Below are 72,089 nucleotides of genomic sequence, written 5' to 3'. Positions count from 1 at the left end.
TTCGAGCCCTGGTACCGGCTACTTTTTTCCTTGTTTTAATTTTATTCTTGATTTTTTACTGGAGCTTTTAAGATCCAATGTTTACTTTTACCAATATAAAGCATTTAATGACAAAATTCAAAATATGCCAAAATCTGTAAAAAGGCCTCTTTAAGGAAAGCCAATAGACCGGCCACGAAAAATGCAAAAACCCATGTAATTTACCTTAAAATGTCTACAGTGGAGAGATTTAAAAAAAACATCAAGGAGGAAAATGCCATTGACCAATAATCTATCATAATTGTAAAAAGGATTCACACGAACTCCATTTATGATAACACAGATGAAGAAAAAATCAACGTATATCTAAGTTGGCGCTTTCGTAAGTGAGTCTGACAAAAAATGAGCCACAACATAATTCTAATTATACATGTACAATAATTAATGAATTGGTTTCAACGAGCATTATATTAAATTCTCAATCAAACCACATTAAAATTATATGCTTAATTTAATGTTTTTCCATTTCATTGTTTATTCATTTTCATTTACTTACATTAATGTCAGTATCCCTACCGTCATGAATATTTGTATGAACGTACCATCTTCTACAATGTTTCAATCGTAAATTAACATATTTTTTCTATATAATCTGAATGGGTCAGTCCTTTCTCACCGTGTGCATTTTTTCCGATTTACAATCTTCAGCATAAAATGCTACATGTACTGAATTGCACGTCTATATTTAGTTATAGCACCAGGTCTGTTGCAACAAGAACGCTTTTCATGCTCGGAACTTGACAGACGATAGTTACAATGTTGCACTCTTATAATAAAAACACGAGATTTTTTAGAAGCGTACGAAGGGACTTAAATCAGCAAATATTAACACATGGCTATAGAAAATCGAAATATACATGTACTAAAATTAAATTGCTACCGCGTAGATTATTTAACGGTTGTTGTTTTCACAACTTACTCGCCACAAGGATTCGATTGCTCAGCATTTGCTTTTTACTGCCCATAAGTAATTACAGTTAAAAGGTGTGAGGATGATGCCAAATATTGTCTTTAATGTACAGTATTAATTACCGTGTTATATTCTGTAAATAGTAAAACTGTAATAATTTGTTAAACAATCTGCTGTAAACGCTGACTTTAATGACCGACATCAATCAAAAATAGTAGTCGCCAGATTACCCGCCCACATAGGCATTCTCGGAACCGATTGGACAGCAACCGACAATAACATTTTGGCGACCAGAAAGTAACCTGAGAACATCACTACAACTAACACAACCACCATCAGCATAACAATCATCACAATCGTCACCAAATCGCCACCATCACAGCACCACCACCGTCACCAAACATCTTCCATTACGACCACCACCACCATCACCACCATCATCACCACTTCCATCGCAATCACCATCACCACCACCATAACCATTATTACCACAGCCACCATCACAACCACAATAACCACCACCGCTACAATCAAAGCGACCACAATCATCACCACCACCATAACCATCATCGACGTCACCAATACCATCACCACCACCAAAACCACCACCATCACCACCATCATCACTACAACAACCATCGCCACCATCACTACCACAATGATCATCATCAACACCATTTACATCACTATAACTAACACCACCACCATCAGCATAACAAACATCATTACCGTCACCAAATCATCACCATCACAATCACCACCACCGTCATCAATTAACCGCAATCAGGACCACCACCATCTCCACCAATATCACCATCACCACAATCATTGCCACCACCATCACCACCATCATCACCACCACCATCATAATCACCATCATCACCACCACCACCAAAACAAGGGTCATATCCACCTATACCACCACCACCATCACCAATACCACCATAACCACCATCAACACACTCACTATCACCACCACCATCAATACCATTATCATCATCACCACCACTTTATCCACCACCATCACCACCATAATCTCAATCGACAATATCATCACCACCAACACCACCATCACCACCACAACGACATCAATCACAATCACTACCACCACCCAACAATCGCCAACATAATCAACACTACCAACACCACCACCATTACCACCACCACCATCATCATCGCCATCGCCACCACCACCACCACTAGAATCACAAGCACCACCACCACAAGCACCACCACCACCAACATCACAATTGTCACTACCAACCGAACTTCCATCACCATCACTAACATCATCACCATTACCATCACCACCATTACCATCATTACCACCATCACCAATACCAACACTTCAATGACCATCACCACCGTATTCCCACCACCACCACCTTCAACACCACCATAACAAGCTATATCACCCCCACCATCACCTACACAACCCAAATCATCAACACCACCTTCACAACCACCACCACTTTCATCACCATCCCCGCCACCATCATCACCTACGCCACAATCACAACCGTTTTAATCGCCATCACCGTCAACACCACCATCACCATCACACTTACCACCAACACCACCATAAAAATCATCATTTCAATCACCATCATCGTCGTCATCGCCCACATCACCACGATCACCATTCCAATCACCATCACCACCATCACCACCACCATCACTACCTACACCATCCCCATTACAATCACCACCATTAGCACCTATATCTCCATCAATACCACCATCGCCACCACCAATTCCATTACCATCACCATCACCAACACCACCACCACTAGAGCCAGCCTTACAATCAGCAACAACATGACAAATAACTTCCACAATCACCACCATTACCATTTCCACCATCACCATCCCAAACACCATGATCACCACCTTTACAAGCACCACCACCAACACCACCATTACCACCATCACCCCTAACCACTTTCATCACTTTCACCACCACCACCACCACCACCACCACCACCACCAAAACTAGAAACACGGGCATTTTAATTGCAAAACAATAACTGTATTCTCTCTTCTTACATGAACAATACCATCAATATATTTCTTACTCCCACAAAGTGTAAGGGTGAACGAAGTTTAACTGTTGTGAAAGTAAATATAGTAAATATAAAGTAAACACAAAAATACACGAGTAACCAATTAAAGAATAAAACAGATAAATCAAATGAACACGTATTGGCATATATAAAACAATTAGAATACGTCCATTTGCAACAAAAGGTCAGAGTTTACGTTTTACTGCTGCGATGAAAAAAGAAATATGATTCAAGACCCTACTTACTGCCTTTGGTGAACAGTATTGCTGTTGAAAAACAGAACGAAAACGCTATCGATAAGACTTGATTTTCAGAGCTAAGGCGTTTTAACACTGTTAATGCTGACTCGGACTCGCTTTCGCACCATCGACCCACGTCAGTGTGTTAACGCTAGCGGGCAAAAAAGTGTGTCCCTCGCTGTAAATTGAGGAGCCTTGCCCGCGTTTGAGCGTTAACAATGTTAAAACGCCATAGCTCTATAAATCAAGTCGAATGGACAGTGTTGTCTGTCCGCATACCAACAGCAGTAATGCTTACCAAATGAAGTCAACAACAATCGCACATCACAATTATCACTTAAGCATACATGTCTAACGTCATCTTTGACCTTTAAAATGATATCACTTATCTTTGTATTCACAGCAATGGCAGAAATGACGGTCCATACTTCAGTCTGGTATAGGTTACCTTCAGCGATTGGCCATGGTGTATCGGAGCCCATATAGAGTTCCTGCCCTTATCCCGATGCAAGGACAGCTGTTGAACAAACATATGTTAGAATACCACCACGACGTTTATTGGAAACAGACAAAGAATAAGTTGACATTAGTTTTTGTTTAAATAAATTGATTACATTGTAAAATGTTCCAAATGACCATGTGCTATAGTTTTTCATAACATAAACACGTATTAGCATATATAGGTAAATTTGAATACGGGCATCTGAAACAAAAGGTCAGAGTTTACGTTATACTGCTGCTCTGAAAAAGGAGATAAGATGATGCAACCCTTACTTACTGCCTTTGGTAAACAATATTTCTGTTGGAACACAGAACAAACACGCTATCGAATAGACTTGATTTTCAAGGCTAAGGCGTTTTAACACTGTTTACGCTGATTCGGACTCGCTTTCGCACCATCGACCCACGTCAGTGTGTTTACGCTTGCGGGCAAAAAAGTGTGTCCCTCGCTGTAAACCGAGGAGCCTTGCCCGAGTTTGAGCGCCAACAATGTTAAAACGTCATAGCTCTATAAATCATGTCGAATGGACAGTGTTGTCTGTCTGCATACCAACAGCAGTAATGCTTACCAAAGAAAGTCAACGACAATCGCACATCACAATTATCTCTTTAAGCATACCTGTCTAACATCATATTTGAACTTTACAAATGATTTCACTTATCTTTGTATTCACAGCAATGGCAGGGATGACGATCCACACTTACGACTGGTATATGTGACCTTCAGCGGTTGGCCATGTTGTATCGGAGCCCATGTAGAGTTCCTTCCGTATCCCAATGTAGGTACAGCTGTTGAACAAAAATATGTTAGAGATATCACCCACGACGTATATGGGATACAGATAAAGAATTTGTCCACAATAGTGTTTGTCCAAATCTATTGATTACATTTTGAAAATGTTTCAACTGACAATGTGCTTTATTTATTCCAAATTAGTTGCAGCACGAAAAACCTTCCATTTACGATAATTGAGAGCGTTGAAAGTACACATACACATTCAGGCGCATGCGTGAATTGTTTAATACCTATCCTTTTCATGGGGAATACAACGCACATATAAATTTGTATTTAGGTCATGCTTCTTTTCATTATTATCATCATGTTTTATAATACTTCGAGCGGTAAAATAGTCACATAAAACTATTTAGTTTCAACTAGTTTACATCTTCATTATGTATTCGTTTCAATTAACTAAAACACATTCTTTAAAAAAGGTATCTTTCTTACAAGCACACTCTCAATTGCAAAGCACAAACCGATACAGCATGCGTAACACAACTTCATATTTACCTTATCAGGTGAACTACACATCCATCCAATTCAATATCCCGACAACCAATAGTCTAAACAATCAAGTTTCACACCTTACCATATACGCCTGATCACATCTAAGAAAGGTGTAACACGCCATTAGAACCACTCAACAGATAAAGTGGTGGTACATATTTAATCCTTTGCCACTTAGGAACGTATTTTGACGCATATGTAGTCCCATAGAAACTTAAATTAAAGTAAAGACCTCTCTTACTGAATTCAAATTAAAGGCTTCATTTCCAACCCTTAGATACTGATGAACAGCAAACGTCATAAAAACTGAACAGACTGCGAGTAACTCAATGTTCAGTTATCATCTAGGTATGGGGCAAAGCCTGTGCATACATCGGACGGCCACCTGTACAGAAATCAGAACTAAAATGCGGCGGCATAAACTTGATTGCTCTTTAAGCGAATTAACTTTGCAATAATGTACAATCGTGCAGGAGAAAGATCCTCGAGGCTAAAATCATATCACAGGAGCGATATCCAGACATTTTTCGGTTCCCGCCGGTCTGAACTATCCTTGTTTCCGAGGTCAGTCATTACCAACCGTTCGATGCTCACTGAAATTTGATCGAGCAAACAATATACACTTATAAAGCATAGCGGTTGTCCGAATAAACTGCTAATTCTTATATAAAACGAGATGTGTGTGCACTGTTTATCTCCATATTTACGTTATAGAGATAACTAAGACAAAATAACAACAACATGTCTCTTTTTTTGCCGTTCTGAAAGCATTAAAAATATTATGAATATGGTATAATGAGAACCAGTTAAAAGAAAAGAAAAATTTGCAATCGCCAACATATTAAATGAATATTGTTGAAATATCGAATACCTATTACATTAGGAATATAATTTAATGATGGAAATTCCCTTTACAAAACTTTTTGACACCATATACAGTTTAAAATATACCGCACGATAATTGATGAAAATAAATAAACACTTAATCTGCGAACAGTAGTTTTTACTCACGAATTAGGTAGTCATAAAGACAGCGCGGTTTACGCTTACTTTGTTGTTGATGCATTACTTGTTACCCTAGTAGTTCACACGGTGTCAACTAGTCTCTTACCTTAACATCGGTATAACACTCGTGTGCTTTTTCGGCGTAGCTGTTTTACCCAGCTTTTCACCTTAACTCTACATAACGCCAGCAGGCGCGAATGAATACATATACGAATATTTTAAAGGCTGATTTGAGAGAAATACCCTGAAATTTTGCTGCATCACTATCTCTGTACGCAGCTGAAGGAAGTATCACTGTTCAACGTCCTGAATTCCGGACTACTCTCTGCTTGTATAAACGACAAATGGACTCAAATTGTGGCTCAGTTACAATTACGCGTTAAAATCCATCTCGAAGAATTTAAGGGTCTGTACTCGGTCACTAAAAAAGGGGAGGACATAATTGACCATCGATTAACACAGTTTTGCTTTCAAGATGGAACAAGAAACATACACTACAAAAATAGTATTATGTCATGTCAAGAGAAAATCGTTTAATTATTAAACCACAAATGTTTGCGTACTCGGTCAATACGTCTGGATGTCGTTCCTGAACGCTTGAATAGGCTACCCTTATTTGCCAGTTTGCTGTATTTACTTTTTTAAATGCAATTTATATCGAAATACATAATGCTAAAATATACGATTTACACCTCGATATGAGATTTTAAAAGATCCACGTCATGCGAAAATGGTTCTAATGTGCCCATCATAACTATTGCCAACCCAGCCTGCGCATCTCTCAGTCTGGTCAGGAGATAAATAATGAGACCATAAACCATTTAGTGATTTTATAGCGGACAGCAACGCCTCTGACCAAACTATGCAAATGCAGAGGCTGGGCTTGATCTACGCTGGCCAAAACGCCATAAGACACATTTTCGCAAGACGCGGCCATGAATGTCTATTTTTAATGTTTCGAAAGAAAACTGCGCATTAAATATTAACATGCGATATATATCGATGGTGTAGAAATAAACTCATAATAAGCCATGTGAGGACACATATGATGTGAACTCCCGTAGTATAATTTGTATCTTCTGACATTAGTGTGTGGTTTGACTATAAAATTACACATTTCATGTGGTGAATATGCTACTCACACGTGAAAAACACACACAATAGTTTAAATTTTGTTTTCAATTCAATTATTTGGCAACGAAAATTTCAAACTTAATTTCAAAGTCAGCATTTTCGCTCATTTTTAACGTGTTATAAAGTGAGAACTGTGAATATAAACAAGCTTAAGCTTATACAATTGCGTTGCTATCACCCGTGCAATTGAGAATACATGTCATATTGCCGATACCTGTTGAGAACAAAAGAACGTTTCCCAGACATACCAAGTTTAACCCCGCTGTAGTAGCAAGTACTAGGTTACGCAACAGACGCGTGATAGTGTATTGGACTCTAGTATGACAATTTACTTGTTGATCAGCAGTAGTTTTATTTTCCTGCATCTCTAAATAGCCTCAGATTATGAATGATCTGTGCTGAGCAAAAATACCACTTGATTAAGACGCAGCAGATATTGGTCTATTTTAATAATTCCTTAACATTCTCTTCCGCGACACGTATATTTCTAACATTGTTTGTAGATACTTTTCTATATACGCTCCGTTAAAAAATATTCCTTTTAACACGATATTCACATTATATTCACATTATGTTCCATGTGTGAATGAATATAGTTGAAGTAATCAAACCTCTTGCATAAATTATACAATTATTGTTCGGCGCGGATGCGGAAGATGCGGCAGATGCGGAAGTTATTAGGGTTATCGTAGTAACGAAAACTGACTTGAAACGCGTGGTATTAACCTTAGTTGTTCGCAAGCGAACACCTTAAAATGACCTTACTGCGTTCGTGACCACTATCTCATCTAATGTGTGAACCATAGCAAACAAACAACTATCACCACAACTACCCTTCACTATAATCCAAATGGCCAACTCTACCATCACTTCCACTACTACCACTTCTATTTCCATCACCATAATCTTAACCACTTTCATCACCGCCACCGCTACCGCAACCACAATCACCCCCACCACCACCACCACCACCACCACACCACAAGGCAATAATTCTTATTTAAGAAAGTGTATGGTTATGGTTCCTGTGCATGGCACATCTCCACATTTATATATGCACACCAATTAAGTTTCATGATGCTATCGTTTATAGTTTCTGAGAAATATCCCTTAAAAATTTGAGTGACAGACGCACGGACGGACCAACGGACATTCCCAATTTCATATCCCTCACCCTTTGGCAGCGGATAAAAATATGAGACGGTATTGACTTTATATGTGTCTGGAACTAAATATTCCCGATACTATTTACACAACATGTTTCTTGGATTTATGTGTTTGGAACTAAATATTCCCGATACTATTTACACAACATGTTTCTTAGATTGGAGAGCAGAACAAATTCATGAGAGCGTTTTACCCATGTCATTAAAAAAAAAAGATGTAATGTTAAAACGCAACCAAGCGTAGAAACTTGAGCATGCAGATCCCATGAAGGTTTATTCGAATTTGATTAATATACCGTTAAATTTGCGCCTTGAAATGGCCTTTTTTATTCGCGTCCATGGTATTTGCATGATTGTTTTGTTTTCTTTACATTTCATCAGGTGTTAATGAGATCACACATTTTTTGCACGTTTATGAGCATGTAAATTTTTATTAACAAGTAATTGTGCACGTAAATACAATGTCCGTGTGGAATTAATTATAAAATAAACGTTTGATTTGCAGTGTTTGTATCCATGACAACTCAGCATAACTATGGAGACACGAACTGACAAGAGAGGAGTGCGAAGAAAGAAGACGACCGAGAGGTTTGCACCATGTTGAAATATTGGTGTCTTTGGAATTTTCTGTCCTACTTATATTACAATAGTATACATGTGCATTTACGCGTTATAATGTAAATGAGTAGCCAGTTAACATGCGTTTTAAGGGCAAATTATGTAATTTCGGTTATAAAAGGTCCTTTTAATCGGGAATCGTGTATAACAAATAAAGTGTAACACACACATTAATTTCATTAGTCGTGTATATTATGCTTTTCCAAGAATTATGAAAAACGCGTTAGTGATAAATAACGCATTTCATATTATTATGGATGATATCATGTTACTTTAAGATATGTGATCAATACCGACCCTTGTCCACCAAGGATATAAGTTTCAGTCACTGTCCAAAAGTATATCCGTGTTTGTGGTATCTTGAGTTGTAGTACTAGTGTACTCTTCCGTATCCCGGCTGGCAATAAAGCCAGATACAGCCATTTACAAATCTGTCATTATTGATGTCATAAAATACGCAAGTATTCCTTGTTGTTAAGTTCTGCCTCTTTTCTTGATAATAATAATCTAAACGCAAGAGCTTCAATCGTCATTCTTCCATGCAGATGATTGCCGAGAAAAAATATAGGAAAAACAGGCCACCATTTTAGCTGCTCCTTAGTCATGGAGTTCAGTATATCCTAGTACATACATGATTTCAGGTGTTAATATTTCGTGATTTAAGCTGGACTTTGTCATTATTATAGGAGGCCAAATATTTTTGTTTAATGCAGCCAGCTTTGTTTTTACTCGGAAATATTCTTAGGCCATGCTTTCCTGTTAAAACACATGTAGCATCTGATTACCAATGTCTGTCCTCATTTAACACATAACTGGTTCAATCATGTCGCGTATATTTGTTTCTGCAACAGATCAGATACGCGTCTTTCTAAGACCGAATGCGGTAATTCTTGAGATTCTCCTTAGACAAATGTACATTGGCCAAGTTTCAAGTGTTTTCCTTGAAACTGCGCCAATGTATATTTGTACCCGACTTTCTACGACCAAATGAGCGTTAAGCTTTGTGCATACTTTTTAGACAAATGTACATTGGCCAAGTTTCAAGTGTTTTCCTTGAAACTGCGCCAATGTATATTTGTACCCGACTTTCTACGACCAAATGAGCGTTAAGCTTTGTGCATACTTTTTAGACAAATGTACATTGGCCAAGTTTCAAGTGTTTTCCTTTAAACTGCACCAATGTATATTTGTACCCGACTTTCTACGACCAAATGAGCGTTAAGCTTTGTGCATACTTTTTAGACAAATGTACATTGGCCAAGTTTCAAGTGTTTTCCTTTAAACTGCGCCAATGTATATTTGTACCCTTCTTTCTACGACCAAATGAGCGTTAAAAGCTGTGTGCATACTTTTTAGACAAATGTACATTGGCCAAGTGTCAAGTGTTTTCCTTTAAACTGCACCAATGTATATTTGTACGCGTCTTTCTACGACCAAATGAGCGTGAAGCTTTGTGCATACTTTTAGACAAATGTTCAATGGTCAATTTTCAAGTTTTTTTTCTTCAAACTTCACCAATGTATATTTGTACTTATCTTTCTACAACCTAACGCGCGTTAGGCATTGAGCATACTCTGTAGACAAATATACAAAAGCCAAGTTTGAAGTGTTTTCCTTCAAATGTACGCGTGTTTTTTCTGCGATCAAATGCGCGTAAAGCCCGGTCCATACATTTTTAGACAGATGTACAACGACCAAGTTTCAAGTGTTCTTCTTTAAACTTCACCAATGTGTATTTGTATGCGTTTTTCTATGACCAAATGCGCGTAAAGCCTTGCGCATACTTTGTAGACAAATGTGCTGTGGCCAAGTTTCAAGTGTTCTTCTGTAAAAACTTCACCAATATATATTTGAACGCATTTTTCTACGACCTAAACTTCACAAATGTATAAATGTACGCGTCTTTCTACGACCAAAATGGCGTTCGTACTAGCGCATGCTTTTTATACAAATAAACAATGGCTTAGTTTGAAGTGTTTTCCTCAAAAGTTCACACTTGTATATGTGCACGCGTTTTTTCTACGACCAAATGCGCGTTAAGCCTTGCGCTTACTTTAAAGACAAATGTACAGTGGCCAAGTTTTCACCTTCAAGCTTCATCAATGTTTATTTGAACGCATTTTTCTACGACCTTAACTTCACAAATGTATAAATGTACGCGTCTGTCTACGACCAAAAACGCGCATCAAGCATTGAGCATACTTTTTAGACAAATGTACAATGGCCAAGTTTTAAGTGTTCTCCTTTAAACATCACCAATGTATATTTGTACATAAGCGATGTTTGTAACCGGTCGTAGCGCGCCGTTATTTCCTTCAGGAGATCTACGGCCACCCTTCGAGATAAGCCTAAGGCACTAAATTATTGCCCCTTTAGGTTAGGTCAATTCAAAATTAGGGCATCAAATGAGGTACCGTATGGCCGTAGCGCGTCGGCATATGTTGCAGTGAATCTACGACCATCTATCGCTTTAAGCCATGAGCACTAACCTTGTTCTCACTTAAATTTATTTCCAATAAATAATAATTTATGCCCTCATTCTGTATGGATTTCAGCATTTTGAAAGAAGACGCTGATCCGATAGTAGACGAAAATGAGGTGATAGTAGTTAAATTTGATTAAATAATGTCGAAATCGTTATATTAATTTTGTTGAATGTAGCAATATCCAGATGCTTACCATATTGATATTATGTGTTTGTTGAATGCAAATGTACACACTCAATTATGATTATTGTTAACTATATTCACCTGCGAGGATAAAAAACGTTATGCCTTTATGTTTGTTACATGTATTGATAAGGATTAATATTGATAAACAGTGGAATATTTCTGGGTAAGTACTTGGTGTTAATTAAAAAGTGAAAAATTCCTTGGAAAGAGATAAGTGTTGATACAAAGTGATATATCCCAGGGTTAATACTACGTGTTTATAGAAATTAAAATATTCCAAGGTCAATATTTAGTGTTGATACAAAGTGAAATATTCCGGGGTCAGAACTTAGTGTTGAAATATTCCTGATTGAGTACTTAGTTTTGATATTAGTAAGTGAAATATTCATAGTTCAGTACTTAGTGTTTATACACAGCGAAGTATTCCTGGGTCAGTACTTTGTGTTGATACAAAGAGAAATATTCCTAGTTCAGAACTTAATGTTGATGCAAAGTGAAACATTATTTGGCCAGTATTAAGTGTTGATACAAAGTGAAATATTCCTGGTACAGTACTTAGTGTTGGCACAAAGTGAAATATTCCTGGGTCAGTACTAAGTGTTGATACAAAGTGAAATATTTCTTAGCCAGTATTAAGTGTTGACACGAAGTAAAATATTCCTGGTACAGTACAAAGTGTTGAAACAAAGTGAAATACTTGTGGGTCAGTACTTAGTGTTGATACACAGTGAAATATTCCTGGGTCAGTACTTAGTGTTGATACACAGTGAAATATCCCGGGTTCAGTATTAAGTGTTAATACTAGGCGAAATATTCCTGTCAGAACTTAGTGTTGATACAATGTGAAATATTCCTAGGTCAGAAATTGGTGTTGGTATAAGTTAAAAAATTTCCTAGTTAAGTACTTCGTGTTGATAAAAAGTGAAATATTCCTTATTCAGTACATGGTATTGAAACAAGGTGAAATACTCCTATGTTAGTACTTATTTCTGATACAAAGTGAAATATTTCCCGTTCAGTACTTGGTTTTGATATAAAGTGAAATTTTCCTGAGTCAGTATTTGGTGTTCATACAAACAGAAATATCCCTGGGCCATTACATGGTGTTGATACATACAAAGTGAACTATTCCTGGGTCATTAGTTAGTGTTGATGCTAAGTTTAATATTCCTGGTCAGTTCTTAGTGTTGATACAAAGTGGAATATCCCTGGTTCAGTACTTAGTGTTGATACAAAGGAAAATATTCCTGGGTCAGTACTTAGTATTGATACAAAGTGAAATACTCCTGGTTCAGTACTTAGTGTTGATACAAAGGGAAATATTCATGGCTCAGTTCTTCGTGTTGATACAAACTGAAAATTCATGGGCAAGTATTAAGTGTTGATACACATGGCAATATTCCTGAGTCAGTATTTGGAGTTGATACGCAGTGAAATATTCCTGGGTCAGTACTTGGTGTTGATACAAAGTGAAATATTTCTTGGTCAGCATTTAGTGTTGATACAAAGTGCAATGTTCCTGGGTCAGTAAATAGTGTTGATACAAAGTGAAATATCCCTGGAGCAGAACTTAATGTTAATACAAATTGAAATATTCCTAGGGCAGTACTAAGTGTTGATACAAAGTGAAATAGTTCTGGGTCAGTAATACGTATTGATACAAAGTGCAATATTCCTGAGTCAGTACTAAGTGATAATGCACACTAACATATTTCTGGATCAGAACTTTAGTGTTGATGCAAAGTGAAGTATTCCTGGGTCAGTACTAAGTGTTGATACAAAGTGAAATATCCCTGGAGCAGAACTTAATGTTAATACAAATTGAAATATTCCTAGGGCAGTACTAAGTGTTGATACAAAGTGAAATAGTTCTGGGTCAGTAATACGTATTGATACAAAGTGCAATATTCCTGAGTCAGTACTAAGTGATAATGCACACTAACATATTTCTGGATCAGAACTTTAGTGTTGATGCAAAGTGAAGTATTCCTGGGTCAGTACTAAGTGTTGATACAAAGTGAAATATTCCTGGGTCAGTACTAAGTGTTGATACGAAGTGCAATGGTCCTGGGTCAGTAATAAGTGTTGATACATAGTAAAATATTCCTGAGTCGGTACTTAGTGTTGATTCAAAGTGAAGCATTCCTTGGTCAGTACTTATTGTTGATACAAAGTAAAACATTCCTAGGTCAGTACTTTATGTTGAAACATTCCTAGGACACAAAGTAAAATATTCCTGGGTCTGTTCTTGGTGTTGGTACTTAGTAAAATATTCCTGGATCAGTACTTAGTGTTGTATGAATGAATGAAGTGATGATCCAAAGTGAAAGATTCCTGGTTCAATACTTGGTTTTGATGCATAGTGAAATATTCGATGCTCAGTAAATGGTGTTGATACCAAGTTTAATATAACTAAATAAGTACTTAGTGTGGATACAAAAATGAAACATGCCTTGGTCAGTACTTAGTGGTGATGAGTCAGGACTCCTTTATTGATAAATAGTTATGTAATATTCTTGTATGGATACAAAGTAAATTATGCACGTGTAAGTACTTAGTAATGATAACAAGTGTAATACTCCTGGGTCAGTACTGTTTGTGATGCAAAGTGGAACATCTCTGGTGATCAGGATGAAGATGCCCGTGTTTTGATACAAAGGTTATGGAAGCGGCATCTTTGTGTCAGGGGACTTCATGGCCTTGCAGTTTAGCAGACGTAAAAGATGGAGAGGATGGTGTGGCGTAAACGTTAGTAGTAAATATATATTTTAATAAGCTTACTTCGGTGTCCAATTACAGTACATATAATAAATTTTGTTTACAGTTATTTATTAGTAAATTTAAGGGACCAACACACATTTCGCATATTCGATACATTCACCTAAACGTAAGTACTCGTGTTTTTTAATAATCGAATGCTTCGTTTTAAGATGATTTAAACGATGAAACAATTAACATATACCACACGCTTCTCTAAATATTCTTGTAAACAACTTACTTAACATGATTACAGTATTTTTTCAGTATTGATGGTTAGACGATTTTGGAACCTCCTGACAAAAGAGGAACTGTACTGACACTATGTATGTATGTATGTATGTATGTATGTATTTGTATGTATTTATTTTGACATTGCGGTCAAGGATAACCCATGAAAGTGCAAGCACTTATTTCCAATGGGGTCCTTTGGTTTTGCTGAAATGACAGCAAGCAGAAGAGACAGTATTGGGATACAAGGAATCCGGGTGCGATACCCTAGCTCTTTGCGAAAAGATACCTTGGTTCTTTTACGTGCTCAGTGTATAGCACCGATACACGCGAGAATTACCTGGGTTTCATACCAGTACATCTCTAGTTGGGTGGGAAACACTTGAAGCATTTCAGTGCCCCGGCCGGGATTTGAACCGGGGACCTCTAAAATGGTAGACCAGAGTGTTACCACTCGACCACCGCACCACCCGTAACCACTAAATGGTTAGTCTCACTATTTTTTTACATGTAAAGTACAGAAAATTACCAATCACGGGAGTGAACCAAAGAGACAATTAAGCCATTGATTGAAAATTTTTGCATCATCCTCTTTGTTATAATCATAAACGTAATCATCATCTTCAATATTGTCCTTCTTCTTAATTATGTTAAATACCAAACAGTTTGTTTTTAAGAAACTATTGGGAAACAATACAACAAACAAAATAAATATTTCAGATGTCAAAAACACTATAAAAATAACAGCTATACTCAAAACATGAATTTGTGTTACAAATATAAAATTACAAACTATGACATTTCATTTATTTTGAAACAACGCAAAATACTAATTACAATGTTAGCATCTGATACAACTTATCGTTACTATGGATAGATGTGACAAGAGCGGCATGCAAAGGAAAATACAGACGCGAGTTTTTTTTCCACGCTGAAATGTTTGTTCCTTATATGGCCCCTCCTTCTTATATAAAAAATGGAGTCGCCAGCGACTGTCTTCCAGTTAAATACGCAGACGTCCAAGATTTCTTTTAGCCCAAATCCGTTATTTCAGGTGGTCCAAGTCCGTTTTTTCCAGGTGGTACTAGTCTGTAATTTCAGGTGGTCGTAGTCCCTTTTTTAATGTTTTGAAAACCCGTTAGTTGATATTGTCAACGTTATTATGCCTCCGGATCGATAGATCGGGGGTATATTGTTTTTGGCCTGTCTGTCTGTTATTGTATGTGTATGTCATTGTATGTGTGTGTCTCAAAACTCTAACCTTGGGCATAACTTTTGCAATATTAAAGATAACTTTTGCAATATTAAAGATAGCAACTTGATATTTGGCATACATGTGTATCTCATGGAGCTGCACATTTTGAGTGGTGAACGGTCAAGGTCAGGGTCCTCCTTCAAGGTAAAAGATCATTTAAAAAAAAATAGCTGCCGTGTCTTCAAAGCGCAGAAGAGGACATTGTGTTTCACAAACACAGCTCTTGTTTGTTTCATTTTGTCCATTTTGTCCTAGTGAGGTATTTCATGTGGCCTATACCAATCGTTTCAGGTGGTTTCATTCCTTTTTTTTTCATGTTTTGACAAGGTCGGTATTTCAGGTGACCAAGTCTGTTAATTTTGGTGACCAAGCCCGTTATTTAAGGTAGAACGAGTCGTTTATTTCAGGCTATAGTAATCCGTTATATCCAGGTGGCCCAGTTTGGTGACTTCAGTTGGTGCAAGTCCGTCTTTCCAGTCAGTCCTAGCCCGTTATTCCATGTAGTCCTAGCCCATAATTCCAGGTAATCCTAGTCCGTCATTCCAGGTAGTCCTAGCCCGTTATTCCATGTAGTCCTAGCCCGTCATTCCAGGTAATCATATCACGTTATTCCAGGTAGTCCTAGCCCGTCATTCCAGGTAGTCCTAGCCCGTTATTCCAGGTAGTCCTAGCCCGTCATTTCAGGTAGTCCTAACCCGTCATTCCAGGTAGTCCTAGCCCGTCATTCCAGGTAGTCCTAGCCCGTTATTCCAGGTAGTCATAATCTATTATTCCAAGTAGTCCTAGCTTGTTATCCGAGGTAGTTCTAGCCCGTTATTCCAGGTAGTCCTAGCCCGTTATTCCAGGTAGTCCTAGCAAGTCATTCCAGGTAATCATAACCCGTTATTCCAGGTAGTCCTAGCCCGTTATTCCAGGTAGTCCTAGCCCATTATTCCAGGTAGTCCTAGCCCGTTATTTCAGGTAGTCTTAGCCCGTTATTCCAGGTAGTCATAGCCAGTCATTCCAGGTAGTCCTAGCCCGTCATTCCAGTAGTCCTAGCCCGTTATTCCAGGTAATCCTAGCCCGTTATTCCAGGTAGTCATAGCTCGTCATTCCAGGTAGTCCTCGCCAGTCATTCCAGGTTGTCCTAGCCCGTCATTCCAGGTAGTCCTAGCCCGTCATTCCATGTAGTCCTAGCCCGTTATTCCAGGTAGTTCTAGCCCGTTATTCCAGGTAGTCCTAGCCCGTTATGCCAGGTAGTCCTAGCCCGTTATTCCATGTAGTCCTAGCCGGTCATTCCAGGTAGTCCTAGCCCGTTATTTCAGTAAGTGCTAGCCTGTTATTCCAGATAGTCCTAGCCCGTCATTCCAGGTGGCCCTAGCCCGTTATTTTCGGTAGTCCTAGCCCGTCATTCCAGGTAGTCCTAGCCCGTTATTCCAGGTAGTCCTAGCCCGTCATTCCTGGTAGTCCTAGCCCGTCATTCCAGGTAATCCTAGCCGGTTATGCCAGGTATTCCTAGCCCGTTATTCCAGGTAGTCCTAGCCCGTTATTCCATGTAGTCCTAGCCCGTTATTCCATCTAGTCTTAGCCCGTCTTTCTAGGTAGTTCTAGCCCGTCATTCCAGGTAGTCCTAGCCCGTTATTCCAGGTAGTCCTAGCCCGTTATTATAGATAGTCCTAGCGCGTCATTCCAGGTAGTCCTAGCCCGTTATTCCAGGTAGTCCTAGCCCGTTATTATAGGTAGTCCTAGCCCGTCATTCCAGGTAGTCCTAGCCCGTTATTCCAGGTAGTCCTAGCCCGTCATTCCAGGTAGTCCTAACACGTTATTCCATGTAGTCCTAGCCCGTTATTCCAGGTAGTCTAGCCCGTTATTCCAGGTAGTGCTAGCCCGTCATTCCAGGTAGTCCTAGCCCGTTATTCCATGTAGTCCTAGCCCGTCATTCCAGGTAGTCCTAGACCGTCATTCCATCTAGTCCTAGCCCGTCATTCTATCGAATCCTAGCCCGTTATTCCAGGTAGTCCTAACCCGTCCTTCCAGTAGTCCTAGACCGTCATTCCATCTAGTCCTAGCCCGTTATTCCATGTTGTCCTAGTCCGTCATTTCAGATAGTCCTAGCCCGTCATTCCAGGTAGTCCTAGCCCGTTATTTCAGGTAGTCCTAGCCCGTTATTATAGGTAGTCCTAGCCTGTCATTCCAGGTAGTCCTAGCCCGTTATTCCAGGTAGTCCTAGCCCGTCATTCCAGGTAGTCCTAGCCCGTTATTCCAGGTAGTCATAGCTCGTCATTCCATGTAGTTCTAGCCCGTTATTCCAGGTAGTCCTAGTCCGTCATTCCAGGTGTTCATAGCCCGTTATTCCAGGTAGTCCTAGCCCGTTATTTCAGGTGGTTCTAGTCCAGTATTTCAAGTGGTCCAAGCCATTTATTACAGTTGGCTCAAGTCTGTTGTTTGAATTGGCAAAATGACATTTTTTTCAGTTTGCAAATATTCATTGTTTCCGTTGGCCAAAGTCCGCTACCACAGGCTGTCCTTTTCCTTCTTATGCATCCATTTATGCCCTGGCTCTTACATACGCTGAAGGTAAACTATATTCTATTCCATTTTGTCTTGCATTTTGTACAGTATGTGACGATGTTAATATGGCATGATGCAAGCAAGGCATTGTATATAGCTAAGAGGTCAAGGTCATACTAGAACGAAACTTTGCTGTACGAGAGGGTTGTTTTGTAATTATTATGTAGTTGTTGTGAGTTCCAGTGATACCATGTCATACAAATTTAAGTAAAAAAAATATTGATATCGAAATGTATCGTTTTTTGCATCTGAATAAAGTGTGGATAAAACATGGAGTTGTAGCTTGATCATTTCTCTGAATACTTGTAAACAGTTTAAAATGCTGTTCTTTGATATTTATGTATTTATGTCAAGTTATTAGTTTATTTATTATTGATAAATAGCACTAAAGATAAACATTTTATTCTCGATACTACATTAAAACGTTAAAGACACATTATATTGTAATTGATTGTTATGTACTATGCACTTAACGTCAAATGCGGATCAAGTACGCACTGATGCTTTTCTTTTTTTATCCCCCGTCATCGGCGGAGGGATATTGTTTTGGCGTTGTCCGTCCGTCCTTCCGTCCGTCCGGAGCCATATCTTGGAAGTGCTTTGGCGGATTTCATTGAAACTTGGTATGAGTATATATATAGATGAGAGGATGATACACACCAAATGGCCTTGTACACCATCTATTAATAACGGAGTTATGGCCCTTTGTATCTTAAAAAAAAGCTTTTTTTGAGTGTCAAATATAACACTTTTGTGTCCAGAAGCATATTTGCGGGGGATATCAATTCAACGACTTTGCTTGTTTCTCATATATTTTATGTTTTCCTATCGCCTTTTATCAATACTTTCACACTCAAAACGTGTTTATGTACCAATAAGTAACATGCAAACATAGCTACATTGAGTGTCGTTATACTTTAATATTAAATATAATGTTAAGTGTAAACGATAAACTTAATAAAACAAATAAATTAAATACATATTTAATAAGACAAACCCTTTCATGAATAACTCATAATGTTTAATGTATTAAATATAAATTAACATAACACATATCAATAAATATTATCAAAACATGCGCATTTACTGAAATAAATTAACATGAACATATCAATAACTATTATCAAAACATGAGTATATTGCTAAAAACCCCTTCACATCTGATCAGCTGCGTCTCCATGACAAAAAACAGTCGGTGTTTGTAAGAACGCCGATGCGTTTTCTCAAAGAAATCCAAATACCGTCACACAATATTTCTACAGCCCAATCTATCGTGTGCAATTAATCTGTGCCGTTAACATATGTTGACGCCGTTTAGATTGATGATGATGTTAAAACAATATATAGGATGAATAGAAAATTAAATAAATACGTAGTATAACTAGAAAGTTAAATAAATACGTAGGATAAATAGAGTATAGGTCAAGGTGAATTTAATCCCGATAGATACAGATGACCACGCGTCGCAAGTTAGAAATGATAGATATTCATCATATCAACACTTATCCCTACGTACGACATTAGAAATGATAGATATTCATCATATCAACGCTTTGTCCCACGAACGACATTTGAAATGATAGATATCAACGCTTTTCCCCACGTACGACATTAGAAATGATAGATATTTATCATATCAACGATTTGCCCCACGTACGACATTAGAAATGATAGATATTCATCATATCAACGCTTTGCCCTACGTACGACATTAGAAATGATAGATATTAATCATATCAACGCTTTGCCCTACGTACGACATTAGAAATGATATATATTCATCATATCAACGCTTTGCCCTACGTACGACATTAGAAATGATAGATATTCATCATATCAACGCTGTGCCCTACGTACGAAATTAGAAATGATAGATGTTTATCATATCAACGCTTTGCCCTACGTACGACATTAGAAATGATAGATGTTCATCATATCAACGCTTTGGCCCACGTACGACACGAGGATCTTCTGCGATTTCCGGCTGAACGCGATCGACCTTGGCCGCTGACCGCCCTTGTTGAACGTTGGCAATGAGATCACGGGTTCGAGTTCCGGCTCGTTGAGCGTTGTTATGGATCCGTAGACCCTGTTTGTCTCCGTCTGCACTCGGGAGATTCCGTTGGGCTGGAGCGTACAGATGAACACTTCTCCTTGGGGGGACGAGCAGATTCCCATGAAACCTTTCGTTTCCGTGTCGCTAAACCTGGAACAGTTATCGCTAAACCTGGAACAGTTATCGCTAAACCTGGAACAGTTATGTAAAACCTTGAACTATACTAAAGAATGCACTGAAACGGTGCTAACCTTGAACAGTAACTAGTTCAATGTAAGATGTTTTTAAATAAACTTTATGTCAAGATATAAAGCGATGTTTAATACGAAATAAACTACTGATATGGCTGGAAAGTGAGCATCAAGAAAAAAGTAAACAAAGTAATACATGGTATTAAACGGCAAAAAATAACTGTCTCGGAATGGACGTCGCCATCTTGAATATCATGTAATTACCCCCTCTGATTAGATGGTTAAAACGTGAATTAAATTCAATCATATTGTATTTTATCACCTTTTATAACAGTTTGATTTTAACTGTGATGCTACGCGTTTGAATTTTATATGCAATTCAATATTAAATTAGAAGTCTGAGGGCAAGTGCGATGTTTTGGCGCCCTTAAACCAGTGGTTTACCCTTAATGATGTTTGAAAAATGACATTCGGAAAGCGGTGACCACATATTTGTTCATTTTCTCAGTGTGTGTACGTTATTTATTTGTGCTGTAAATGTGTCGATATACCAATAAAACGAATAACTCTGGGCTAACTGCAAGGTTAGGTGCGAAGGACACCGGGTAAATAACCAAAATGCTATTATTTGCATTGACCGTTCCAAGACGTTGGCCCCAGTTTATTTTATTTGTGCTGGTTTTTGGCCTATATCCGAATGCACGGCAACGGGTAAGATGATAACATTGGTGCAACTAGAGTTTCAATTTGTTTAGATTTCAAGTGAACTTCAATGTATCAAATGTGTACACTTATGGTATTTCTATGTTTTGTTGTGTACTACTCCTTTTTGCCGTCCTATTTGTATTTTGGTTAACAATATTTCTCACTGTATATCTTACTCGGTTTATACAGCGAGTTGATAAAAGCACTGTTAATTGATATGTTTTCGTATGAATCGAATAGTTGACCCATGCTAAGTGATTTTAATCCTTATACTTAAAATGCTTATCAAATGTGTTAATGTATACTTCACGCACATGTATTTCTGAAGCGCATTCCGTTCATACAATATACTTACTACTATAAAACAGATTTTTGAAAGTCCTATAATTGTTAAAATAAAAAACGAAAGATCCTCGCTCTCGTTAAATCGGGTTTTAATGCACGTGCGTTAAGTGTCGTCCCAGATTAGCATATGCAGTCCGCATAGGGACGACACTTACCACCTAAACTGGATGTTTGCTTAGAAGACACTTCTTATAAACGTTTTTTTATGCCCCCGGTAGGGTGGCATATAGCATTTGAACTGTCTTTCTGTCCGTCCGTCCGAAAACTTTAACATTAACCATAACTTTTGCAATATTGAAGACAGCAATTTGATATTTGGCATGCATGTGTATCTCATGGAGCTGCGCATTTTGAGTGGTAAAAGGTCAAGGTCAAAGTCATCCTGAAAGGTCAAATGTAACAAAAAACAAATCCAAGGGAAGTAACAATATTTAAAGGGAGATAATTTCTATTTATCATTTGGCAGGTACAGATCATTTGACAAGGGAAGTAATATACAAAATATAACTTCCCCTGTGAAAATGGTCTGTACCTGCCAATGATATAATCCAAATGGATATAATAATATAAAAAAAATTAATCAAAGCGGCGCAGAAGGGGACATTGTGTTTTTGACAAACACATCTCTTGTTGAAATATAAAAACGGAAATTGTTGTCTCTGTTTAGCCTGTGCGGACTGTATAAAGACCCGTTTTTCCAGATCGCGGACCAAAGCTTGACTTACTTGAAGGTAACTTTGCCCAACATATCCATTCCTACAATCCCCGTCTCGTAATCAGAGACGTAGATATGATCCAGTTTTCCATCAACCGTCACGTATAGGGGACATCGCAAGATTCCCTTTTCCGGGCGCAATTTTTGTTGAACTACCCCCTCGGTGTCTGAATGGGACAAAATAGTATTAGTTCAGTTCAACTAAATGAATAGTAATTAAAGGACTCTGAATAAACTAAATGAATATCTTATGTGTATGTCGTAGTTTGCTTGAGTTAGTTTCAGTTTTATGTTGTTGTTTTTAGCTCGGCTGTTTTCGGAGAAAACCCGAGCTATTTTCATAGCCAGCTCGTCGTCCGCCGTCCGCCGTAGGCGTCGTGCCAAAACCTTAACATTGGCCATTACTTTTTAAATATTGAAGATAGCAACTTGATATTTGGCATGCATGTGTATCTCATAGAGCTGCACATTTTGAGTGGTAAAATTTCAAGGTGAACATCATCCTTCAAGGTCTAGGGTCGATAAAACAAATCCAAGGGAAGTAATAAGCTTTCAATGGACATAATTATCTGACCTGCCAACGTCTATTTTTTTGTTAAATAAATCAAAGCGGGGCAGTAGGTGGCATTGTGTTTCTGACAAACACATCGTGGTAAAAGGTCATCCTTCAAGGTCTAAGACCAAAATACAAATTCAAGGGATGTGAAAAGCTTTAAAGGGAGATAATTATTTAATATTGAACATAGCAACTTGATATTTGGCATGCATGCGTATCTCATAGAGCTGCACATTTTGAGTGGTGAATCTACAGTCACGGTAGTGGCTTTTAATTATTTGCTACTAAAAATAGACATTTGTAAGAGATTATTATTTTAAAGGGAAGTAATTTATATAATTATAAATCTCATATTATATATGTCCTTACCAAGAATTTAAGTTCTTTTCACAGTTACTGTACAGATTTATTATTTTGATTATTGATAACTCAAATGATTGATTTGTGAAAGTTTTTTAATGATATAATTATCAATCCTTACCTGGTCTAATTTGTGAATGCTAGTTTTCATTAAATACCAGTGGACTTGTGTCCATAGATACATGATGGCTATGATCTCTTTGATAAACCACAGGCCTTGGTTGTCAGTGATGTCTGACTTGATCATGTTTTGACTGTCTACAGACCCCCCCCCCCCCCCCCGTTGGATTGGACATAATCCAAGGGAAGTAATAAGCTTTAAAGGGAGATGATTTCTATGCCTGCCAAATGATAATTAGAAATTTTATTTCAAAGCGACGCATTAGGGGCACTGTGACCTCTAAAAATAAATTCTGACAAGCTTTCGCAGCCGAGCGTGGTACCCGTTATGCGGTGCTCTTGTTAAACGAACTAATGTATTTCGCATGTTGATGTTTTTTCCTATAAAAAATAATGACATTTAATAAAGAAATCACATCAATGTGTTATTTTGTTTATTATATTGTTTATAGAGCTAATATATGTTTTCTCATTGTTGTGATGTTGGTATTAGCATTAAGTAGTTTACTTATAAAAGTATATGGATATCCGGATAGATTCGAAAACTGGATTTAATGCATGTGCGTAAAGTGTCATCCTAGATTAGCCTTTGTAGTCTGGAAGGCTTATCAGGGACGACACTTTTCGCTTTTATGGAATTTTTCGTTTGAAGGAAGTCTCTTCGAAACGCAAATCCTGTTAAAGCGGAAAGTGTCATCCCTGATTAGCCTTAGCGGACTGCACATGCTAACCTGGGATGACTCTTTACGCAGGGATAATGCTACCGACCCATGATCTGGACCTCCTTGTCAGTGCTCCAGCCGCTTGTGATGTAAAACGCGTTGTCATGGTAACATATGCCGTAGCACTCGACGTCAAGCTTGAATGACTTGCTCACTGTCATCGTTTTGCCGACATGAATCACCTGAACAGTCCTGAAAATTAATAGCTCGCTGAGAAAACGGGGCTTAACTCATGTGCGTGAAGTGTCGTCCCAGATTAGCCTGGGCAGTCCGCAACGACTAATCTGGGACTACAATTTCCGCCTTAACTGTTTTTGCTAACTCAATTCAATTTCGCTAAGAAGGAAATTCTTTTACACGAAAATTTCAATAAAAGCGGAAAGTTTCGTCCCTTATTAGTCTCTGCGCTCTAAATAGGCTAAACTCGGACGAAACTGTTCACATGTATGTTCCCACATCAACGCTTAAACAGTGTATCTAGTTGCAAGGATTTTATTATAAAGTTGATTTTTTCTATTAGATTAGAGAATTTTTGGAGTGCTTTTTTGCAATTAATGTGAATGGTCCTGAAAATAGTTGTTCTGGTAACGGGGTTTTCATTTAATGTTTTTTTTTAAATATTTTATTTCAAGTTTGAATAATTGTTTGTGTGATTTTTTTCAGTTATTTGAATATCCTTCAAGCGAAATATTTGCAGCAAAAGCCAAACACCACATCAATAACAGCATCAACAACAAGACTAAATAATTGCAAGGAAGGAACGCAACAAACATTAAATTCACATACAACGTAAAACCATAAAAGGCAGCACATTAAATTATTTACATAATGATTATAAAAACGTATATTTACAATGGATAACGTTAGGTAGGTAAACGAATAGGTCGGTATGTCGTTTTTAGGTTGCATTTATTTAGAATTGAGTGAGGTGTCGAAATATCACATGGGCCGTGCTCTGTGAAAAGGGGGGTTTAATGCATGTTCGTAAAACGTCTTCCCAGGTGTCGTCCTTGATAAGCCTGAGTACGCACAGGCTAATCTGTGACGGCACTTAACGCACATGCATTAAACCCCCTTTTCACAGAGCACGGCCCATACATATTGTCATTAACCCACATGGAACTGCTAAAAATCCTCTTTTTAAAGGATTTGTTGTTGGGATTGAATGACACATGCCTTTAACTTTCCAGAGTTTGATAATCATGGTAATGCAGACTATGCAAGGAAGTGAAAGTAATTGATATAAACATTCTTCTTTTTCCGTGTGAAAATAAAAAAAATCAACCACTTTTACTTGTCGTTTGGAAACGTACACGCGATCTCTGTGTTTGACATTGTCGTGACGTCATGATCATACAAATATAGACAGGATATTTGTTGGATTCTGTGGAATATCGATTTTAATTCACGATTGATCATAGAAAATAATATTTTCACGAGTGGCGCATGATAGAAAATATATCACGAGTGAATTAAAATCGATATTTCACCGAATGCAACAAATTTTCTTTTGATTTTATGCTTTTTTCACTTATATTTACCATGTAAATTGAAAATTATGGATTATTTTCACTGTTTTTATGCTCCCCAAAATTATAGCTTCACTACCAAGAGGAGATGTGCATATTATCAGCCGGTTTTGGCCGGATGATTTTTCACAGAGTTATGGCCCTTTGAAATTGTCCATTAACTGTACATATAGTACAATTCTTGTCCCACCAACTACTGACTGGAATTCAATGAAGCTTTATTGGAAGCTTAACTACCTTGAGGAAATGCGCATGTTATTTGTGGGCTCTGGTTAGATGATTTATTTAGAGAGTTATGGCCCTTTGACATTTTTAAAGTTGCTAAACCATCCATCGTATTATTTTGTCCAAAGTTATGCCCCTCAAGACGTTTCCTTTTATCTGAATATATAGTATTCTTGTTTTTTGATTGTTTGAAACAGTGAATTATCATATTTAATTCACTGATATTTCTCTATAAACCACCTGAAAGCATAAAATAAATCACGTTACCCTTCGTTTGGTAACGTAAAAGCGACCTCTGAGTTGGACATGGTCGTGACGTTACGATTATAAATTAATCATTGTACCTGTCGTTTGGTAACGTACAAGCGACCACTGTTTTGGACATGGTCTAGAATTCACGATTTTAAATATAACAATTTATCTGTCGTTTGGTAACGTATATGCGACCTCTCTGTTGCTAATGGTCCAAGTGACGTCACAAAAATAAATATATCACTTTACTTGTAATTAGGTAACGTTCAAGCGACATCTGTTTCGGACATGGAAGTGACGCCACAATAATAAATGTATCACGTTACCTGTCGTTTGGTAACGTACAAGCGACCTCTGTGTTAGATAAGGAAGAGACGTCACGATAATGAATATCTCACTTGACATGTCATTGGTAACGTACAAGCGACCTCTGTGTTGGACATGGTCGTCACGTCACGATAACGAATATATCTCTTTTCCTGGTATTAGGTAACGTACAAGCGACCTCTGTGTTTGACATGAAAGGGACGTAACAATAATAAATATATCACTTTACCTGTCATTAGGCAACGTACAAGCGATCTCTGTGTTGGACATGGTCGTGACGTCACGCGGAGCGGTCTGCGTCTCTAAGTGTGCGATCGATTTCAAGTCCGCACTGAATAATTTTATTTTCTTGTTTGTGGCGTCTGCGACAACTAATTTGTCGTCTGGTAGGAAAGCTGAGCCGGTAATTGAGCACGTCTTCTTGTCGCTCGGCAACCTTCAGAAAAATAACAATATTGGAGAGACTTGGTATGCTAATCTGGTAGCCAGATTTTGCCTGAGGACAAAAATAACTGCAGAAGTTGGTCATTGTGTGGTTTGTTAGTGGTTTTTATCGCGAAATGCGAGCACATTTACCATACCTCATGCTGGTGTTTTATACACTTTCGTTAATTGGCTTTGTTAATTTTGTTCACATGGTTATATCTCCACATTTCTTAGCTCTTTCTATATTTATCAGAGTAAATGACAATGTTGTAATACAGATATCAGATTCTCTTTAAATCTTCAGTTGAATATAGACCATGAATAATAGAAGAACAAACACTTATGATTAAATCTGAAAACCGTTTTATTCAGATAATATTGTGACACTTGTGCGAAATCATTAAAATAAAATACGTTTATGTACAACAAAGAACAAGCACAAAGTTATAGTGTGTTGTTATAAGTTGAACCAGTAGTGCGAGTATATTAAGTACACTCCAATCATTATTTGCATCAGTTGAAAGAAATGACGAAGTAAATGTCTTGAGATGGATTTGAGAAACATAAAATACAGCTTCTTCTATTACTACTTCCACTACTTCTACAAATACTACTCCTACTTCTACTATTACCTTTCGAAAACCAGTATTGAACCTTTTATAACGTTTTGCCATGCAGACCGCAAATAATTTACACAACACGATTTACTGAAAAGTGAGAATAGACCGAATCTTTTTATCAACCAAACAACGTATTGTAGAAACATATCGTATTGTTCGTTGTATTGGAAAATTTAAGTTAACTTTTATTTCTTAGTTCTACAACGTCGCATTACGCTGCGTAAGCTATTATTCCACCTAACTTTGGTTTAGAATACATGTAGTTCCTTTGTATTGCTGCTGTATAATAAGTTATATATTGAGGAGTAGAAGGTTTTACATTGTGTGAGTTTTGATTAATTGTATTATAAATGATGCGTTGCACAACTCTTTGAGTCTTCATGTTACCGTAAAATTGAGCCGCGTTCTTAGAAAACTGGGCTTAATGCATGTGCGTAAAGTGTCTTCCCATATTAGCCTGTGCAGTCCGCACAGGCTAATCAGGGACGACACTTTCCGCTTTTATGGTATTTTTAGTTTCAATGAAGTTTCTCCTTATCGAAAGTCAAGTATAGGCGGAAAGTGTCGTCCCTGATTAGCCTGTGCGGACTGCATTATGTCCAGTTTTCACAGAACGCTGCTCAATTGATTATTTATGTTGAACTTAGCGATGCATGTGTTCATATTTTAAGTAGGGATGGCATCGAATACCAATATCGGTATTCGAATGTTCGCAAATTCATTCAATCGAATATTCGAATATTCGCATAAAACGGCTGGATTGATTTTACCTTGTTATGTATTAATTTCCATTGGTTTGTAAGTTATATCCGTTTGCTAAATACGAGGCTGTTTATTAACGTTGCTATCGAATAATTGTATCGCTGTCGACTAACACTATGACCGATACTGTAATCGGGCACAAATAGAATGAAAAACATCGTGTCATAGAATTTTATTTTTTAATGATTCCACAGATTTGTAGCAGACCGCGCATATGTACAAATAAGTTAACACACATTACACGTTGCGGTCTTCTTAGCCACAGACCGTGTAAAGTATACAATACTGCAGAAGGGGCTGTTGGCATTTTCAGATTTGAACTATGATTCCTTGATGTTTGTTTAATTTATATCATCTGTTACTTTTGAGTAATTTACATATTTAAATGTCTGTTCAAATTGTGATCACAAAAACTAAATTATTATTTGCAAGTAAATTGAAGCCCTTAATTGGTAACTTATTGGCAAACAACAGTTCGGGCCCTTTCTTATAGTTAGTATATTGCATTGCGCGATTTGAGTAATTAACACATTTTTATGGCTGTACATACTGTGATCACAAAACTTAATTATTATTCGCCAGTCTATTGAAACCGTGAATTGGCACCCCATTGGCAAACAACAGTCGGTGCCTTTTTTAGAGCGTGTATATTGCATTGCGCAATCAACACTGATACGGGCCGCGTTATCAGTTTGACACGAAGAACGTCACGTCAAACATGTTACTCCCAAGTGATTTCGGTTGCTTTTTAGTAAGCGGTTCGCAGTTCATTAAATATTGGTGAAATTACGTTTGGAAAAAAAATGCGAATATGCGAATATCATTTTTATTATTCGAATGCTGACCATTCAATCGAATATTCGATTATTCGAATAATTTTGCCATCCCTAATTTTAAGAGATATGTGGACATACAGGCAACAGACGAAAAGAGCTATATTGTACCGCCGAATAATTATTAGACATACATTCGGACGAACTGTTTTAAGGGTATGCATACGAAAAACGACCAAAAGGTTGAATATTCATTGTCCATCAGGCAACAGAGACATAAATCGTTTATAAAGAGTTTATCGATTACAAGCACATGGTAACCTACACAGTCAAAAAGTAGATCGCCCGATTCATTTTCGAAATCACATTCTTAAGACTGCCGGTTTACTTCAACTGTCTTCAAATCAATTAGGTTAGGTAACACTTATTCCAATTCCCATAGGGACCAATTACAAAAAGGCCAACTAAGCGTTTTTGCTTTGATATTTATCTTATATATTAAAGTTTGCAAGACTGATATCATTTTAAAGCGCAACCAAAAACGTCCATCCTTCAATGTAGTACCCAATGAAACGAACCTTAATGTTGCAGACACACATATGATCAAGGAAATAACAACAAACAGCGATAGCTGAATGGCGTTTAACCCAGAAGAGAAAAGATAATCTTAAGAAAAAATGCGTTACATACGAATGGAGCACGGAGGGATTAAACATGATTTAGTGAAATGTAACCTTCAAAAACTAATATCGAATGAAAGGCATCCATACCTAACGCTAAACTCGTCTGTGCCTAGCGGCTGCTTCAGAAGCTGCTTGACAGGTGACTCGGTCTTTCGTGGCGACCTCTGGCGGCTCTTTAAGTCGACGGACGCCATTAGTTTCTCGTCACTTCCGGAATCGTTTGGTGACCTCTTTCCTTTGGTTTTCGGGACGGCGTTGAGACCGTTAGACGTCGTGCTTTCGTCCTTGATTTTTCCGAGCTCTGAGACGCCTTTTAGGAACTTTTCTATGGAGAGCTGAAAGAATATACAAACTGATATTATGCTGGCTTTTTTATCCTACAGCTAAATCATATTGTAGGAGCTATTTCTGGGCGTCATGTCAACTTCTGCTTCACATGCCTTCCTGCCTTTACACTGCTTCTTTCTATGGAGAGCTGAAGGCATTAAAAAAACTGCGAGCTTCTATCTGGGAAAACTGGGCTTAATGCTTCTGTCGTCCGAGATTAACCTGTGCAGTTCGTCAGGGACGACTCTCCTCTTTTATGGAATGTTTCGTTTATAGGAAGACTCCTTTAAACCTAAATCCAGTGTAGGCGGTAAGTGTCGTCCCTGATAAGCCTGTGCGGACTGTCCAGTGTAGGCGGTAAGTGTCGTCCCTGATAAGCCTGTGCGGACTGTCCAGTGTAGGCGGTAAGTGTCGTCCCTGATAAGCCTGTGCGGACTGTCCAGTGTAGGCGGTAAGTGTCGTCCCTGATAAGCCTGTGCGGACTGTCCAGTGTAGGCGGTAAGTGTCGTCCCTGATAAGCCTGTGCGGACTGTCCAGTGTAGGCGGTAAGTGTCGTCCCTGATAAGCCTGTGCGGACTATCCAGTGTAGGCGGTAAGTGTCGTCCCTGATAAGCCTGTGCGGACTGCATAAGCTTATATGGGACGATAGTTTACGCACTGCTTTAACCATAATTTTCCCAAAAATTAACTTCTATGATGCTTTAGGAACTATTCTATGAAGAGGTGTAGAATTGGAAAAATACAGTCATTGCGATGCACTGTGAACATCCGTATGAGAAGTTTAAATACTGGAAAAGGACTGTTATGACGATGCATAAAGAGGTTTTCTATGGAAAGCCGTAGGATTGGACAATGCTGTTCACGTGTTCTATGGAAAGCCGTAGGATTGGACAATGCTGTTCACGTGTACGTAAAGTAATTAAATATAAAAAGCTGTTGGATTGAACTATTGTGTTAACAACGTACATTTCTACAAGTTAAAGGAGATGATAATTATTGAATTGATGATGCGTACGGGAATTGTTTATGGAGACTTGTTTGATTTGAAATGATTTTGATTTTATAAGAAATTTAGACTATTGATACAAGAGCTGGGTACGTGGAAAATGACTGGTATGATTATCCATTTCTGTGGATTTAACCCATTTATGACTAGCGTTCAGAAAAAAGGCATGATGAGGCGTCTCATCAGGGTCTGCGCTGTTTGCTTAAAGGAATTTATGTAAGAAATATTCTAAATAGCGAAATAAATATACAAGACATCCTTAATGTTGGAATTAAATTGATCCAATTTAGAATGATGTGAGATTCCACTAGGCTAAACTGGGTTAAGCAGAGAACGGTCCAGCTTCTCGAATAACACGGCCGTTAATCATAAGCTCCTCCTCTTTTAGGTGCATCAATATACGAGCCAATCATACTTTCCAGGAGGAGCTAAGGGCCGGACATTTTCATAATACATGGAGAAATATACAGGGTTTATATGATTGTTCAATATATTTCGCATTAGCATAAATATCGGGCAATATAGTGCGATATTGCTAGATTCCTTCATCATAAATATCGGGCAATATAGTGCGATATTAGCATAAATATCGGGCAATATAGTGCGATATTGCTAGATTCCTTCATAAATATCGGGCAATATAGTGCGATATTGCTAGATTCCTTCATAAATATCGGGCAATATAGTGCGATATTGCTAGATTCCTTCATCCACAAATGCACAGAAACATACTGTCAAAACCCATTTGGAAACGTTAGGACCTTTTTATATCCTTTATAAGACCTTTACATGGTGGAGTTTTAAATTCAAATCAATATTTTGTCGTAAGTGCAAAACATGCTATAAGTGACCTGAATAACTGAAAGGCTGATGATTTGCTGCATGTTAAAGTTTGGTTGAAAGTATCACTTCGTTGTCTATCTGTCAAAATGTGGTGATTATTCTGCGAAGTTGTCTACCAATCTCAACGCATAGTTGTCGTTCCTCGCTCTCACATACAATTGCACATTTGTTCCAGCTATGCTGGTTCCCTCCAAATCTCTGCGCGGAGGTTGGTTGTCTACATGTAACCACAACTAAAGTTCTTCTTTGTTTATATACAACATGGAATTGCTTTCATGCTGCCGCAGTTATTGATAAGTGTTCATTGTTCAACGCCGTTAATTATATTTTCTCCTTAAGAAACAGGCATTAAGGAAAACACGGGTTCTTTTTACCTCAGGTATGAAATGGAAAGCGTAGTTCCTTGGTAACTTGTCCACGTCTGCATATATCTTCTCATATCGTTTGGTGATAGCTTGAACCTGAAATTGGCACTTAAGTTCAGTATTAATATACTATTGTTTAGTTTCTCATAAGTTTCCCAGTCTGTGGTTTCCAGCGCCAATAACCGGCCATTGAGCATGATTTATTATTGCTTGTATGTTCAAAAATATAAAGATCCGATAATTACGCATATTTTGCATTCGTTAACAGAACAACTATGTTAGTGTTATTGTCATTTAAAATGCAACAGTCTAGTTCCTTACGCAGTAGAATTTCGAAGTTGATATAAGCCTTGTTCTGAGAAAACTGGGCTTAATACATGTGCGTAAAGTGTCATCCCATATTAGCATGTGCAGTCCGCACAGGCTAAGCAGGGACGACACTTTCCACTTAAACATGATTTTCGGTAAGGAGGGACTTCCTTTTAACTTAAATTACCATAAAAGCGGAAAGTGTCGTCCCTGATTAGCCTGTGCGAATACAGGCTAATCTGGGATGCCACTTTACGTACATGCATTGAGGTCAGTTTTGTCAGAACGCTGCTCATATGCTGATATAGGACATGAAATAAAAGCCTTTCAAGAATGAAAGAATTATGGTATTAATAGAGTGAACACATTTCTTAACATCACAAGACAATCGTGTGAATGCACTCTCAGCAATCTCCATGTACACGAAACATAATTTGTAACTCCATCGTTGTTGTCCCAATTCGCTTTTTTAAATAAATATGAGTAAATATAGATAATAATAAAAACGCAGTAATATACGTGTGCATATTGAACGTCTCGAACTATTCTCACTGTAACGTTCAAACCCGGACGATGGGCCCCCTGAGATTAACGGTTTTCTTTCTAAGTGTTTTGCAGTCTTAAATGACACAGGTCACAATCTACAATCTCCAGAGTAACGTCTCTCTTTTAGCGGTTGTCTTCTTCCTTTTGTCGTTATACAATGGAAATCAAAGTTTTTATTTTCTACAATATGTTTTTAAAACAATTTTTTTTCAAATGTACCCAATCTTATACTAAGTTTCATGGTCATACTCCTTAAGCTACAAGAATCTAAATTAAGACTCAATAGTCTTCAAAGTGCAAATAAATTTCATAAAAATGAACATTTTATTTTTTGCACGTTGTTGTGTAAATTTACCCAGTATTATTCCCTCACGATTGAATGGTTTCAATTCCATGATACTTGTGTGTTCGTGCTGATATAGATCTATAATGGGACAATTAACCGGAATTTTATTTGCGATCAATCCATTGATACAGTAAAACCAATCTGTATCTATGGTAACCTGACATTTGAGCACTTTAAATCTACACAGCGAGTATAAGTTACCATGGTGACACGACATTGTTGCACTAACAATTCACGTTGGAAATAGCTGTCGTAGCCATGTATCACGTCATGTCGACTTAATATTAATAACTTGTCAATTGTAGACCAGTTAAATTGCTTTCGGAATTCTTTCCCTATTTAGATGAATTATTTGATGAAATGTATCCTGTACGAGTGTGCGATTATTACAGCTTATTACTTTTTTAAGCGCGCACTGACATAGTCGCCGGAAGTTATTACATTCGGATAGCGGTTTAATATTATAGTTGATATCATGAACGAGCGTTGTTTCGCGAGATAATGTGAATTATGTGTGAACACTTCCGATAGGTATCTGATGAATTATACGAATATGGCAGCTCAGCTGGAAAATACATGTACCGGTAATCGAGATTCCGCATCAACGATCGTCATGTAAGATAAGAGTCGGATTTTAAAGGGCAAAGAAGGCTATCAAAATAAAAGCATTAATTAACCGCGTTTTGGGAAAAAGGGGTTAATGCATGAGGGTAAACTTTTCCCCCACATTATCCCATGCAGTCCGCATAGGCTTATCAGGGACAACACTTTCCGCTTTAATTTTATTTTTTGATTTAAGTAAGTCTAATAGCGAAATCCATTCAGATGGAACGTGTCGACCCTGATAAGCATAAGTGGGCTTCGCCTGCTAATCTGGAACGAAACTACGCACGCGCATTAAGCCCTGTTTTCCCCAGAGCGAGGGCCGTGCTCTGTAAAAAGGGGGTTTCTTGCTTGTGCTTAAAGTGTCGTTCCAGATTAGCCTGTGCAGTTCGCACAGGCTAATCAGGGACGAAACTTTCCGCTTTTATGACATTTTTCGTTTAAATGTAGTCTACTTAGCAAAATTCCAATTAAGGCGGAAATTGTCGTCCCTGATAAGCCTGTGCGGACTGCACATGCTTATCTGGGACGACACTTTGCACACATGCATTATGCCCAGTTTTCTCAGAACACGACTCATTTTGTTGTGTTACCTTTTTGATGGTCATAAATAGCTGTTGTTCGTCGCCTTGGCGCGTAGCTATGTCCAACTTATTGAGCGACCCATTCAGTACACTGATGGCGGACTGACACGTCTTGAGACACCCTCTCAACTCTTCCACCTTGGTTTCAAAATGGCGATCCTGTTTCTGAAAGTGGCGGGAAATTATATGAGTCTCGTTTTGATAAAACAGGGCTTAATATTTGTGCGGAAAGTGTCATCCCAGATTAGCCTGCTTAATCCTCATCAACGACATTTACCGCATTTATGGAATTTTATGTTTTAAAGGAGGTTCGTTTAAACAAAAAACAGCTTTGAACACATGTTTTAAGTGACGTTTTCCCAGAACGCGGCATATAAAGATTAATAACTAAAGAAATAACAATTAGCAAAATGTAGGCATGTTGGTAAGAAATTAACCCTTTGCATGCTGGGAAATTTGTCGTCTGCTAAAATGTCGTCTGCAGAATTTCTAAAATTAGAATTTTCTTCGATTTTTTTTCCAAAGAATTCTATCAGAATAGCAAACAGTTTGGATCCTGATGAGACGCCACGTTCTGTGGCGTCTCATCTGGATCCAAACTGTTTGCAAAGGCAGATGCACAGTTGTCTAAAATTAAATATACAATCCATAAAAGGCAAGACAAATGTCAACTTAAACTATGTTAAAAACTAAATTAGAAATAGTCGGCACATTTAAATATATATATTTCTTTCACTTACGCACCGTGATAGTGAGCTTTCATTTACTTATTGTAATTTTAGAAACATTATTTCACTGTAGTGACAAATAAAAGTCTTAAAGGTTGCAGGCACACATATGATAGAGGAAAAAAACACTAGGTATGGTTGCGATTTCCTAATTGCTTTGCTATCAGAAAAGAACCTCTAAAGAAATAAGCGCTACTTTCGACCACATAGGGAATACAGTGACTTAGTTGAATGTAGCCTGTAGCTTGATCCAGTTCTTACTTTCACCAGATTCTGCTCCAGCTTGTCTAGCACGTTGTTCACTGTTCTCCGGTAGGTTTTAATAGCCCCGGAAAAAGTGTCGTTCTGATGTCCCAGGTGTTGTAGGTTTGTCTGCTTGTCTCGCTGTATGTCCTCGAAACGGGCTTGAAGCCGTTTTATGACCGTTTCGATCCCCCGGATTTCCTTCCCATCTCGACTTCCATTGGCAGCTTCCGACAGGATCTGTCGTGAACCAAAGAAATTTCTTTTTTTGATGGACGTTTTCAACAATATTGAGTATATAGAGCTGCTGCAAAAATTAGGTTCAATACACAGGCGAAAATACTATTGAATTTATTACTAATTGTTTTAACAAATATGGTATCGTTATAACTTTAAATGGTTATTAAGACCATTAAATTCCAATTAACACCAAATCACTTAGGCAAACAAAGAAAATAAAAAATGCGGGTTTAAGGCGTATATTTGTCAAATTTATATACAGGTTTGAATGTGGTAAAGTGTCAATAAAAAATAAACGGAGCATAGTTAAGAACTCTGACCGGGTTATCCCTCGCTACATTTTGTGTGTAAAGAAGACCACCATCACCTTTGATTCCAATTCTGTAAAGTTCTAAATTTCGGAGGACGCTAAATGTGATGATGAACTTTATATTACCACCATAGCGTTATTCAAGGACAATATCACCATTTTTAAACATCCCATTCTGGAGGGGGTGAGGGTGGCATACATATTTGCTTTCGGACGTGTGTCCCACATAACTCTATCGCCGAGGGAGCATACAATCAAATTATGAACACGCTTGTGAAATTGCGCACCTGGGTATTTGGTTCATAATTCTCCGACATAGCCAGTGGTATTGCCATTTTTGTAGCTCAACATGCATGAATTATTTTTGTGTTGAGCTTAACAGAACTTATTGCAGCTAGAGTGATGGATATGTACAAACATAGCCCTGTAAGCCAATGTTAAAATTGGTTTGCTTCTTTCTGCAGGGTTTTCAACGAAGTAGACGATTTGGGTATGATGGGCCGGCCGTACGTGTCATATAGGTGGTTATCGGTCGATAAATATATAATTTTGTGATGAAACTTTGTAGAAAACAAACGTGCATGTAGTTCTATTTTATGTTTACACTCGGGTCTAAAGGTTAAGGTCACCGTAACTAAACACGAAGAACGGTTTCCCCTCACTTACTTACGTGCGGATAAAGGTATTGCAATAAAATAGTGTGTTAAGGTAGCATACACGAAGTTACTAGATTAGCAGTTTAGGCCAATCGGGTCACGGTCACAGTTACTCAAAATAGAAAAAAAGCAAACATGCGTTTTATCGACAGTCAATTACTTTAAATTCTTGGTTGTCAATTACTTAAATTTGACTTTTTCAAGGTTGATGTAAATGGCAACCTTGCGTACAGACCATTTTGGGATTGCATTTGGGCCTAGTCGTGTCAAGCTCATACTCACTCACTTCAACTAAATGATAAGCCCGAAATACCCCCTAGATTTAATTTGCACGTTGGCCGACTAATCCCACTGCATACCTGGTAACAAAGCGCTTCTTGTTCGTTCAAAAGGACGCAACCTTCCTTACCGCCACCAACACAACAAGAAGTAAGAACACCAGCATAAATTAACGATGCAGCTTTATCATTGATCCCCTCTGTGGGAGCGTTCTTTAAATCTCCCAAAGAGACCAAAAGTACTGGTTCTACCCGGGAAAAGGACTCAAAAGCGTTTCAATAAGCCCATGACTTTAGATGCAATCGATCTAAAAAAGTCAGTTTTCTATTCAGCAGGGATAACAGTAAATAGACACAGACAAATAATTACTATTTCCTTATATATAAATAGGTTTGAACTTAAAATAAATATAAGGATGCATACTGATGATACTTCATACCTGTAATTTACACTCTCGATGACCAGTCCCAATGCACACGCGGCAGCAAAGCGCGTCGTGCAGGGCACAAAACGACACGACGGGCTTCCCATGGTCGACACACTTCGCCTCCAAGGCTTTCTGGGCGGCGGTACCGTAGACCAGGTCGGCGGTGGTGGTAGTTAGCGCCTGCTACGTATTTTTGTAAATATATGAGTCGCGTTCTGAATAAACTGGGCATAATGCATGTGCGTAAAGTGTCGTCCCAGATTAGCCTGTGCAGTCCGCCAAAAAAAAAAATTGATTTTTGCTTAGAAGAGACTTTATTATAACGGAAAATGTCAAAAATTCGGAAAGTGTCGTCCCTGATTAGCCTGTGAGAACTGCACAGGCTAATCTGGGACGACATTATACGCACATGCATTATACCCAGTTTTCTCAGAACGCGACTCTATTTATCAGATCCTTAAAAGAATGAATGAGTTGTTCAATAGACATTGTGCGGACTCCTTTTTATGGCTTGCGCTTAATACAAACAGTAAGAATTTCAAGAATTATAGAATAACGTTGAAATTTGCGTACAGAAATACACCAAAAATGCTTTATACAATACATAACTAATTATATGATGAGCATTTATTTCACGAATTTATACTGCCTGTGTTGTACTTGTATCAGGTTTATCTCAATGGGTTTGATTTTAATATCACTGTTACTTTGTAATTCAAATATACAAAACACAGGATATTATAATGGTGGTGAGATAGTTTATGTCATTGTGTAAATATATACACGTACCGTGGTCACGAAGTTGTTCTTCTTGTTGATGATGTAGCTCATGTGGTGGTTCTTTGTGTTGGAGACCCGGATGTGCGTGTTCACGCAGTTCGGGCACAAGTGTCCGTTGCAGTCGCGACAGTACTTCATGGCCACGGTGGTCTTTCCGCTGAAGCGGCACGGATCGCAGAGCACGTGCAGGTACTCGTCCGGGACGCTGATTGAGTTTTTAGTGGTGTTGGCCGTCATTTTGGCGACACGACTTGTTTCTTTCTTTTGCGATTGCTTGTTTTTTTTCTCCAAAAAAAAACTTTATTACAGGTACACGATAGTGTATTGCTTGTTGATCAAATTTCGAGTGATATTGGCGGTCATTTGTGCGGCAAGATTGCGTCTTTGCTAAAGCCTATTGCGGTCGTTTTTCTTCACAAAATTAAATTCCACATGTACAGTAGTATATTCGTTATTCATAGAATTCCGACTTATTTTGCGATTATTTTAATTGTGTCTTTGCTGATTAGATGATCGATGTTTATCTATACGATATTCCCAGTTAATTGCACATGTAACTCGTCTACGTATAATGGTTAACGGGTAAGTACCGGTAGCACTCAAATCATGTCTTGAACCACACGTGCACAAAGTTTAACCTCATGTCCGCCAATTAACGTTTTCGATCATTCGTCAATAGCAGGTTATTTTCAGTTTCAATGAGCGTTAGTAATCGCCATGTTATTATTATGCTCCAAACACATTGTCTATATTGAAATAGACATTTAAATTGTACACGCCTTTCACATTTGATAGACACACACACACCTCAGTTAGTTTATATGTAGAATAAGACCTTAGAATAAGAATAAGATCAAAGGTTAACAAGTTATGTAAATTTAACCTCACCCATTCAGGTTTTAAAGCAATGTATTTAATACAAAATAGAATTCATATATAAGTCAATCTTAATCCACTAAAATTGCTTTAAACCGATAATCCTTCTCTGCTTGACTATGTGAGTAAACTGCTTTCATATTTATTTCATTTTAATCATGCTAAAGACCACACGTTTTTATAAAGAAAACACTCATACAATACTCAACTTGCACAAGCAATATCTATATCACACTGTATGGGGACATTTACGCACTTATTTGTGAATGTTTATTGTGTTTGGCAACTATCTTGTCGTATCATACTTTATAACAGCGAAGGTCATTTTCAAAATATCATATTTCTTTAAGATAATTATTAAGTCCATGTTTACTTATAACAAAAGAAACGTAACAAACGCGAATAAGCAATTCAGGTTATTTACACTTAAAACAAAAGAACCTTTATAGCGTTAAAACGCTATTGTTGCTTTTAAAACGCCGCTAAAACGCCGCTTAAAGCCGCGCATTTATTTATTATGACATTTTCAGTCCGTCGTTATTTAAAGTCAGATTGTATCTATACACCGGTTTAACTTGTGAAATAGAAAACTGACAGTAAGAGATTTAAATGGTTTTGTTTCGAATGAACTTGTTTATCTGTTAAAACCACAAATATAATTAAGGTCTACACGTTGCTTTTCTTTATCTCTTTGTTAATAAATCGTTTGTGAATGTCGGGCAATTAAGAAAGCTGTAATTGAAATGTTGTAATGACATATTTTCATTTTCAGAAACGCAGATGGAACCACTATTGAGGTGATTATATTTTCTTTTTCACATCAAAAATACGCGTTTTATATGCGGTTCTGTTTAGTATTGTTGGGCTCAAATGTATAACGGCCCAGTGGATCATATGAGGATAGATCGTACTCCTATTGTTTAATGTTCTACACTTCTAATAATTACATACACAGAAACATAAATAGTTTGTTTAGTATTGTGCAACCCATTGCGATAAATGGTCAGTTAGTTTTTTGCGACGCATTTACCGATGAGCATCTTTACTCCCGCTTTCTGTTATAAAGGGCGGGCACTTGACACGAAGGCATTCATCGGAAGAACCCGTTTTTTTATATCAAACCCATCCTTCCAAAGAGGCATCAGTTGCTAAGTGATACAACATATCCTGTTCCCTTATAGTATTTACATTTCTAGAGACGGCATAAGTTATCCACCATGTTAACTCATCTAAGTTGGTGCTAAGAGGACAACCGGTAATGTCGTCAATTCTGTTAGCGCGGTGTTTGGTACACGTGCTTCTCACCTACGCGACACGGGTTCAGACCCCGTTCCCGGGAGCATGTCAGTTTGGTTAGTACTCACCATACCGGGATGATGGGGTGTACTCCGGCTTCACAATACAAGACTACGTCTCCATTGGAAATATTTTATTAACAACCAAATCGACGGAAATTGCAGCTATAGTTCAAAATTCGTCCCAACTTTCGTGGGTCTGGTAAGTTAATAGGGTAGGATTGCTCCGGGCGGTAGGATTGCTCCGGGCGGTAGGATTGCTCCGGGCGGTAGGATTGCTCCGGGCGGTAGGATTGCTCCGGGCGGTAGGATTGCTCCGGGCGGTAGGATTGCTCCGGGCGGTAGGATTGCTCCGGGCCAACACATCATGCTGCCTCAGGCGCGGAAAAACCTCATACACTTCAAAATGTACACCCACACGTCCGAACGAGGGTCTTCTTAACGAGGTTAACGACCTAACGAATAAGCTGAACAAGAACGTTTTTTACGTCAATAAATATCACACATAATTAATAATTCGCTTGATTTTTTCCCTAACCCAGTAAACAAAATACAAAAGTAACAAAAGTAGACAATAAGATAACATAATACTATAGAAACACCGCCAAGCACTGGCAGACATTCTTAATATTAATTTGATTAATTACATTCTCAAACTACGACCAATAAGTTAGGTCAGAGGGGTAATCACGTGACAAATAAGATTTCTATATATAGAACATATATATTATATACATGTATAAGTAAGCGTCTATTTCGTTTATAAGGAAAGTTTAAAGTTTCTTCGATTATATTATTTTATATATGTCATTCGTGTGACTTTATATTCATGTTTTTTCCTATTTAAAAAGACTCAATGTTTTGAATGATTATTAAAGAAAAATATCTCAAGTAGAAAGTTTGAAATAATTATGTTTTTTAAGTAATGAAATTTGGTGCAGAATAATGTAATAAGTGTTGCAATTATTAAACTACGATTGACAATATGTGGTCACTATGTCATAACAATATCACGATTACACGTAAACATGTGATCCCTAATTTTGTAAATCGATCTTCATTTGAAATGATGTATACTTTGTATTTACTTCATGATGTTATTGTATATATGTATGCAAATGACGATGAGCTTAACATTCTTAAGTCTGCATAAACGATTCTGTTTGGTTCTGTTCTTTTTAGAGAGGCTGTTTTCGGAGAAAACCCGAGGTATTGTCATAGCCTGCTCGTCGTCCGCCGTCAGCCGTCCGCCAGCGTCGTGCTAAAACCTTAACATTGGCTCTAAAATCAAAGTGCTTCCACATACAACTTTGAAACTTCATATGTAGATGCACCTTGATGAGTTCCACACGCCACGCCCATTTCGGGTCACTAGGTCAAAGGTCAAGGTCACTGTGACCTCTAAAAAAAATTATTCTGATAAGCTTTCGCAGTCGAGCGTGGAACCCGTTATGCGGTGCTCTTGTTAAATATTCGTTCTATATCTCGACTTTACTCGCTGTGAAGGTGCTCTTAGCGGGGCACAATTCTATAGCTCCCGCTAAGAAAAGTCAAGAAAAGAGCGGATATTAATACGAAATAAACGTCAATGACGCTCTTGCTAATATGGCTGGAAAGTGAGCGGCATTTAAACAAGTAAAAAAGGGTATACAACGGCGAAAAATACCTGTCTCGGTAAAGACGTTACCATCTTATTTGTCACTTGGTGTCCCACTGTGGTTAACGACCTAAAGACTAGTCAACGAAAAAAAAACGCAACATCATCAGGAAATGGCCGTTTAGTCCAACTTAAGTCAGCTGTCAACAAAAACGATCAAACGGACACAAATGATTGCGTCAAGAAAATCGCTCTAATGCAAATTTCGTATTCATCTGACAACTCACGAGACGAAATAATTGATCCAATAATTTATTTCGGAATAATACCAGAAAACGAAGTCTTGTCCTCAGCTTATTGAGTTGGATTCAACGTGAATACCCAATCAGCGTCCGTTGCTTCAGTATTTTCAGAATTTTCCTGTTTGAACCAAAACGGCCTTGTTAAGGTTAAAGACTTTGAGAACATGTTGCACTTTACAATTAGACTTTATTGATTGCAGCGTAATGAATATGATACTAATGAAGCGTTGTATTGGATTAAATAAAGCATATATTATACCTATACACGCTTGGACTCCATAGATATAATGTAGAGCAAAATAACGAAAAGTAAGTTTTACTTTACCGCATCTTATTTTGATGGAAACATTATAATTAGGGCATACATTTTGGATTGCTATTCAAAGCTTTTCTACGACACATTTTTCCCACGCTGCATGAACAATATCGACTTCTAGGTCGAAATTTATTACTTGATATCGGTTACACGGTTGCCAGACCGCTATTAAACCCGTTATAAGACTTTTATCATACCACCGCATTTATATCTGCCTGAAATAACGTTGCCTGATATATTTTTTATATCATGGTCAACAGGAAGTTCTTATATCAGTCAATGTTGGGATTTGCAATAAAGTCAAACATTTCTATCAACATGAATCAGGTTCAACAAAACAAACAATTTGATACCAAGAACGTACATATTTTATTCTAGTTTAACGTCATAAATCACAAACACGTTCATTGTTAAAAAATCACCACAGCCCACACTACAGCAGTTAAATGGCGTCATAAATGTGACTTGTACTCGCAAGTGTTAAACAGAAAGTGAAGACAAATGATAAATGTATACTAATCCTCAACTTTTTTAACAAACGATTTCAAAATGTCAATTTCAATACACATCTCCAAAATGGCGTCTGCAAACTATTCAGTGAAGTGTGTTTTTTGATTAAATTTCTCGCTGCAGTCCATTCCTGATCTCAAAATTCAAGACGTTTAAAATTAAAGCGGGTGTACTCTTCCCATTCGTAGTGCAAACAACTTTTTTCTCTCGATACGATGTTTAAAATAAACGATTATTCGTGTCGTCTTTTCGAACGCCGTTGCTACATGTATGTAGCGCCCTTAAATGTCGCATCGCCGTTATATGTCGCAGGCTACGAGATCTGTCGCAACGTTGACGATAAATGTCGCAAGGAACGATAAATGTCGCAAATCCTACTGACGATATATGTCGCATCTTAAACGATAAATGTCGCAAAAATTTCAACTGCCGATATATGTCGCAACATTAACGATAAATGTCGCACACCTTTGTAAGGCATGTTAAAATGAAAAGTTGAAGTAAAAATGACTAAAACTTTTAGGTTAGATCTAGATTAACCGACGAGGTTTATTCGGGCCGACTTCCACCAGAATGGTCAGTTTTTAGTTAGTATTGTCCGAAATGGTCAGTTGTGATGAATATTGTCCATAATTGTCAGCTGCGGTGAAGATCGCCCGAAGCGGTATTTATTCATTTTCAACCAAAAACGTTAAGCTGTAGTCAAAAATGACAAACCATTGTTTTAAATTGGTCGGAAATCGGAAAAGCGAGGGGCCCGTAAGTTTTTGCTTTGGGTTAAAGGCCGTTTCGACAAGTTTGGTTATATAAGGTCACTCAGAACAACATGTGAATGCCTCGGTATTTTTGCTGGAGACTTGACAGCTTTGCCATCTTTGAATCAGCGATAGAAGGCGAATATTCTTGGATAGAATCATCGATCCAGGATCACATCGGGACCTCTGGTAACTATTACATTATTTCGTGTCGATACATGCAAGCTTAGGCGTGGCGCTTACAGTAATTCCGTGAAAACAATACTTAACTTTATAAGACAGTACACAACAAACTCGACTAATACACATTTTCAGAATGCCATACAAGCATAATATTGTATAAGTATTTTAATGGTCAACTATTCTAAAACGTTATAAACATTTAAACAAACAAATACCAAATGCAATGAAACTTTCACAATACAAATAAAGATGCGCTATAAAACAACTACTCCTTCCATATGATATTATTTCTCACGATTGTAAAACACTGCTTTGAAGTTGTTGCAAAAAATATACACGCACATACAGGTTTTGTTTTGAAATAATTAATTAACTAAATAAAGGAATATCTAACTAGCTTAATGAGATGTTCGAGGCTCGGGACGTATGGCGGGTAGCTTCAAACCAATCGCCAACGATAAGGAAAACTGATGCAAATGTTCTATTGTTCTTTGGAATATCATATTCCTGGATGTTCAAACTCCTCAAGGTACGTCGTATGCTATACACATATTGCACTTAGTTTCATAGTCACGACCCTCCTCAAATAAATAGTTCAAATTTACCGTCCACGGACTAAAATTATACAATACAAAGTTGTTTTGTTATGTCACGATCAATCAGTGTACATATGTATTTCGAATTTTATATCACGAGTGGTGGTATAAATATAGTTTCCCGAGTGGCATGAAAACCAAAGAAAATGATTGAGGCTTGCTCTGAGTAGACGGGCCTTAAAGCATGGCTTCACGTGTCTTATCTCATATTAACGTATGCTGATCGGGGACGACACTTTCCGGCTGGACTAGATTTACGTATTTAAACAACAAAAAAAGCTGTAAAAGCGAAAAGTGTCGACCCCTGTGCGGATTGCCTATGCTAATCTGGGACGACACTTTACGCGAGAATGTCGAGTATGACAGTGTTAAATTAGATGATAATTCACATCGACAAAAAACATTAAATGCTATAAGATTTATAAATAATGAGGATAACACTGTGAACAGCTTATGATGAATCATTTCATGTAAAAAATAATATACGGAAAAGAGAGACGCTCTGTTATAAAAATGAGCGACAAGTACCATGGGGAGTGATTAGTATCATCGACATACATTTCCACATTTCTGATCGATTATATGTAGGGATGGCAAAATTATTCGAATATTCGAATATTCGATTGAATGGTCAGCATTCGAATAATAAAAATGATATTCGCAAATTCGCATTTTTATTCAAACGTAATTTCACCAATATTTAATGACCTGCGAACCGCTTACTAAAAAGCAACCGAAGCCACCTGGGAGTAACATGTTTGACGTGACGTTCTTCGTGTCAAACTGATAACGCGGCCCGTATCAGTGTTGATTGCGCAATGCAATATACACGCTCTAAGAAAGGCCCCGACTGTTGTTTGCCAATTGGGTGCCAATTAACGGTTTCAATTGACTGGCGAATATTAATTAAGTATTGTGATCACAGTATGTACAGCCATTTAAATGTGTGAATTACTTAAATCGCGCAATGCAATATACTTACTATAAGAAAGGGCCCGAACTGTTGTTTGTCAATTAGGTACCAATTAAGGGCTTCAAATAACTTGCGAATAATAATTTAGTTTTTGTTATCACAGTTTGAACAGACATTTAAATAATGTGAATTACTCAAAAGTAACAGATGATATAAACTAAATAATCATCAAGGAATCATAATTCAAATCTGAAAATGCCACCAGCCCCTTCTGCAGTATGGAATACTTTACACGGTCTGTGGATAAGAAGACCGCAACGTGTAATGTGTGTAAACTTAGTTTTACATATGCGCGGTCTGCTACAAATCTGTGGAATCATTAAAAAATAAAATTCTATGACACGATGTTTTACATTCTATTTGTGCCCGATCACAGTACCGGTCATAGTATTAGTCGACAGCGATACAATTTTTCGATAGCAACGTTAATAAACAGCCTCGTATTTAGCAAACGGATATAACTTACAAACCAATGGAAATTAACACATAACAAGGGGTGGACTTCATTCATCAAATCGGCGTACGCCGGCGCTGGCCGGCTAACTTCTAGAACCGGCGTACCACTTGTTTCGATCCGATTTTGCGCCGAATAATCAAGCCGGCGTAAGCCGAATTCGCCGCTCTCGATTGACCGGCGAGCGGGAAAGTAAAATGGCCGACAATGGCGCAAATGTAAGTTAAGAAGAGTTTTTGTGGATTAAAATGCATCAATTTATCTACTTTCCAGGGTTAGATGACACTTATCAGAAGCATATAACGAGGCTTTAACAGCATCTGCATTGTATCACTATTTTGCATTGTTTTTTAATGCTTTAATGTAGTATAGAAAAGAAATATTAATTTGTCCTCATTTTAGTTCGTCCCATCATTGTTCGTCTCAGCTACCAATCGATTCTTATATGTTTATATCCAGGTATAACAATTTACTTAACTCTTTCAGTGCGGGAACCGAATTTTGAAGGCCTTTGCAAACAGTTTGGATCCAGATGAGACGCCACAGAACGTGGCGTCTCATCTGGATCCAAACTGTTTGCTATTCTGATAGTATTCTTTGAAAAAAATCGAAGAAAATGCTAATTTTAGAAATTCAGCAGACGACATTTTAGGAGACGACAAATTTCCCAGCATGCAAAGGGTTATTATGTTTTAGTTTTATATGATAAGATCATAACAAATTGGTATTATAATATATCCTTGGAGGTCCACAATAATATAAATATCAAAGTTTATTAATAATAATAGTTTATACAAATTTCAGTTCTAGTGATATTGGAAGGTGGACCTGATTTCTTTGCCATACAAAAGCACCACAACATAGCATTGAAAGTCTAACTGCACAAGAGAGTTCTAGTGATATTGGAAGGTGGACCTGATTTCTTTGCCATACAAAAGCACCACAACATAGCATTGAAAGTCTAACTGCACAAGAGAGTTTCAACCGCACAAGGATCTTTGTGGATGGTCAATATAGGTACTAAAAGTCTTCCCATTGCATGTTATTAATAAATACTTATTTAGTATGCATGATAAATAGTTTTAGTGAACCAATTTCATAAGGGCAGATAACCCTAAATTTAATTTTGCCAAATAAATGCTCCATTTCCAAAAGCATATACTCACATAGGAAGGTAGTTCTGGCTACCTTAACTTTAAATGTCGCTTTTTATGATTTTTGACTGGCGGGACTTTATAGATATGAACCAACCCCATTAGGAAAGTCAACCAGAAATTCCTGAAAAGTTGACAGTTAACAAAGACCGATCAAAAACAGCTTTTAAATTTAGTTATTGGCCCAAATCAACCACTTGATCGGAAAGATTGACATTTTTCACATTTAACTGATATATTCTTTCACAAAATACTATCTTAAACATTTAAAATTTATCTATTCTGCTCTTACATGTTTCTACGTCTACTTGTTACTCCCGAACAATCAATCCTGACTATGATTGGGAGGCGCTGTCAAGAAAACTGTGTTAAGAATAAAATATTAGTGCAGATTAACAGATAAAAGTTCAAAGATAAAAGTGTGCAAGATTAAAAACATAGTAGGGTGGCTACATTGTAACTGTCACCAGCCTATCTTTGAAGATATCTAGATATCGAGAAAAACAGCGATGTGACAGACCTTCTTGAAATGCGAATCTCCCGAGATTTCACTGTCATATGACGTTATTTCTATTTTTAGTATTTAGTGTTTTCAAATTCAGAATGACATTTCCCGGTATTTTAACTTATTCTGGCTTGTTTTGTAAACAAATTGTAGTGTAAATACAAACTCAAAGTAAATATTATTTAAAACTACCTGATTCACACTGAAATCAGTCTTATAATCCACCAGACGTAAGTTGTTAATCACAAATAATAGATTTCAGAAAAAGAAAGTAATGTTTACAATTTCAGCAAAAAATGTCAAGGTCGATCCGAAAGTATCCAAATGAAAACTCGTCACGTGAAAAAGCGACAATGGCGTCAAATTTGTAAATTTCAGACTGATGTGAGAGTTATTTTAATCTATTGTAAGATGTATTTGAAACATTTGAACCTTAAAATATTCCCCAATGCAGTACTTTATATTCATTTACCAATATATGTAGAAATGTATCCAATAAAATGAACTTTCTTTGATTTATAGCGTGACATAAATATGTTACGACTCTGGTTGACTTTCGATACGGGGTTGGCTTCAGCGTACAGGTCTGTCAATACTATATAAACTGTACGCTGAAGTTTCTTTAGCTAATAGGAAGGCAACTTAGTTATTAATGGTTTCCAGTACACTATCAAGCACTGAGTAAATTGGAGTGCACTAACCGCGGACGGCTCTTGTTAAAAATCCTGCTGTCTATCATGTTTGTGTTTTATTTCAGAATCTACATTAGATGTTCAGAGTGCAGGCTAGTATTTCACGCAGACTGTGCTCATTGTGATCTTGAAGATATAATAACAGGGGACAACCCGTGCATTTGTGATGTCTGCGCAAACAGAATATTGAAGCTGTGAACTCACTAATTGGCGTTTTAAAAGACACCCTAAAAAAATAATAATTTGTGGTGGCGCAATCACTTCTTGTTTTAAGTTTATTCAGCCTAATGCCATAGGACTTTAAATGTTCTCATGTTATGTTTAACATATTGTTCAACAGTTGATGTTATCACATACCTAATTGAAGAAAGATATTTGACTTGTGATATGACATATTAGCCATGTGAAATGACATCTAGACATGTGTTATGACATTTTAGCCATGTGTTATGATATCTTAGTCATGTCATAATACATGTCTAATATGTAATATCACATATCTAAGATGTCATATCACATGACTAAGATATCATATCATATGACTAATATTTCATAACACATGACTAAGATGTCAGGTCACATGTCTAAGTTGTCATATCATATGACTACGATGTCAAATCTTCTGTCTAAGATGTCATAACACATGACTTAGTTGTCATATCACATTTCTAAGTAAACATATCATATGACTTAAGATCTCATATCACATGTGTAAGTTGTCATAACACATGACTAAGTTGTCATATAACATGTCTAAGTTATCATATGGCTAAGATGTCATATCACATGTCTAGGATGTCATAACACATGACTTAGTTGTCATATCACATGTCTAAGTTAGCATATCATATGTCTAAGATGTCATATCACATGTGTAAGTTGTCATAACACATGACTAAGTTGTCATATCACATGTCTAAGTTATCATATGGCTAATATGTCATATCACATGTCTTGGATGTCATAACACATGACTTAGTTGTCATATCACATGTCTAAGTTAGCATATCATATGTCTAAGATGTCATATCACATGTGTAAGTTGTCATAACACATGACTAAGTTGTCATATCACATGTCTAAGTTATCATATGGCTAAGATGTCATATCACATGTCTTGGATGTCATAACACATGACTTAGTTGTCATATCACATGTCTAAGTTAACATATCATATGTCTAAGATGTCATATCACATGTGTAAGTTGTCATAACACATGACTAAGTTGTCATATCACATATCTAAAATGTATCATATTTTAATCCACAAAAACTCTTTTTAACTTACATTTGCGCCATTGTCGGCCATTTTACTTTCCTGCTCGCCGGTCAATCGAGAGCGGCGAATTCGGCTTATCATATGACTAAGATGTCATATCACATGTCACGTCATAACACATGACTTAGTTGTCATATCACATGTAATGGTTATCATATCACATGACTAAGATGTCATTTCACATGACTAAGATGTCATAGCACGTCTAAGTAGTCATATCACATATATAAGTTGTCATATCATATGACTAAGATGACATCTTAGTCATATGATATGATTACTTAGTCATGTGTTATGACAGGGTTTTTTCTTTATCTTTTAATATTTTTATTATAACTTAACATTGTCTTCAAATGTTTGATTTTCTTACCTTTGTGATTGTATCAGGGATATGTGCAGCGGCAGTTGAACATATATTCATCCACAGTTTTAATAACCTGCCATTGTAATTTAGCATTAGAGACTGTTCAGTTAGTAGGATATGATTTCATGGAACCAGAAATTCTGATAAGGAGGACTCCAGTTTAAAAGTTGTTTCTGTTACAGTTTAGAGGTTTGGGCTGTATTAATGCAAAGTGCCATACGCAGCTGTATTTTGTGCCCACATGTTTCAATTACTGTTTTTATACTTCCACAAACGAAGTTTAGGGGGGTATATAGGAGTGAGCTTGTCTGTCGGTCGGTCGGTATTGGTTATCCGCTCTCTAATTTAAGTAGTTTTCATCCGATCTTCCCCAAGTTTGGTCAGAAGTTTTATCTAGATGATCTTGAGACCAAGATCGAACATTGGTCTTGCTGGGTCAAAAACTAGGTCACGGGGTCACTTAGTGTGTTTTAAACATCGAGCATGGTGTCCGCTCTCTAATTGAAGTAGTTTACTTCCGATCTTCACCAAACTTGGTCAGAAGTTTTATATAGATGATCTCTACGCAAAGTTCGAACATGAGCCATGGGTCACTTAGCGGTAGAATGTTTTACACATTAAGCATGGTGTTCGCTGTCTAATTCAAGTAGTTTTCATCCGATCTTCAACACAATTGGTCAGAAGTTGTATCAAGATGATGTGTAGGTCAAGTTCGAACATGGGCCATGCCAGGTCAAAAACTAGGTCACGGGGTCACTTAGTGTGTTTTAAATATTGAGCATGGTGTCTGCTATGATTTTGTGAAGACACATGCAAAATATTCTGTGTCAATGCCACATGTGGGGGTATTCGTCACGTCTGTGACAAAGCTCTAGTTCTTTTTAGCTCACCTGATTGCTCAGGTGAGCTTTTGTGACCGGGCCTTGTCCGTCCGTTCACATTTATTCGTAAACACTCTAGAGGGCACATTTCTTTGCCGATCTTCATGAAACTTGGTCAGTACATTGGTTTTATTGATTTCTCTGACAAGTTGGAAAATGGCTGAGAGCGGTGTAACACACTTTTTAGCTCACCTGATTGCTCAGGTGAGGTTTTAGGATTGGTCTTTGTCTGCCGTCCGTCCGTCAACATTTGCTTTGTAAACACTCTAGCATTCACACTTCTTAAGCATTCTTTATGAAAGTTGCTGAAAGATATAGGTCAAGTTTGATAATGAGCAAAATCACATAAGTAATGCCATAATTATTGCCCTTAGATTGCGTCCAAAATAATTGTAAACACTCTAGAGGTCACAATTTTGTTTCAAATTTTATGAATCATGGTAAAAAAATAATTTCTAAGCAAAGTTTAATGTTTGGCAAGGGAGGGGGGTCAACTCAAAATATAGGTCACCAGGTCAAATCTCACAAAAACACCCCATAAGCCAGAGTTTTGATTCAATAATGATGAAACTTGACCATGGTGTTTGTCTGGACAATATCTAGGTCAAGATTGACATTAGGTAAAGATTGAATGAGCCAACTCCTCTCAGGTGAGAAAACTAGGGCCATCTTGGCTCTCTTGTTTATTTTACTGTGATATATGAGGTACATATTGATACATGTGATATTTTTATTTTACTGTGATATATGAAGAACATATTGATATATGATTTTTATTTTACTGTGATATATGAGGAACAAATTGATAAGTTTTGTCAGACAGGTGTTTCAAACCTGCTGTCACAGGCATGACATAATGATATACGCATTATACTCGTAATATGTTCAATATTTCGGAAATAAACAAGTAAAACCAAATATACATGTTTCTTTTTTAATCTGACTATTCGTTTCATGTATGGACAATCAATAGAAATGTAAACAACGCCAGTGTAAATGTTTGAGTCATGAATATTTAAAAGTACTTTTAGTTTCGAATAATCACTTTCTTACACAAGTAGCCTGTTTGTTATATTAATTCTTTTAAGCTGACCTTCCGCATCATTTTGCATAAAAAACTGAGGATCATTACATTGGACTTGATTATTATCCTCATTGTTTAAGATGTCTTCAAAACCATCATGTTCCATAATACAAATGTTATGTAATACACAGGCAGCAACAATTGTCTTGCATATTTCTTCAATATATTTCATATTTACATATTTCAATCTCCTAAAACGCCCTTTCAGCAATTCAAACACTCTCAATGACCTGGCGCTTTGATGACAAGGAAATGTTGTAGCGAAACCTGCTGTTGTGATAAATGTCCACTATCTCTGTAAGGCGTTAATAACCACTGCTTTAGTGGATATGCACCATCCCCTAATAAATGATATCTACCATTATCACTCTTTTGAAAGTCAGATTCCCAAAGACTTGAATTCCGTAGCACTTTAGCGTCATGTTCTTTGCCGGGCCAGCCCACATTAATGTCTGTAAATGTTAAATCATGCACACAAACACCTTGCAGAATGACAGAATGAAACTGTTTCCGGTTAAAATAACAATTGGGTCTATCATGAGGGGCTGTGATTGGTATGTGACAGCCGTCTATACACCCAAGAACATTTGGAAAACTATAAGCGCCCATATCATCAAATCTTTGGGCAACATCTTGATAACAGTGTGCTTTAGGCCAGGTGACAAGCTTAGAAAAAAGTTGATCGTTTACAGCAGAAATTACCTGTCTTTTGCATCGAAAAAAACTATGTTCTGTTACACCAAAGTAATCGCTGAGCTCTCTGACAGTTTCTTGTGATACCAGGTACCTAATAGTCATTAAAACTTTCTTCTCAAGTGGAATAGGCTTTCTCCCACCTGGAACAACTCTTTCAGACAATTCTGGACAATCTGACAGTTTTTGACACAAATGTTCAATGAATGCAGGAGTCACTTTAAAAAATTGCTTGAAGGTGTCTGGTAGATACTGCAGGATTGTGACCTCGTAGTACTGTAGCGACTTTGTCCTGTCTTCTCTTTCACTAAAACGAAATGATAACCCATATGTATGTTACGTAGATATCAACAGATAATCATAGAACATATCGTTGGAGGCACTACATCTGAGTTGGTCCTTATTTCGATTTTCTACATCAGTTCGTGCTATATTTTAGTATAATTATAATGTCATCTTCAGTTTTTTTAATGTTGCATAAATATTATCATATGCCTGTAATGTAACTATCAGACACAGTGAGTGTATAACTGGCATTATGGACTTTATTAATATTGAAATATTGGCATATAAGACTCTAAGAGACTTACATTCCCGCAATTCCTAATAACACAACCAGATCATCATCGTCATCGTCGCAAGAGAGGATTTGTTTAACCAAAGCATATGAACCAACCACAAATGCTGCCATTTTGAAATAAGCCGGTTCCACTTTATTTGCTTGTAACCGGCTTACGCCGTATCACGTGACCGGCCCACGCCGGCAGCTAAAACGGCGTAAGCCGAGTTGCGTAAATGAAGTCCACCCAAGGTAAAATCAATCCAGCCGTTTTATGCGAATATTCGAATATTCGATTGAATGAATTTGCGAACATTCGAATACCGATATTGGTATTCGATGCCATCCCTAATTATATGGCCCCCATATATCCGAACCAATATCTATAATATCTCTTAGATTACATACCATTAATAACTCATTTCTTAATCTTGCAAAAGATCCATTAATATATATAAACTTAGACTAATGTGAAGCCTTCAACGTTTTATAATTACCTCCCCTGCAATAGAAAATCTATGAGAAAACCCGTATCAAAACCTCTAAAAAAATGTTTTCAAAACCTCAATATATCTTTCTCCGAAACTTTTTCTGGTGAAATACACTTTAAAATTAGTAGTATATCCGCATTTAATCAAGGGAAAAGCGATATAAAAAGGCATTCAAAAAAATCCCGCGTCTACTTGAATTAAGTACCTCCCTTAAACCCATCAGCATATCAGAAATACGTATATGGACAAACGTGTCCCCCGCAAAGCGTGATAATAAACCGTGTGCCCGTGCCACTCGTTCTCCAATTACTTACTAAATAAAACTCAAACTATCTACACACATCTCGACTTACTTCAACTACAGTAAGTAGGTTATCAGGATAAATATACATGTAGGAAATTAGGGACAAAACAGTCATAGACTAATATAACCTGTATCTTGTCTACCGAACCCCACGTGCAGTATAATTCTTGAAGGGGTCGCACAAGTATTACCGGATTCGGGTTCAGGGTGACACAATCACATAGATTGGACTATCTTATTGTTTTATTTCACTGGAATTTAAGGTATATGCTGGATTTTGAGCTTCTGTTAAAACTGTGCTGCATTTTGTTAATCGAATTTTACCATTTAAAATCAATAATTCTTTAACGGATCAATATATCGGAAAATTAACACCGGATTCGGAATCAGCGAGACGAATTCGTATAGATTTCACTATCTTATCGATGGAGCGAGCGAGCTAGCGTATTTCGTTTTTTGACGTAGTTGTATGAAAAGGATGCTTAATGCAAAATATTTATTGATTATAATTTTTTATTTTGTATTTTTGTTTCATTTTTTTTAAACTTTTAAACAACACTATAAACTGTTTATGCTATTAAAAAAAAGAAAATTGATTTTTTGTATTATATGATACATATGTAATTTTTTTTAAACTGATAACTTTTGAACGGCTTTAGATATCTTAAAAATTCGAATTAATTCGTGATCAGCGACATGACGGCATATTGATTAAAACATCTTTTTTTTTTATTTAATTTTTTTTTTTAACAAGGTTATCTTTCAAATGTTACGGACATAACATTCCGCATCTATCGCTTCAATATCATGATCTTAATTCTATCAAACAGTTCTGCATTATAAAAACGTATACACTATAGTTAAGAAACTAAATCACTCGCGTTATGCCAAAAATGAGTCTGTGATTGAACCCGTTACAGTTTTATCACATCTTACAACATTTTGCCAATCTTGATAACAGCAGTCCATTTAGCACAGGGTAATCGACAACTTGCCACTCGAGCCAAGAATTATAAGAATTGATTGGGTCAATATTGACCACAACTGACCATTTCGGACAATACTGACCGCAACTGACTAATTATGGAAAATACTGACCACAATTGACCAATTCGGACAATACTAACTAAAAACTGACCATTCTGGTGGAAGTCGGCTCAAAGAACTTCGTCGGATAATCTAAATCTAACCTTAAAATTTTAGTCATTTTACTTCAAGTTTTCGTTTTTAACATGACTTACAAAGGTGTGCGACATTTATCGTTAATGTTGCGACATATATCGGCAGTTGACATTTTTGCGACATTTATCGTTAAAGCTTAGACATATATCGTCAGTAGGATTTGCGACATTTATCGTTCCTTGCGACATTTATCGCCAACGTTGCGACAAATCTCGTAGCCTGCGACATATAACGACGATACGACATTTAACGGCGCTACAATGTATGTCAACGTGTAAAAGCCGGATCAGCAAAATCAGCGGGGATCCGTACATTTTAAATAAAAAAATGGATTGTTTTGCAGATCTTTTAGGAAAATGTGGTATGATAAACAGAAAAACAGGTTACTGCCCCATCGTTTTGTAATATATCAGGCTCGGCACGAATAAAATAAAGCCGTGCCGTTATATTATTCTAAGCCTCGCCTGATATATTGCAAAACGATGGGATAGTAACCTGTTATTCTCTATATATTCCCATATTGCGTGATGAAAGAAAACCGAACAAAACATTGTGCTGTGCATTTGTTTAATAAGTTAACTAAGTACTTAAAGGTAATATTGATTCACTTATTTCTAACCTGGAAGGTTACATTTACTTATCTAATATGAACAGACTAGAACAGAACAATGTATTGTGACTTTTTTAGCATATAAAGCCCATCGTCTTTATCAATATTAACAAGTAAATTCCAAACATACACCGTTTTGTAAAACAATAAATTAAAATAGAGAGGAACTATACACGAGTCTTCGTAAGTTTATGAACATCAATATTGAGTTTGGAAACATAATGAGGTATTCACTACTATTTGTGTAGGGAAGAAAAAATTGCCGTTTTGTATGTTTATGGAGGTCAACATGCATGCGTTATTATCTCCACGCAGAGTTGTCGTTCCATGCTCTCACAAACAATCTTTGTCATCACAAAAAAAAAAAATCTTTCTAGATAGTGGAATATATTATTTTTCACGTATTATATTATGAAAAGTATTATCATGTTATTTTATATTTAGAAAATATTGTATAAGTTTTGGTGCATAACAAACAAAAATCCCTAGATCTATATTAAAAAAGTAAAAATAAAGGGAAAAGTATTGTATCACAAGGCTCGGCTATCATCACGTGGTTGGTTATAACGGCAGGGATTTCATCGAGCTATGCTGGTTCCAGTCAAATCTCTGCGCGGAGGTTGGCAGTATTGGTGAAGGAAAAGAACGCGATTCGTAGGACCTACTTTTGTAGCTTAAAGGCTACGAAACACTAACAATTGGTATAACACATGTTATCTATCGGTGATGTGGGATCCTTCATGATGATTTGACACCTTCACTGTTATCAAACACTTCAATGTAAAGCTATGTATGTATATGACCATATCTATGTAAAGGTCGAACAGTGAGACGTTGGAAGTTCTTGTGTAAAAATTGCAACTCAAAATCAATAAATTGAGACGCGATCTTAGAAAACGAGGCTTTATGCATGTGGGTAAAGTGTCATCCCAGATTAGCCTGTGTAGTCCGCACAGGCTTATCAGGGATGACACTTTCCACCTAAACTTGATTTTCGGTAAGGAAAGACTTCCGTGAAACTAAAAATACCATAAAAGTGGAAAGTGTCGTCCCTGATTAGCCTCACGAACTGCACAGGCTAATCTGGGAGGACACTTTACGCACATGCATTATGCCCAGTTTTCTCAGAACGCGGCTCAATTTATTTAGGCCAATGTGTCCTTGACCTCACACAAGATTTCACGCGTTTTTCTTTGGTTTTTAATACTGTTATTTATGATCGACAGTCTTTCTAAGGCTTAAAATTTGTTTCCAATAACATCGCCAAAAAGTAGGCGAGGTAGGCCGTCTAATTTGTTTTCGTTTTTTTAACGATTTAGAATGTAAAAATAATAATTAGTGACATTCAGAAATAATCCACATCTTTTGTTAGAATTCATTTTACAGGTGATTAAAAATTTATCAACGAAATATCAGCGAATTTATCACAAAAAAGATTATAGCAAACCAAACCGATAAAATAAATACACATGAAATTTAGGGTCTGCACAAATAATATGATAGATCGGGTAGGTTTTTTTTTTACAATTTGCTACAATGGTTTAGATTTCGTATTTGCACCAACATATGTATTGCACAGCTGTTAAAAAATATACCGCTTCCGAGTACTTTGAGGGGTAGTCAACCAGATTGTCGAAAAAAGAAAAGTTCTAAATACCGTCATTAAATGCTTTATATTTATACATTTAAAGTTTTTAAACATTGGATCTAAAAGACCCCAGTAAAAAATCAAGAATAAAATGAAAATAAAATAAAATATCCCTGAACAGGGTTCGAATCACTGAACCCTAGAGTCCTGGAGTAAAAAGAGCAAAAAAAGTCTCCCATATAGACCACTCGGCCATCGATGCTCATACCATGAGCGTTGTATTGTATACTTTATATAAACAATCCTCGTAGTTTCACAAAATATATCGATATTACAGAACTCTCCAAATTACCTGGCTAGACAAACTCAGTAAAATTTTATTACCGAAAATATGAAAACTTGACAACATTTTTCAAGTATTCTAATATATCAGACGTGATATTTTAATCAATATAAAGTAATAATTGTAAAGAAATACGGTATTTTAGAACTTTTCTTTTTTCGTCATTCGTGGTTGACGGTCCCTTTAACACTTTGAACTTCAGAACGTGGTGTCTCATCAGGATCCAAACTGTTTGCTATTCTGATAGTGCTCTTTGAAAAAAAAATCGAAGAATATGCTAATTTTAGAAGTTCAGCAGAAGACATTTTAGCAGACGACAAATTTCCCAGCATGCAAAGGGTTAAAGGAAAAAATAGTCTAATCGCACGCGTTCCTATTAAACATGTAGCTGATAACACTGCATCCCAGTCATTTATTATTTATTGATTAACTCTTTCAGTGCTGGAACCGAATTTTGAAGGCCTTTGCAAACAGATGAGATGCCACAGAACGTGGCGTCTCATCAGGATCCAAACTGTTTGCTATTCTGATAGTATTCTTTGAAAAAAAAATCGAAGAAAATGCTATATTTAGAAATTCAGCTGACAACATTTTAGCAGACGACAAATTTTCCAGCATGCAAAGGCTTAAACATGGTAAAACGTGCATAGCTAAACTTCAAAAGATACTACTTCTTACTACGTCCGTAAAGGCTATAGCCGAAACATGTTTAGTATTGAAGACACACAAAGTAACGTATTTGCACATTTAATCTAATTATAGCTACACTTTGGGATCCCAGCTTATTTTTCTTTCACTTTCGCTATCAGTTTAAAAACTATGCAACAGAGGCTCTGGATGGCCGACAGAAAGGAGAATTGGGGAAAATACTCGTAACAGCCCAATTAAGTAATAATTAGCGCGAAAAACCCTGAAAATGGGAACATTCGAGTGGTGAAATCTTTAAATTTCGATCTGTGTGTATTGTATTTATTTGCTAACAAATACTTAACAAGCGATAATAAATGTTTTCAAGTTGTCATTATAATTAATATTTATTAAGGTTCAAACCATAAAGCTACATAGGGAAATTAAATTATTGTTTGCATTTTACTTACCAATTTTTGAACTTTTTAGAAGATTTATGTGATTCCTTCCATTGGGATTTTATTTGGACGGCAATAGGAAAATTTCTGAGTTTTTCTCCCATTCGGAAAGTGCAGATTTGTTGGTGCCGTAAGAAGGTGATATTTTGTTTGTCTTCTTAAAGATTCTAACACGTAGCGACTTTTATCATTTTATAAATTCACATTGCAAGAAAACATCGCGTCTTTCATCCTCATGTCGTTTCCTTCTAGTGTCGCGCACAATTTAACCTGAATCAGCGTTTTTGCCATCAACGAGAAAGGAAATCATTAGCCTACTGTCGAATTAATTGTCGAAAGGCGAGAGTCTTTGTACTATAGCGATTCATTTATCGTATCGTTTGTCTTCGTTGATTTCGCAGAAAATACCACAGATATTGGAGAAATAGCGACAGGATCGGGGTAAATTAATAGTCCGAATTATTAGCGCGTGTAAAACAAATGACGGGGCCGTTTGTCTTTCAATAATCGATACAGCATTGGGTTTTGTTGAGGATCCTGGCTGCAAGCGTCGATTGGAAATTGTGTCTCTTTGTTTGAACTCATCATTTTTTTTACACGAGATCGTATAGTGATCGTGAATAATTGCTTTTCGGGTCCATTACGTGTGAAATTTAACCAGTTTTATTTTCATTATTCTTGGAGTAAACAAATCGCTTTTAAGGTAGGTTTTGTTCTTGTTGTTGTTTGTCAATATTTGTTCTTATAATATTGATAAGTCGGAATAACCGCACTGTTTATTATACAGGCATTGGACACACACTGTTTATAATACAGGCATTGGACACACACTGTTTATTATACAGGCATTGGACACACACTGTTTATTATACAGGCATTGGACACACACTGTTTATTATACAGGCATTGGACACACACTGTTTATTATACAGGCATTGGACACACACTGTTTATTATACAGGCATTGGACACACACTGTTTATTATACAGGCATTGGACACACACTGTTTATTATACAGGCATTGGACACACACTGTTTATTATACAGGCATTGGACACACACTGTTTATTATACAGGCATTGGACACACACTGTTTATTATACAGGCATTGGACATTGAAGTTGTTTTTATATGTTTAAACGTGGTTAAATTAAAACAATACACACATATAACTATTATAAATGTATCTTATCTTCGTGCTATTTAATGATACTAGGAATATTTAAATTTCACCGAATCGGAGCACATGCCTTTTGGATGAATATTTTACAACCAATTAAATTGTATCCAGAATCGCGCCTAACACATATAATAAAATAATTGCTTTCAACATATGTATTACGTAACCAAACGTAAACATTTTTGCAGACTGTAAAATAACAACTGATAAACTACTGTTTTTTACGGCGCTGCTTAATGCAGAAATCATTGTTTGTATTTTTTTTTTGATAAATCGCGTATTTTGACACGTTCATTTAATTGAACAATTTCTTGAAATGCTCAAACTTCTTTCATAACGATGGGCGCCATTCGTGATTCGCGGCGGAATAACCACACTTATTTTCATTATTTGCGTTTAGAAAACAAGTCGGGGGGGGGGGGGGGTCGAGGTAGAAATAGAAAAAAGTCTCCTAACGGATGTTGAGATATTTTCACCGAATTCCTTTTAACCCATTTATGCCTAGTGGACTCTCCCATCCTTCTAAATTAGATCAATTTATTTCCAAAATTAGGGATGTCTAGTATATTTATTTATATATTTAGAATAATTATTACAGAAATCCCTGTAAGAAAACAGCGCAGACCCTGATGCGGCGTCTCATCAGGGTATACGCTGTTTGCGAAGGCCTTTTTCTAGACGCAAGGCAAAATGGGTTAAGTGCTTGAGCAATCCGTTGCGTTTGCAATCACAATGGCATTAGGGAATTCCAAGATCATTATTTCGCATCAATTTATTTCTGGTAACCGAGCGCAGGCGGACGTGACTATACCTTTTAATGAAGCCAGGTTTGTATATAGAATGTTTGCCTTTAATTTGAACATTATTTCAAGCAGATGTTTCATGTAAGCATGTACACATGTAAACATTATTCGAAAAAAAAACAGATAACATCAAATAAATGTGCATTGGATTAGAAAACAAGCTCGATGCGACACTCATAGTTATTTCTCTCCGTTTTTGGTGGTGTTTGGACTGTAAACAAAGATTTGAAGTCGAAGTGAATGTGTTAAGTTTACATGTGAAAAGGAAAGGGGTAATACATATTTATGAGAAATTAAAAAAAAAAACACGAAAAAAAAAACGTTATTAAATACGTTCCTAGTTTTGATGAGCTGTCAGTCTCGTATATTTCATGGTACATGGTTTGTTATGCCCCCCCCCAAAAAAAATTTTTGGGGAGCATATAGTCGCCGCTTCGTCTGTCCGTCCGTGTGTCCGTCCGTGCACAATTTTTGTCAGGGCTATTTCTCAGCAACTAATGACCGGAATTCAATGAAACTTTATGGGAAGCTTCACTACCAAGAGGAGATGTGCATATTATCGGCGGGTTCTGGTCGGATGATTTTTCACAGAATTATGGCCCTTTTAAATTTTCTATAAAAAATTATTGTCCCCCAAATACTGTGCCCTCAAGACGTTTCTTTTTATCTGAATATTGTGCAATATTTTGACAAAAAAAACTTTGAGGAGCATCGCCCGTCTCCGATGGTTTCTTGTTGTAGATTAGTAGAGAGCCGATAACACGTATGTCGCTAAACGTTTCGTTGGTACTGCTGTGCAGCGCGGAAGTATAATTCGTTTTCTTCACAAGAGAATCTGTCAAAGCCATTTGACCGAGTATTTGTAGTGATTGTGTTTGCCTTTGTTTCATTCTCTGATTTCGGCAATGATCAATAAACTTGACAAAAAGAAGACTATAAGAACCTGTCATTCAATTGAATTGTTAAAATAGTATTGCCACTCACTAGAGTACTGGTGTTACACCGTGTGAATGGTACAGTATATTCTCGTTAGCAACTTTACGTTAACAAGTACACACTGCTTCGCTTTAATTAATTCAAGAAAGTTTGGAACGTTCAAAATAAAACAGTCACTTATGTGCGAGTGCCGTCCGGTCCCAGGCGGTACACATGGTAAAGTTGGGAGATTGTGATTTTTCCAATGCCCATAATGTAAAAGTAACCTATGAGGTTTGATTGTCACATCATTATCTAAATTTGGCTCCTTTAGCCGTTGTTGCTTTCATCGAACAGTTTTCGTCTGACTATAGATTGTATTTCTTTGACATTTTCTGGAAAGGAATTCAAAGGCAAATAATAAGGAGCGTTAATTTTTCCAGTACAACTTTTTTTTACCTAATTCAATGGTATACGTTAATATACAGTATTTATGAGCTGGTGTGTTTGTGACCGTTTTGTTCGCAGTATCATTTGAAAAAAGTCATGTGGGACATTTGAACATTACATCAGTACAACTATTACTTTTGTAACAAGAAAACACGTCGCTGCATTTAATTATATCCATTCTAAGTAATCTTAGAGTTGTGAGCCAATGGCCCTTGCTCTGTGAAAAAGGGGTTTAATGCATGTGCGTAAAGTGTCGTACCAAAATAGCATTTGCAGTCCGCACACGCATTAAACACCCTTTTTCACAGAGAACGGTCCATTTATATGCAGAAATCGACTGTTGTGAGAGTAAATGCATGATGAGAATATAAATGTGTGGTCTTCCTCAGATGGAATTTTTCTAACGTTTCAAATTAATCAATATAAAATGTTATCTGTGTATGTTTAATTTGCTCTGCAAATTGTATTACAGATTGATAATTTCAAGACTTTTGTTTCAGTAATATCCATAAGATTAGGTTCATGTCGAAATATAATATTACATATTTAAATGCACGACACACACGATATAATTTATATATAGCACACATATAAATAAATGAACACATATTTTTGTAAGCTTAAAACATGATGACGTTTTTCAAATGTGTGTAATGTTTTGTCATGTGTTTCTAAAAAAAATGTCATCAAGTTTGAAGTAGTCGAAGTATTCTTTTATAAATAAAGCCATTAGAATCTTTCATTGTCTTCGATGAAAGTTATTCGTCTATGTTTGTCCGTGAAAGTCAAAGGTCTCTTTTTGTCTGTTGAACTCATTTGTCGATATTTTTTTCGTGAAAGTTCGATGTTTGTCGGTTGAATTCATTTTTCTATGTTTTTTTCCGTGAAAGTCAAAGGTCTATGTTTGTCCGTGAAAGGCATGGGTCTATTTTTGTCCGTGAAAGGCATGGGTCTATTTTTGTCCGTGAAAGGCATGGGTCTATTTTTGTCCGTGAAAGGCATGGGTCTATTTTTGTCCGTGAAAGGCATGGGTCTATTTTTGTCCGTGAAAGGCATGGGTCTATTTTTGTCCGTGAAAGGCATGGGTCTATTTTTGTCCGTGAAAGGCATGGGTCTATTTTTGTCCGTGAAAGGCATGGGTCTATTTTTGTCGGTTGAATTCATTTGTCTTTGCTTGTCCGTGAAAGGAAAAGGTCTATGTTTGTTTGTTTAATTATTTTTTCCGTGAAAGTAATACATCAATGTTTGTCTATGAAAGTCGTTGGTCTATCTTTGTTTGTCAATACGGCTACCTTTTGCAGGAAGTCAGGTTGTCCATCTGAGTGATCGGCAAGGATAAGAGGTTTTTCTGGCTAAGATCTATGTTTGTATATGAAAGTCATAGGTCTATGTTTTGCTTGTGAAAACCAGTAGTCTATGTTTTGCCTGAGAACGTCATAAGTCTATTTTTGTCTACGAAATGTATAGGTCTATGTTTTCTCAACGTTAATCATAGGCTTATCCTTTTTTCGTGAATATCCCAGGTCTACCTTTGTCTTCAACAGGTTTCGGTCTATGATTTTCTTTGAAAGGTATAGGTCTATGTTTGTCGATGAAATGTGTAGGCTTTTGTTAGTCATTAAAAATCATTGGTCTATGTTTGTCAGTCAAAGACACGAAAAGACTACGTGCTTTCATTGTCGGGGTTTAAACGATATTCTCCTTTTTCTAAAGCGGTACTTTTTTTATTACTTTTGCAGTTATTCTTTACTCGTAATGCATGACAATACAATTTTTTTGGCATTGTGTCCATATGTGTAATGTATCGTATACATTGCGCAAGAAATAAAACCGCTTCAGTTTACATATCCATGTTCAACGATGTATGCTGACCAAGCGCTAACATTCGATTTCGCCAACGTTAATACTTCACATGCCAATAAAGCGCCAATCTAATTCCTTTAAAACATTTACCATACCATTTTAACCCGTCAAACGTGTAATCAGGATTCAGGATTCAAGGTTAAGTGCTTTGTAGCCCATGGCCCTTGCAAGTACCAATAACAGCGCAGGTCACAACATTTTTATACACATTCAACGTATAAGCAAACATACGTATGTACCTCGCTCTGTGAAAAGGGGTGTTTATGCATGTGCGTAAAGTGTCGTCCCAGATTAGCCTGTGAAGTCTACACAAGCTAATCAGGGACGACACTTTCGGTCTAAACTGGATTTTTGCTAAGAAGATAATTTCTTCAAATGAAAATATCATATAAGCGGAAATTCTCGTCCCTAATTAGCCTGTGCGGACGAGAATTTCCGCTTATATCATATTTTATTAGCACAGGCTAATCTGGGACGACACTTTACGCACATGCATTAAACCCCGTTTTCACAGAGCACAGCCCGTATGTTTTGGTACAGCGATTGATCATTAACTGTTAACTTTTCATTAACGCATTTCTTCTTTCAAAAGCATAATACAAGAAATGCTCCTTTTCACCTTTTCTTCCCCGAAGCTCATGAATATATTAAATTTATTTGTAGTAGCGAGTGTATATCACTTAAGTGTATACACATTTCTCGAAGGTCTGAGTATGTTGTGCATACTAAGTTATCATGTAAGTGCATAAGATTAAACTTGTATGTTTTATATAGAGAATAATAGGTTAGTGTTGATTATAGATCAGGTTTATCATGCGAGGCTTAGAAAACAAAAAGCACGAGCCTAGGCTCGTGCTTTTTCGTTTTCGTGCCGAGCATGATAAACCTGATCTATAATCAACACTGACCTATTATTCTATTTATCCCACTTTTTATTCAGTAAACTTTTTTTATTTAAACAAAATAAGTTTTCACGAGTGTTTCTCGTACTTTGATAATGACTGTAGTGTAACCAAGGTCAGTGTATTACTCCGCGTTCCAAAAATAACCGCTGATCAAATAATCATTTTTTTAAATCAGAATATCGTTCTGTAACAAAGTGTCGAGCGTTATTAATTACAATTTTAATCATATTGAATTGCAAATCTTTAAGTTTTATGATATCAATATGACATTAAGTTGTTATATACAAGGAACTACATTTGTTTACAACGTAGCCTAACGCCACACACAATTCACTTTCGATATCAAACTATCGAGTCGATCACGAGGTGCACATTATTTGCTTCTTTGTTATAATATGTGGTTATTTCGTGACGAAATAACAAAGATTACTTGGATTTAAGCTAATTATATACATTAACATTTTGAATGTTGAAAGTGGCACCAAAGAATTGTGAGGCAAAGTTGTTCGAACGCTGGTGAACCGTGAAGTGACTGGGTGGGGCGAACATCAAGATCAACTTGTTCGACGGTAGACAGTGGTTGTCTAGGCTGCATTTCGGCCATAGTTTCGGTGCGTGAAGGTGTACAAGAGGAACTGTTGGATTGTTACATTTACTGGACTGAGCAAGAATGAACACTTTTGCAGCTGTTCAACCGATATGTTGGAATAATTGGTTAAGGACTGGACATTTTTTGTGCCCTGTTAGACCATGGTTTCAGTGGGTGGATATTTGTATTTCGAAATTTTTGGACCAGGAATTTGCGAACTGAGTGGTTCGTTATTCTCTTGTGCTTGAGAAAGCCGGAGTCTTTTGCCATGGCCTTCAGCATCTGACCTAACTTGTTGACACCCAATTGTTGACGCAAGAATCACCGGGATGCAGTGTCATTTGTGCGTATTGCCAGGTAGAAAAGATGCTTTGAAGAAAAATCAGATGGATGCATATCCGAGTACAGCTTGTAAATTAACACAGGATTTCTTGGTCCAGACGATTGTTTTCTACGGTCAAAGGGGAGCAACTCGCACTGACTTCTTCAAAGGGGAGCAACAACAACAGAACCTATTTGCATAGTGTTAAATTTACCTAATACTTGAGGTTTTAATAAAAATAAATGACAAAAAAACACGTTTTTTTGCTACTTTCCTTTGTTTTAAGGTCATTAAGATTGACAAACATTTGAGATTGTTTTTATTATTGATGCACTTGGCAAACACAGGTGACGAGGTGCGTGGGAAAAAGTAGTCCCGGTTCTGCAGTTGATGACGTCATTTCGTGCCATTGATTATAGCCTTGCCGTTGATTATAGATGAAATTTAATAAACGGGGCTTTAATCAACCGATTTCGCTGTAAAAGTGGGATAAATTATGTTGCTTTCTTGACTAAAACATAAAGTAACATTACTACCTAAATATCGAAATAGACTTTGCGTCTACCCAATACGAATGATTACAAAACGATACGAGTTTGCATATACTTGTTCCGGTGAGGTAGGCTACAGGTAACCACCATTGGAGTATCAATCATTTGCACACGATTAACGTTCAAGTTACGAGAATAGTTACAAACAAATGACGGCGAATGTATAACTTTACAATTGACTAAAGCTGTGGTCACAACCTGAAACGATCAAATGCAATAATTGGAACTATTCCTTTTAGTGTATGAGCCGTGAACCTGTGAGAAAGGGGCGCAATGCATGTGCGTAAAGTGTCGTCCCAGATAAGCCTGTGCAGTCCGCACAGGCTAACCAGGGACGACACTTTCCGCTTTTATGATATTTTTCGTTTAAAGAAAGTCTCTTCTTAGCATAAATCGAGTTTAGGCGGAAAGTGTCGTCCCGAATTAGCCTGTGCGGACTACACAGGCTAATATGGGACGACACTTTGTGCACATGCAATTAATCCCCTTTTCACAGAGCACGGGTCATATATAAAATGAATATATAGATTGAATCGTGTTGAATATGGTACTAATGATGCATTGGATTGGATTAAATAATGCAGATAAAATGCTTATTCACGCTTTGACCCCAGATTATTAATTAAGAGAGAATGTACTCAACAAGTACGTACCACCATAAATTGCTTTCACAGAACTTCTGTAATTAGGTCATATACTGTTAAATCATCAAATTAGGGCATATACTTTTGAATCACCAATCACTGATATTCACAACAATTATGTGCGTAGAGCTTAAACACGTTTGAATTGCCAGTAAAAGCGTATATAAGACACATGTTTGTTTTATATGATGGCCTTTTATATAGTAATGTGAATATCGAAAGTGAATTGAAAACGTAGTGAAATCTTTAGCCCGTTTGCATGACAGTCCATAAACCCGAATAAGGACTTCTGTTCATATATGCAGAAAGCAAAAACGAAATAAAACAGTGTATTTTGTATAGTTTTGTTTTTATGTAACTAAGTACTAGGAAGAGGTATATATTCACTGATTTATAAACCCGAAAGTTTATACATTCAAGTAACTTACGCACGATTTTATAGAATAGTTTTATGTTAGCTCAAACTGATTTGAAAAACAGAGAGGTTAAATATATCACAATACCAAATTATTTACCATTGCTTTAACTTGTCAAGTGTGGATGTTTAATAACAACATTTTGTGATTCCAGCTAGTTTTACTTTGTTCTTTTAAAAGGTTAAGTCTCTGAAATGTGACGTCGGAGGATGAGCCTTTTATGGACTTCTTAAAAAATCGATGCACAAAAAAGAGATGCATATAAGGCGTCTTGCTTCCGGGAGATTCCGTCTTTTTTATCGCAAAGTACACGAGCAACAAAACACATTTTCAAATTACAAGAACATTAGCCTACAGGGGTTTGTCTTGGTCAATGCCCGGAAAGTCATTCAAAGACAGGGATGTATTTGTCATATCTCTTATGTAAGTTGCACGCACAAAAAATGCCTCAACTATCGTGAAAATTTAAACAAACGCGACAGGATCAAAGAACATTATTATTTCGAATTATCAGCGCGTGTCAGGCAAATTACGAAACCGTTTTTTTCTCAATAATCGATTAAATGTTAGCGTTTGCTCAGGATGGCGTTTGAAAGCGTCGATTGGAGATAGGGTTTCACTATTTGAGCTTATCGGCATTTCACACGGTAACGGATAGTTACCATCAACACTTGCTTTAATGGTGTGAGAAAGTGACATAACAGGTCATACAACACTCGCCATTCAGGTATGTTTTTTACATAGACATCATAATGTTAAAGAGTTTGAATAATCAAAGGTATTTCAGTTCTTCTCATTTTACAGATACAACGTTTTTTCACATAACACATCTATGTCTGAATATATATTTTTTCAAGTTTTCATTTTTATTAGTGATGAGAATTAGAGCTATTGAGTTTTTTATTAAATGAACACATTTAAAAAAAAAAGAGAACTTTACTAAACGTTGAAAAATATATGTTTTTTTTTCTGTCAAAGAACGGTTTATAAAAGAAACATGAATTTAATTCAGAAATATAATAAAGGATGGTAATTTTTAATGTATTTTATTGTCATTGCAAAACTAATTCTTTTTCACGTGTAAATATGTTTTGCATATATATATTTTAAAATAATGAAATACAAAGAAGCGTTAAACATATTATAATTAAATCATTACGCGAAATAATTGTTTGTTTTAACTAACACAACTGGTCAAACAAATTTACATACTTATTTACGTACCTTATTGGTAATTAAACACTTATAACTGGATACTTATTATTTACGTAACTCATTGGAAATGAAACACTCTATAAAATGGATACTTTTTACCACCTCATTGGTAATTAAACACTAAGAAATGGATACTAATTTTTTACGTAACTCATTGGTATTTAAACACTAAGAAATGGATACTAATTATTTACGTAACTCATTGGTAATTAAACACTTAGAAATGGATACTAATTATTTACGTAACTCATTGGTATTTAACACTAAGAAATGGATACTAATTACTTACGTAACTCATTGGTATCTAAACACTAAGAAATTGATATTTATTATTTACGTAACTTATTGGTATTTAAATAAAATGGGTACTACTAATTTACCACCTCATTGGTAATTGAACACTAAAAAATGAATATTACTTAGTTACGCACCTTATTCGTATTTAAACACTTAATAAAATGAATGCTACTTATTTACGTACCTCATTGGTATTTAAACACTAAGAAATGGATGCAAATTATTTACGTGCCTAGTTGGTATTTAAACACTCCTTATTTACGTTTGGGTAACATACACTTGTGCCATGATTACCGGGATTTTAACCCATTTATGCCTAGCGTCTAGAAAAAAGGCATTGGCAAACAGCGTAGACTCAGATGAGACGCCGCATGATACGGCGTCTCATCAGGGTCTGCGCTGTTTGCTTTAAGGAAGTTTTGTAAGAAATATTCTAAATATAGAAATAAATATACTAAATATCCCTAATGTTGGAAATAAAATGATCCAGTTAAGAAGGATGGGAGAGTCCACTAGGCATAAATGGGTTAAGATCACAGAAACATCACAAGAATTGTGTCGCCATCATTTAGTTCTCCACTAAATGCAAATGATCATTTTGTAAACAAGATAGGACGCAATATGCGTGTACACGCTGGTAATTCAAACATAAGCAGTATTGTCACGTATGTTTAATTATATCTATAGGAACGGAATAGGTCGTTCAAATTGTTATAAACCTTACGTCACGGGGGTATATTGTAGAACTTTACACAAAGAGCAATGACTTGTTTGTGTGTGTCATGTTATTAAATACGATTATTTTTGACATATTTTAAAAGACATAATATTAATGCGCCGAATTGAACATGCATCAGTTTCGTTCCAACTGTTTCAAGGTTTCTCAATTTGTATTGCTACAATTGATGCTAATCCATTATTTAAAAAAAAGTGTCCTCCAAAGCTTGTCATATTAACTTCGTTACGCCATTCAGAGGAGGTAATAACGTGAAAGTCAAGAAGGCGAGTTATTTTAACCGTTGTATACCCTATATTACTTTTTTTTTTAATTTTAAATGGCGCTCACTTCCAACCCATATCAGTTAAGAGTTGCTTGGCGTTTATTTCGTATTAAAATTCACTTTAAATCTCGACTTGACTCCCCGCAAAGAAATTTTGCAGCGAGAAAATTCGACGAAAAGAGCGAATATAAATACAAAATAAATGCTAGTAACTTTGTGCTGATATGGCTAAAAAGTAAGCGGCCTTAAAAAAAATAAACACATGTAATAAAGGGTATAAAACGGCGAAAAATACTTGCCTCGGCATGGGCGACGCCATCTTGACTATCACCTCTTGACTTTCGTCATATTCAGCGCATTTGAGTAAACCAAACCGTTTCATGTATATTTTGTAATGGCTTCGTCATACGCAAACATTTTAGTCAACCAAAACTTGTTATCCATATTTCGTGATGTATTTCGTCATGTGCAAAACATTTTAATTCATCAAAAAGTGCGATTTGTATGTTATTCCTCACATCATGCATATTGCGGCAATATATTACCAAGAAAAATAAACTAAGCTATATGTTCACCAAGTTGAAAATAAAACACTCACACAAGACAGCTGTGGCATTTGCTATTCTCATATCATCTTCAAAAATGACATTTGCTTTTAAGTTTCATATATTGATAGAACAATAACATGGAGAAACCGATAGTATACTTTGAAACCGTTTTGTGTCGAAAACATTAATTTTGTTTTGTTTTGTTTTGGTCTCGATTTTGTCTCCAACAATAATAAAACAATCACTAACCTAATGCTAACAATAAACCAACCAATCGCGAGCCTAGTGCTAACAATAAACAAACCAATCGAGAATTAAGTACTAACAATAAACAAACCAATCGCGAACCTAGTACTTACAATAAACAAACCAATCGCGAATTAAGGTAGCGCACCTCTAATGATTTCCCGCGATTTCTTCGAAGGTTGAAGAGTCTACTATTAGGTGCCGTAGGCTAGTGGTTAAGGCGATAGACTAGAAATCTTTTGAGATATTCCCGCGCAGGTTCGAATCCTGCCGACGACGTATACTTTTTTGCGACGCGTTTTATTTATTTTCTAACGTAATTTGATTTAATATGGCATATAAGCTGTATTTATTGTTAAATATGTTGCAATTTTTATGCACATTCTTCAATTATTAAAATTAAAACAACGTTATGGCGAAATTGGGTGATTAACAGTTGAAAATACGAACCATGCATATTGCATTTTTATTTTTATTTCAAAAAGTAAACGGTAAATCTATCTAGTTCTTGGTAGTTTTGCTGTATATAGTGTTTCTATAAAAACTAAGTTTAAAATATGACTTAAATGATACTATTTTGAATTTTATGACACTTTGTTTTTAACCGACCCAATTTTTATTTGGCTGAAATCACTTACATTTCATGGCGCTCTTCCATAAATAAAAATTTGTAAAAAATAAATGTCTGTAAAAGAATACTTATTTCATCTTGTTTAAACTTTAAACACCTTTACAGCATCTGTACACACCAACTGTTTGCCTATATTTGGAAATTTGAATGAATTATGGAACTTTTATATACCCCAGGGGTGAAAATAAACTGGACAAAAGCCGAGCGTGGGGGTGGTTTTGAAAAAATCGGTATATTTTTTTTAAAAAGCATGGAAAGCCTACCTACAAATTTGCATGTAGTTCAGTGAAATGATGATGATTAAGAAAATTATTAATTAGATTATATTTGGATATGTGCCCATTAGAGGTGCGCTACCTTAAGTACTAACAATAAACAAACCAATCGCGAACCTAGTACTTACAATAAACAAACCAATCGCGAATTAAGTACTAACAATAAACACACCAATCGC

The 72,089-nt window shown here is 36.7% G+C and overlaps 5 protein-coding genes and 1 long non-coding RNA gene across 6 annotated transcripts; 1 reads left to right on the top strand and 5 right to left on the bottom strand.

The window, feature by feature from the left end:
- Nucleotides 1-1,325: 1,325 nt before the first annotated feature.
- On the bottom strand, nt 1,326-2,508 carry LOC127849017 (eggshell protein-like). Its single transcript, XM_052381741.1, has 2 exons — nt 2,456-2,508; nt 1,326-1,575 (listed from the first exon to the last, which is right to left on the bottom strand). Exons 1-2 carry the CDS (start codon nt 2,506-2,508, stop codon nt 1,326-1,328), a joined length of 303 nt encoding a protein of 100 aa, XP_052237701.1.
- A 37-nt stretch (nt 2,509-2,545) lies between these two features.
- On the bottom strand, nt 2,546-2,869 carry LOC127849016 (uncharacterized). Its single transcript, XM_052381740.1, has one exon. The coding sequence runs from the start codon at nt 2,867-2,869 to the stop codon at nt 2,546-2,548; it is 324 nt and encodes a 107-aa protein (XP_052237700.1).
- Nucleotides 2,870-20,297: 17,428 nt separating this feature from the next.
- Nucleotides 20,298-26,954, bottom strand: LOC127847094 (uncharacterized). The gene is made up of 4 exons (XM_052378699.1): nt 26,761-26,954; nt 24,245-24,390; nt 22,451-22,607; nt 20,298-20,634 (listed from the first exon to the last, which is right to left on the bottom strand). Exons 1-4 carry the CDS (start codon nt 26,799-26,801, stop codon nt 20,340-20,342), a joined length of 639 nt encoding a protein of 212 aa, XP_052234659.1. The 5' UTR covers nt 26,802-26,954; the 3' UTR covers nt 20,298-20,339.
- Nucleotides 26,955-29,848: 2,894 nt separating this feature from the next.
- LOC127849015 (transcription intermediary factor 1-beta-like) lies at nt 29,849-38,788 on the bottom strand. The gene is made up of 6 exons (XM_052381739.1): nt 38,397-38,788; nt 37,620-37,787; nt 35,714-35,935; nt 34,734-34,889; nt 32,346-32,432; nt 29,849-30,130 (listed from the first exon to the last, which is right to left on the bottom strand). The coding sequence occupies exons 1-6, from the start codon at nt 38,622-38,624 to the stop codon at nt 29,849-29,851; spliced, it is 1,143 nt and encodes a 380-aa protein (XP_052237699.1). The 5' UTR covers nt 38,625-38,788.
- Nucleotides 38,789-46,296: 7,508 nt separating this feature from the next.
- Nucleotides 46,297-52,037, top strand: LOC127847775 (uncharacterized). The gene is made up of 3 exons (XR_008034165.1): nt 46,297-46,462; nt 47,136-47,261; nt 48,661-52,037. It is a non-coding gene; the product is annotated as an uncharacterized LOC127847775 (long non-coding RNA).
- Nucleotides 52,038-52,284: 247 nt separating this feature from the next.
- Nucleotides 52,285-53,703, bottom strand: LOC127847774 (uncharacterized). Its single transcript, XM_052379911.1, has 2 exons — nt 53,487-53,703; nt 52,285-53,203 (listed from the first exon to the last, which is right to left on the bottom strand). The coding sequence occupies exons 1-2, from the start codon at nt 53,585-53,587 to the stop codon at nt 52,426-52,428; spliced, it is 879 nt and encodes a 292-aa protein (XP_052235871.1). The 5' UTR covers nt 53,588-53,703; the 3' UTR covers nt 52,285-52,425.
- Between the last annotated feature and the right edge of the window lie 18,386 nt (nt 53,704-72,089).

This window comes from Dreissena polymorpha, chromosome 10 (assembly GCF_020536995.1).
Source record: "Dreissena polymorpha isolate Duluth1 chromosome 10, UMN_Dpol_1.0, whole genome shotgun sequence".
NCBI classification, from domain to species: domain Eukaryota; kingdom Metazoa; phylum Mollusca; class Bivalvia; order Myida; family Dreissenidae; genus Dreissena; species Dreissena polymorpha.
The sequence above is the reverse complement of the archived record's forward strand: the minus strand, read 5'-3'. Positions and strand labels throughout refer to the sequence as shown.

Bases quoted from the DNA above. Each gene is read 5' to 3' on its own strand.
- LOC127847774 (XM_052379911.1), bottom strand. From the start codon at position 53,587: ATGGCAGCATTTGTGGTTGGTTCATATGCTTTGGTTAAACAAATCCTC. The intron at 53,204-53,486 runs GTAAGTCTCTTA...ATTTCGTTTTAG, and splicing joins TTATTAGGAATTGCGGGAAT to TGAAAGAGAAGACAGGACAA.
- LOC127849016 (XM_052381740.1), bottom strand. From the start codon at position 2,869: ATGGTGGTGTTGGTGGTGGTGCTTGTAAAGGTGGTGATCATGGTGTTT.
- LOC127849015 (XM_052381739.1), bottom strand. From the start codon at position 38,624: ATGACGGCCAACACCACTAAAAACTCAATCAGCGTCCCGGACGAGTAC. The intron at 32,433-34,733 runs GTAACACAACAA...TGCCAATTTCAG, and splicing joins TATTTATGACCATCAAAAAG to GTTCAAGCTATCACCAAACG. The intron at 30,131-32,345 runs GTAAAAAGAACC...ATATTCTTTCAG, and splicing joins CTTTCCATTTCATACCTGAG to CTCTCCATAGAAAAGTTCCT.
- LOC127849017 (XM_052381741.1), bottom strand. From the start codon at position 2,508: ATGGTGATGGTGGTGTTGACGGTGATGGCGATTAAAACGGTTGTGATT. The intron at 1,576-2,455 runs GTAGGTGATGAT...TGGTTGTTGTAG, and splicing joins AAAACGGTTGTGATTGTGGC to TGATGATGGTGGTGATGGTG.
- LOC127847094 (XM_052378699.1), bottom strand. From the start codon at position 26,801: ATGTCCAACACAGAGATCGCTTGTACGTTGCCTAATGACAG. The intron at 24,391-26,760 runs GTAAAGTGATAT...ATTAATTTTCAG, and splicing joins TGTACGTTGCCTAATGACAG to GACTGTTCAGGTGATTCATG. The intron at 20,635-22,450 runs GTAAGTCAAGCT...TAACTGTTCCAG, and splicing joins TTGGGCAAAGTTACCTTCAA to GTTTAGCGACACGGAAACGA.